A 72089-nucleotide genomic window follows, 5' to 3' on the forward strand; every position below is an offset into this window, starting at 1 on the left:
ATATATATATATATATATATATATATATTTTAATTTAATTCAGATTTACAGATTTAAAAAATATATATATTTTTCTTTATTTCAAAGTTTAAAAATGATTTTAAATTGTATTTTGTTTTCATATATTTTAGATGCACACCTATTCAGGTGTAGCTCGCTCTTATCATACATTTGTTTTCGTGCTGTAAACATACTAAACACATACCTAATGAATACTCTTGGATTTTTGCGTGTTGGTGTGTCGCTGTGTTCATTTATTTTTTTAATTCGCCAATTTTTACCATTTTAAAGAAAAATTTTCCTCCAAAGCATAAATGTTGATTTTTAACCAGCTTTGTACTGTTACAATAATGGTAATAAACGTACTTTAAATGTTTATTACCAAATGTGCCAAAGTACTCTTTCTCTGATATCCGTTTATTTGTCAACAAAAGTTCACCGCAGCAAAACTGCATTATATGTGTTGAAGATTTGTAAAAAAAAAAAAAAAAAACAAGAAAAAACAGCCTTTTATTTTTCACTGATACACAGCTGGGTTTTGAAGATTATGCTTTTTCCATGATAAAAGTAGTGCAATAGAAGCACAAAGAACAGCGTACTTGCAGTAACTTCTCAGAGACCATAAGAATGTGTGTGTTAGATCAGTGTGTTGATTAATTGAATTGAGGTAATGCAGTGTGATGATGTCGATATAGCTTGGGACATTTTTAAGAACAATTTCTTGAAAGTCTTGAACAAAGTTGTGCCTTACAAGGAGATAAGAATTAAACAAAAAACAGAACCTTGGATGACAGATAGTATTTTGAAAGATATTAAGGAACGCAATGATAGTTTAAAAGCATTTAGAAGGAATGGAAATAAGGATGACTATGAACACTTTAAACATAAAAGAAATGAGACAAGATGTAAGATTAAAGAAGCTAATTTTTTTTTATGAGAATAATGTACGAGAATGTGTTGGTTCAAACCTACCTCTGTCTGAAGAAGAACATCAAACACAAACTTCATTCAGTTCATAAATCCATTCTTACTCTAGATAGCAGCACTAAAATGATCTGTTCTCAAACTGAACATTATACACAAACAGGTTTTCCATCCTATTGTCATTCATGTTCTTCCTTTCACCAAAAAAGTAGTCTGTTCACTTAAAACAAACTGGTTCAACCGGTTTATATTTTTACCTGTAAGTGATGATTGGTCATGCGTAAGTTTTATTCATTTCTGAATAAGTCCCAATCTAATCTAGTTACAAACACAAAGGCATGTTTACAGTAATGTTAACACTTTACCTATTTCAAGATGACAACAGCATAAATTATCTAGGTTACCGTTTACAGAAAATGTCACAAACTCTGCAGTAAAGTGAATGAATGACAGGTGAGAATGAAATCATAAGCTGTTATTAACGTTCCTCATAAATTATGTTTTTTTCCTCTAAGTTTGAGTACAAATCTGTTCATCATCAAATTTATATTTTTCAAATTATTTTCACAAGTTGCTAAATAAATGAATGTATGACTTCACACAATTGTGATGCTGATTTGATACAATATTTTAATAAACTAAAAGTTACTACTGATTAACTTACATTTTAGACACAATACAGTGTTTACTATTTTTTTATCCGTCAATGCTGTTATTTCCTAGCCTGGGGCCCGTTCTTCGTACATCGCTTATTACATCCGAGATCAAATTACACATCCAAGATGATATCATCGTGCTAATCATGATCCGGCTAATTGGGTTCTTCGAACACACCTGTTGTGTATGATTAGTATCGCTGGATCGAGTTATCTGAGATAATTGCGCGTTCATGTGTTGGCGTAAAAGGGGATATGTATCGATACTCGAAAGCATGATCAGCAGTGCAGCGATTGGCTGGTGGCAAGACGGCAATGCAATGACGTCATATAATTTAAAACGACACCTGACGAAAAACTTGACAAATTTCTGGATTTTTATAAGGAAACAGACAAGCAAACAAAACTACATAAATGTTATAATAGATACATGAAACAGATAATAGATACTTGTTTTTACTTGTTTTTATTGTATTATTTTTTTTCGATTTAGATTCGCAATTTATAATAGTTGTGCAGACTTTACATTTGTATTTCAATGTAGAAATTATCTATTAATTTCATTTTATATTTGGACAGATTTGTTACGTGACAGCATTAATGAAAGTCTCTTAAGGGTCAATATCATGTTATCTGCATCTCCTGCGCTCCATCAAGCCACTCTTATAATAGCAGTCATCATTCAAAATAATTGCACGACTCTATTATCTGTATAGCATGTGTGTAAGACTCTAATACAATTATGAAGTAATCATTTTATGACAAATAAATAGTTCAGTGAGTAAAACTGGCTGTCTATAGTAGGCTGTTATGGACTATACAGCATTTTTATATTATTTTTAAATAATTTTTTAATGATAATATTTTTTATTATTGTCCCTGGATCAGTACGATACCCTTGTAATAAAGTAGCAGTGGTAGCAGACATATTTTGAGTATCAGTTCTGGTTGAAAAGAAGCGATCTAATCCTGTTTACATGAAATAAGCCTGCTCTCTAGCAGGTTTAAGCTAACGGACCTGTTGCTATGACAGCAGCTCCGGGATGAGCTTCGAAGAACCAAACGATCCAAGATCACGCCAAATCGTCAATAATCAAATCCAGCTAAGAACGGGCCCTTGGGTGACAGCCCGAACCCCGCTCACAACATTTTTTGGACGGGAAGTTCGGTCTGGACTCGATCCATTGAGGTGTAATTATGCTCGGCTCCCAGAAGGCCGAGCCAATCAAATTGCCAGGGCGGGCTTTAATCGATGATGGACAGGCTGTCTGCGGTTACGTAACCACCCACGTCATCAAAGAGCACTTGAGCGCTCTTTCGTCGTCTTTCCATTTTTTTTAAGTTAGTCAAGTCGCGTTGCAACCGTGTGATAAAGTTGAGACAGGGCCTACAAATGCGATAATATTTATTTTCATTATTGTTGGACCTGAAGTGGGACAACCACATTGACTCCATTGTTAAAAAGGCCCAGCAAAGGTTGTATTTCCTTCACCAACTGAGGAAGTTTAACTTGCCACAGAAGCTGCTGAAACAGTTTACTCAGCCGTCATTGAGTCTGTCCTCTGTACTTCAATAACTGTCTGGTTTGGTTCAGCAACAAAATCAGACATCAGAAGACTACAGAGAACTGTTCGGACTGCTGAAAGGATTATTGGTGCTCCCCTGCCCACCCTTCAAGAACTGTATACATCCAGAGTGAGGAAAAGGGCTCAGAAAATCACTCTGGATCCCTCACATCCAAGTCACCCCATCTTTGAACTTTTGCCATCTGGCCGGCGCCTCAGAGCCGCAAACACCAGAACAGCAAGGCACAAGAACAGTTTCTTCCCCCAGGCAATCTACCTCATGAACAGTTAAATGTTCCCTACTTATGCTTATAAACTTGCAATATCCTTATATTTATTTGTTAACCCTCCATCCTAGAACATTCCGTCATCTCACTCAATCCTATTCCATTATCATTTATAGCACAATTGTTTATACATTTATTTATTTGCCAATTTGTAAATCTCTTTCTTTTTCTTTTCTTTTTGTCTGTGTGTTGCTGTCTCTGTGTACTGGAAGCTTATGTCACTAAAACAAATTACTTGTATGCGTAAGCATACTTGGCAATAAAGCTCTTTCTGATTCTGATTCTGATCCTGATCTAATCCTAGACAGAGATCTTGTTCGTATATACATGCACATTTTGTGTTTCTCTCAAAAATGTTATTCATGCTTGTAAGTACTCCGCGAATTCTTAAATTCCTTTTACAACAGCGCCAAAGATCGTTTACACTCATCACTTTCCTACTTCTTCCAGTTCCAGCGTGCGTCTGGCAGTTGAACTCTGTTGACAACTATGCGTCGCTCAACATACGTCACTTACTGCGTTGCTCTGATTGGTTGTAGGTCTATCCAATTGAGTGCAGAGTTTTTTTTTTTTACTGGTTCGGTTAAGACACGCCCCATAATTCAAGTTCAATGGAGCAGTATCAGACTCACATTCTGCCTAGAATATGAGGTTCTAAGAATATTCTGGCTAGTTATTTCCACATGAAGCCAAAACATTTGCACATTTCTGAGAAACATGCTGTGAATGAATCAACATGGCTGAACAAATCGTTGAATCAGTTTTTAGGATTCAAATACTCACTCATCATGCAGTAACTATGTATAATGCAGTAAAATTGTGAGAATATACCAGACTAGTGTCTGTTTATTGCACCAGCACTGGAGGTTGCTGGTGCAGGTGGATGCTTATGACTCTTGTCTCCGTGCTCTCCCAAGGGTAGGCCAACCTGGTAATCTGTATCCCTGTGCATTCATCTCGAGAAAATTAACAGCACCAGAAAGAAACTATGATGTCGGAAATAAAGAAATGGAAGCTTTAGCCTAAGTTCTGCCAGGAAGACTCAATCACTTCGTCATTAATTACCTTCATCATTATCCAATCACGTCTTTATACTCCTGTATAAAAGATCGTACTTACACATGTTTGAGTTCGCAGATGCCAACGCGACAACAACCTCCACCCTCCCCACCACCACCAGGATGGTCCTGTCCTTACCTTCCAGGGGGGTCTGCTGCGCCCCTGCCTTCGTCTTCAGGCAGGAAATGCAGATTCGCTACCCTCGGATTACGAACCATGGACGGGGCCTTCCGCCAAAGAAATTTATAATTGTGCTCGCTGAGCTGTCAATAAATGTATGCTTCGTACATTCCTCTATCTCCCGAGTCTTTCTGGTAGAACTCCTGTCCATGAAAGCAGCCATCGAACAATGGAGACACTGGCTCGAGGGAGCAGTTTATCTTTTCCAGGGGATCACTGATCACAAGAATCTGGAATACAGTAGGTGGCCAGCCAAAATGTAGTTTTTGCTGCCGCGAGTGCTACCGCCACCGTGTCTGCAAAGTGCATGTGCAGTGTTTGACCGCTGATTGGCACTTTAACCACAAGTTATCAAACAAGCGCATCAAGCACACCCAGATAAGTTACATTTGACTTTTGCAGTCTGTCACGGTTCATGAATTCTCTCTCTCTCGTCTATCGTGTTGTTATGTGTGTGTCTATGGGCGTGGTCACTGATCAGCGATGATCAGCAGCACCAGCTGGTTTCATTTGTTTGTGGCCTATTTAAGTGCAGTAACTGGTGTTTCATGTTGTCAGATCATTGTTCTCCCTGGTGTGCTCCCGTACCTGTTTCCTGTGTCCTAGTTCCTGCCTGAGTCTTCCTGTTGTCGTCGTCGTCTTGGATCTTCACGCTTCTCTGGATTATTTACTTCACCTTCACGAGGATTGCACATTCACCAGGTTTCGAGGGATCATCACCGAAGCAGCACCATCATCGTTGCCCACCGAGGTCCCTGTGTCACCGTGCCATCTGCCTTGTGTCCGCCCCGGTGTTGCCCTGTATATTCTGTGACTTCCTGACTTTTTTAGCTTTGTTAATAAACACGCCTTGCGATTACATCCAGTCTCTGTGTTACGTAACAGAACGATCTGACCACCATTATGGATGTAGCAGGCGCTTCTACTTGGAATGAGTTTGCAGCCCGAAGTATCGCGAGGATGGACACTCAGGAGGAGAACATGTCTGTCACAGGGAGGGCGGTCCAAGCGCTGGTGACGCAGGTGTCCGAGCTCACCCAGCAGATCCAACAGCTACGAGTCTCCACTGCGCCACCCACACCCCTGAGTCCACCCTCCCCTCCAGAGCCGCAGCCGCGGCGAGAACCGAGACTACCTACACCAGAGGGTTATGCAGGTGAACCAGAATTTTGTAGAACATTTCTTACTCGATGTTCGATGCACTTTGCCCTACAGCCGCAGACATTCAACCAAGAGCGATTCAAGGTGGCGTTCGTACTAACGCTATTGTCCGGGAGGGCGGCTCTCTGGGGAACGGCGGTGTGGGAGAACCAAGACCCATGCTGCGCCTCGTTCCAGGCACTCTCCGAGGAGATGAGGAAGGTCTTTGATCGGGTGGCAGCGGGCAGGGAGGCGGCCAGACTACTCGCCGATCTCCGCCAAGGTCATGGTTCGGTGTCGGAATATTCCATCCAGTTCCGCACCCTGGCTGCAGAGTGCCGATGGAACGAGGAGGCGCAGTGGGACAGATTCCTGCATGGGTTGGCTGACCGTATCCAGAGAGAGATATCCATGATGGATCTTCCCACTACTCTCGATGGACTTATCGAATTAGCACTTCGAGTGGATGCTCGCCTTAGCAAAATGGGCCGTTTCCAACAAGACCCTCCAGTTCGCGGCATGGAGGCCAGACGTCCTGAAGTCCTGGATACGGTCAGTTCCTCTCATGACCCAGAGCCCATGCAGGTGGGGAGAGCTCGGCTTTCCCGGGAATGAGGCTACTATCGGGTGGAATCTCCACCGGGAAGACCTCATCCTCACCATCATCAGCTACTCTCCTTCCGGTAAGACTAAGGTGGGCAACCAACACTCATGACACCCGGGCTTTACTGGATTCAGGGGCGGAAGGTAATTTTATTGATGTTGAACTGGCTCACCACCTACACGTTCCTATCACCCCCTTCACACATCAGATTTCTGTAAGTGCTCTCAATGGACAACAACTTCCTAACATTACTCATACCACTGAACCCATCACCCTCATCACATCTGGTAACCACACTGAGACTATAACATTCCTCCTCATGCATTCACCCCTGGCACCCAATGTTCTAGGACATCCTTGGTTCACACGTCATAATCCCAGAATTGATTGGGGGCACAGTTCCATTTCCATGTGGAGTAACGATTGTTATAAGTCTTGTCTAGTGTCTGCGTGTTCGTCTGTACCTGTGTCTGTGTTCCAGGAGGAGATGGTGAATTTGTCTAACGTGCCTAGGGAGTACCAGGACCTGAGAGAAGTGTTCAGTAAGTCTCGTGCTGCTTCTCTTCCTCCTCATCGTCCCTATGACTGTGCCATAGATTTAGTTCCAGGTGAGTCTCCGCCTAAAGGCAAGTTATATTCACTTTCTGTTCCAGAGAGGGAGGCTATGGAGAAATATATTTCTGATTCTCTAGCATCCAAATTCATTAGACCTTCCTCATCTCCAGCGGGGGCGGGGTTCTTTTTTGTGGGGAAGAAGGATGGGTCTCTTCGACCGTGCATTGATTATCGAGGGTTGAACAACATCACGGTAAAGAATACTTACCCGTTACCGTTGATGTCTTCAGCTTTCGAACGTTTGCAGGGAGCATCCGTCTTTAAAAAATTTGATTTACGTAACGCGTATCATTTGGTTCGCATAAGGAAGGGAGATGAATGGAAGACCGCATTTAATACCCCAAGAGGGCAATTTGAATACTTGGTTATGCCCTTCGGGCTTTCCAACTCGCCCGCGGTCTTCCAAGCACTCGTCAATGACGTGCTGAGAGATATGGTTGATCAATTCATATATGTTTACCTCGATGACATATTGATCTTTTCCTCTTCTCTCCAGGAACATGTTCAGCATGTCAGACGAGTGCTTCAGAGGTTGCTAGAGAATGGGCTTTTTGTCAAGGCGGAGAAATGCATTTTTCATGCACAGTCTGTCCCCTTTTTGGGGTACATCGTCTCGTCTGAGGGAGTGCGTATGGATCCTGACAAGGTTAAGGCTGTGATAGATTGGCCAAGTCCAGATTCCCGTAAGGCCCTACAGAGGCTTCTGGGATTCGCCAATTTTTATCGACGTTTTATTCGTAACTTCAGCCAACTAGTCGCTCCTCTGACCGCCTTGACCTCCCCCAGAACGACGTTCAGGTGGTCTGATACAGCAGAGGCTGTATTTGCCAAACTTAAGAGTCGCTTCGTTTCGGCTCCCATCCTCGTTGCCCCTGATCCATCATGTCAGTTCGTGGTGGAGGTCGATACGTCAGAGGTGGGGGTAGGAGCAGTTCTTTCCCAACGTTCTTCCACAGATGATAAGATTCACCCTTGCGTGTTCTTTTCTCATCGTTTGTCTCCTGCCGAACGCAATTATGACATTGGTAACAGAGAGTTGCTGGCAGTCAAGTTAGCACTGGAGGAATGGGGGCACTGGCTAGAAGGGTCAGGTGTACCTTTTATTGTTTGGACCGATCATAAGAACCTAGAATATATTAGAACTGTTAAAAGACTCAACTCTATGCAGGCTCGGTGGGCACTTTTTTTCGGCCGTTTTGACTTTTCTCTTTCGTACCACCCGGGTTCCAAAAACATCAAACCCGAATCTTTATCTCGCATTTTTGACCAGTCCGAAAGCCCGTCCACTCCCGAGTGTATTTTACCCGAGACATTAGTGGTCTCCACTCTCAGATGGGAGGTCAAATCGAAGGTCGTGAAGGCCTTAGAAGGGGTAACGCCTCCGCCCGATTGCCCACCGAACCGGTTAATTGTGCCTGAGGAGTATCGGTCATTCAAGTCATTCAGTGGGGTCATTGCTCCAGTATAGCCTGTCATCCAGGAGTTAATCGTACCAATTATTTGGTTAGGCAATGATTCTGGTGGCCGTTAATGGCTCGTGATATCCGTAGTTTTGTTTTGGCTTGCTCTGTTTGTGCCACTGGTAAGACGTCCAACCGACCTCCTGATGGGTTACTTCAACCGCTGTCAGTCCCTTCGAGACCCTGGTCCCACATCGCTCTAGATTTTGTTACCGCCCTCCCACCCTCCCAGGGCAAGACTGTCGTTTTGACGGTCGTGGACCGGTTCTCGAAGGCGGCTCATTTTATCGCCTTGCCCAAATTACCGTCAGCCAAGGAGACAGCGGTTACTGTCATAGATCACGTCTTTCGTTTACATGGCCTCCCGATGGACGTGGTCTCCGACAGGGGTCCCCAATTTGTGTCCAAATTTTGGCAAGAGTTTTGCAGATTATTAGGGGCGACAGTTAGTCTCAGTTAGTCAATCAGAGAGAGCCAACCAAGATCTGTAGAGAGTATTGCGATGTTTGGTTTCCAAGAATCCTTCCTCTTAGAGTCAACAACTCTCTATGGTGGAGTACGCACACAACTCGTTACCAGTGTCAGCTACGGGCCTTACTCCGTTTGAGTGTAGTTTAGGTTACCAGCCACCAGTTTTTCCCAGTACAGAATCCGAAGTCGCGGTCCCCTCCGCTCACGCCTTCGTCCAGAGGTGTCGCCACACTTGGACTAGAGCCCGTGAGACTCTTCTCCAAGTGGGGGCACGCGCCAAGGCCAACGCCAATCGCCACCGGCCAAGCCTCCCGTATAAGTCGTTGGTCAAAAAGTGTGGCTTTCTACCAAGAACATTCCTCTCCGTTCCGTCTCTAATAAGCTTGCTCCCAAATTTATTGGCCCGTTTCCTGTCACCAAGATCATTAGTCCGGTGGCAGTCCGCCTCAAACTTCCTCCCACGTACAGGAGAATTCACCCCGCCTTCCATGTCTCTAAAATCAAGCCCGTGTTTTTGGGCACCTATTAATCCGCCTGTCCCGGTTCCTCCCCCGCCGCGTCTCGTAGATGGGGAACCCACTTATTTGGTTAACCGTATTCTGGACTAGAGAAGGAGGGGACGCGGATTTCAGTACCTGGTGGACTGGGAAGGTTACGGGCCGGAGGAGAGAAGTTGGGTTCCTGCTAGAGACATTCTGGATCACTCTCTGATCGATGATTACAATCGTCAGGTAAGACCGTCAGGGAACGCCATGAGGCGTTCGTAGGGGAGGGGGTACTGTCAAGGTTCATGAATTCTCTCTCTCTCTCGTCTATCGTGTTGTTATGTGTGTGTCTATGGGCGTGGTCACTGATCAGCGATGATCAGCAGCGCCAGCTGGTTTCATTTGTTTGTGGCCTATTTAAGTGCAGTAACTGGTGTTTCATGTTGTCAGATCGTTGTTCTCCCTGGTATGCTCCTGTACCTGTTTCCTGTGTCCTAGTTCCTGCCTGAGTCTTCCTGTTGTCGTCTTCGTCTTGGATCTTCACGCTTCTCTGGATTATTTACTTCACCTTCACGAGGATTGCACACTCACCGGGATTCGAGGGATCATCACCGAAGCAGCACCATCATCGTTGCCCACCGAGGTCCCTGTGTCACCGTGCCATCTGCCTTGTGTCCGCCCCGGTGTTGCCCTGTATATTCTGTGACTTCCTGACTTTTTGAGCTTTGTTAATAAACACGCGTTGCGATTACATCCTGTCTCTGTGTTAAGTAACAAACTGACCCAGCTTCAGCATCTGCGGTTTGATTTTACAAAATCAGTTTGAGGTGAATACAACTTATTGATCATGAACCCAACATTTAGCAAGGCAGGAAAACATTCAGTCTGCCTGAAGGAAGATATATTTCATTGTAAGTTCAGTCAGGACCACTTGAGTCAAAAATACCATAGACAAATCTTTAGTCAATATTTTGTATAGCTTTTATTTGCATGATTGTTAAAGTTACATTGGCAGTAAGGTTCTGTTCTAAATTACCCATACTTTTCATGAGCTCCATGAAAGCTAGTCAGGTAACAGCGGCAGCTTCTGGGGACAATCTCCCATTTAAAACTGGGAGAGCAGCAAATAAAATTCCCCCATTGAGAACAGAGCATGCATCAATGAAAACAGTATGACATTGATTAAGTTAAACAAAGTTAAGGAGGCGATCGGGGAGGAGGTGGGTTGCAAGCAATGCAGTGGAAGCAGCCAAGCAGCAGACTGCAAATGCACCTAAATAGGGCGCCCTGTTTGAAAGGACCAATTGAGTGCTTTAGCGATCAGATCAGCTGTTAGATCTGGGTATCAGCTGACAGCAGAGCTTGACTACATGGCCTGCCTGAACTGACGCTGAAATGCTATATTTCAGTCAGGACCACTTGAGTCAAAAATACCATATACAATTCTTTAGTCAAAATTTTTTATAGCTTTTATTTGCATGATTGTTAAAGTTACATTGGCGGTATGGCTCTGTTCTAATTTACCCATACTTTTCATGAGCTCCATGAAAGCTAGTCAGGTAACAGCAGCAGCTTCTGGGGACAATCTCCCATTTAAAACTGGGAGAGCAGCAAATAAAATTCCCCCCAAACAGACCATACCAGGCTAAATCGAAGAGCCAGCAGAGGATCAAAATTAGCGTTTTAAAGAAGCCAATTTTATTTAGTAAAGATAAAGCCAATAGATTAATGTGAAGCAAGCAGATGAAGGAAGCTGAGCTAACAAGCTGTAATTAAATAAGCCCATTAGTTAGTGAAGCAATATTTATTTCACTATAGATCATAAGCATCACTCATAGCTTTTTGAGCATCAAGGATGGCTCGAGTATCTGGCCGGAGGTACCGTTCATAAGCTGCCGAAGACCATCTTCCCATAGCTTTAAGGGTAGAAACAGGAGTAGAAGAAGCTACAGTTGTAGCAGCCCCTATGCGCAGTGAATGAGCCGAATAATATTCGGGGGGGAGCCCGCAGTATTGACAAAGCAAGCGGAGACGGGATGCAAACCAGGCTCTGGACATAGGATTTCCCTCCTCCGTTATAAATAATGGGTCCTCCAGACGAGCTTGTGGACGGCTCCTCAGATAAGCCAACATAGACGACAGAGGACAAAAAGCAGAGTTAGATTCAGAAATGTACACAACAGAACCTTCCCTGTTCCTGTCAGTTTTTGAGTGCTTTAGCAATATGGTGAAGTGGTGAGAAAAAATTTAAACGTCTGATACTGTGAGGTCATGTGACGGATTAAAGGAATTTGTGCGTGTTGAAAACTCGCTATCTCTAAGAAAGCCATAGAAAGCCATAAGCAAAACAGATTCTAACATTAAATCAGAATAAGTCCCAAAGCATCCCCCTCTCAGACGTGATATTAACTTTTTCAGAAGCGGAAGTGTGAGAGGGAGATGTTGATCATTGCCTTTAGGTTTCTCTTTCTTAAGTCCATTGAGCAGGAGACGAATTGATGGATTTTCGAGCAAGCTGAGAGTCGATGGATCCAGGCAGTGCAGGTGGAATTGGATGCCGGCGATCATACTTTTGATGGACGAAGGCTGCATTTTTCGGGACTCAAAACAGTGGACTATAAATGCACTAACACATGATACATTGACAGGCAATACATTTACAGAGAAAGTGGTACAGAAAGAACTAAAATGAGACCAAGCAGTGTCATACATTTTTAATGTTGAAATTGCTAGACCACTGCGCATGTACTTGGCTGCTGACTGTAGATAAGATTGAAAGGTCAGGTCTAATCTATTACGGTTTGGCTGAAAGGAGGGCAGACCAAGCTGGCTGACACTGAACCTGGACACAGGAGGTGGAATTTCTGAAATTCAAATCGAGAAAGAGTCAGCAATTTGATTATTTAAGCCTGGAATGTGAGCAGCTCTAAAAATGAAGTTATCCATGACAGATAACCAAGTAAGGCGCCTGACGAATCGGTTAATAAACGGAACTGATGAGCGACCTTTGTTAATAACATTAACTGTTGCCTCGTTGTCACAGAAAAACAAAATTTGTTTTCTAGACCATTGTTTGCTCCACAGAATACCAGCTATCACTATGGGATATAATGCCAACAGAGCGGTGGACATGTTATTATCAGGCACAGATAGCAACTCATTTGGCCATTTACTAGCAAACCACTGACCATTAACCCCCCCCCCCCCAAAACCGACAGAAGGCGCAGTGTCTGTATACAAATTAAGGGCTGCAGAAGACTCCATATCATCATAGTGAAAAAAGGAAATGCCATTCCAATTTTCAAGGAGCAAAGGCCAGAACTTGAGATCTGATCTGCAGCCTGGATCGAAGGTAACTATGTCCTTAAGATCTTTAACTGATTTGGAAAGATTGAGGAGTCTAGCAATAAAAGACCTGCCTTGGGGAATTATACGCATCGCGAAATTAAGATGGCCTAGTAGAGAGAGCAAATCTCGTTTTGAGCTTGCATTAGATTGGAATCTAAGGTAATGCCTAAAAACTTGATAACTTTAAGAGGACCTAAAGTTTTTTCCTCAAAAAGGGGAACACCTAAACCAGCGAAAGTGTGTTTTAAAACCGAGATGCATCTTTCTGGATTTGCATTTTTATAATCCACTAGCAGAAAATCGTCTAAAAGATGAAGCACGTATGGTAATTTGTAGTTATTAAGGAGAATCCAACATAGCGCCTCTGATAGTGTATCAAATATTTTTGAAAGTGAGTCTGACTGAAAAGTATAATTTTTCCCTCCATTTGATGCCAAATAAATGCCACTGTGATGGATGTAAAGGCATAACTTTAAAGGCGTCTGAAATATCTGCCTTTGCAAGCCATGCACCCCTACCTGCAATTTTTATGAACTTAATTGCATCGTCAATAGTTGCGTAAAACAGAGAAAACGAAGCTAGTGGAATAAGACTGTTGATACTTTGAGCGGCGTCATTATGAGGGGCAGACAAGTCAAAAATTAAGCGTTTCTTCCCTGAATATTTCCGAGTAGCAATCCCTATAGGGTTAATACGAAAAATTGAGAAGGGAGATTTATCAAAAAGCCCAATCAGGAATCCTTTCTTAACTTCCTTTTCCAACAATGTATCGACAATTTCAGGTTCTTTAACAGCAGAAAGCAAATTATTACAAGAAAAAGAAAAATTAGGCAACCATATCAGTCCTGCAAAAAAACCTTGAATAAGTCCAGTTATTAAATAATTGACGAAGCAGCGGTTAGGATGATTTCTTAATGCCTGTCCCAGTTTTGGAACATTGACTGGGGTTGATGGCTTTATTTCTTTTTCTCCTTTTTCATAAAGCGAGTTCCACAGTAACCCACAGTAACTGGCCGTCCCCACAGCATGAACATATTTACAATTATAGAATTTGCAAACATTTTCATTAAAATTATAGCACAACGGAGTAGCAAACGGTGTTACCTTAGAGTCAACAGTTTGCAAGCCAGACTTTGAGGGTTGAGGAGACAAAAATTTTGGGCATAGATTGAGAGTGTGAGAATGAGAGCCACAGATCGAGCAGGAGAGAGCTTGATGACCAGTGAAATGTCTGCTTATGAGGGTCAAGTCGACAACTGACCAGTCCAATCTCTGATTGAAACGTTGAATAAACATAGCAGCTTTTGCAGAGAATGACTTATGATATTCATAAAAGAGAGTTCCTCCATAAGTCAAAGCCAAGTCAGAAATGATTGCTAAATAGGTGTCCAGCTCGGCTCTACGAGACCGAAAGATTTCGCATATAACGTCTCTGAAAACACCAAATGCCACGTTAAACTCAGCTAGTGTTAACATTTTAGAAAGCCAGGCATCGCTGTCTTTAAGCATAACAGATACATCGCCGCAGTCAACAACACGTTTCTCACTCATTTCGGAGCACAGCAATATTTTCACAAGATTAACATCATTACCTGCAACGATTTGGCTTCTCAACTGATGAGAAATCGCAGCAGCCAGCGGAAAGAATGGAGAGCCTGTAGACACTGGAACTGCACTTCCCATCGTTCTTCGGGGTATAGTCCCGGAATTGATGACGTCATCGTCCTGCACCATGGACAGCCTCGCCGACGCCGTAGCCGATGAGGAGTTCTCAGAAGACGGGTGAGAGGAGAGAGGATTTGCAGAGGATTTTAATGTTGAACCGGACTCCAAAGCCTGAATTCTGGAGTTCATGTCGGAGAGCGAACACTAAATGCTGGACAATGCGGACAATACTGGGTCGTTGCTTTGAACTGAAGAAGAGTTGACTGCTCGGTTTGTGACCGCTGAACCACCTGCCCGCTTGGGTGCAACATCAGTCGGAATGGAAGCTGGGTCAATATTCTTTCTCTTCTGCGCCTGTTTCCTGCCGGAGAAAGGAGGAGGAGGAGGAAAATCTGCTGCTGGAACGTAAACTTTTTCACAAAGCAAAGCAAACAGTTCTTTATGCGTAGCTCCGGTCGGTGCCGGGATATCGTGTCTATACAAGGTTTCCAGTAACTTCGGCAGTGGCCAGTCAATGATGCTGAAAGGACTATATGATTTACTCGCCAGACGTGAGCTCGACGGATAGAAGCGTTGCTTTCGTCTTGAATGACTTCTTCTGCTTGACTTATTTGTTGCTGGGATTCTTCAATGGATTCAATTTGCCATTGGTCTTCATCATTTGCGCCGGTGGTAGACATGGTCAGCAGTTGGGTGAGTACAGCAAAAAATAAGAGTAATCTCATTGTTTGCAAACAAAAGCTGCGCTTTGCAAGCAATGCAGTGGAAGCAGCCAAGCAGCAGACTGCAAATGCACTTAAATAGGGCGCCCTGTTTGAACGGACCAATTGAGTGCTTTAGCGATCAGATCAGCTGTTAGATCTGGGTATCAGCTGACAGCAGAGCTTGACTACGTGGCCTGCCTGAACTGACGCTGAAACGCTATATTTAATGCTGTTAAATAGAGAGACAAAAACTAATGTAGGCTATTCTTAAACTTGGACCTCATTATATTGAAGTTCAAATCCAAAAACCAGAAGCAACCTGTTCTCTCTAAGTGGTCTTTAATTTAAAAGTATGCATTTAATTTATTCACAGGCAATATGGTAGAAATAATATTCTAGTTCAAAACTATAAGTGCGATTATTTAAAAAAAAAACTAGATGACTAACGTTTCATAGACCTTCAGTTATTATGCTTTAAAATCCCATGCCATTTGTAATTTAACAGTATCTTCACCTACATTACTACCACAATTCTATAATTTAGCATAATTTTTTTTTATTATTATTTATTTTTTTAGAATAAATGTAGCCTACATAATTGGGTGAAGCAAAAAAAATATGATAACTTTTTAACTGTAGGCAGATATAGGCCTATATAGTATGGTTCATTACAAGTACTTTGATCGTCCCTTTATTCTGTACCTTATTGTTTTTTAAGAATAAACACTTATTTTCTACCAGAATAAACAGTATAAATAAATAATAAAAGAAAGGATCTCAATTAGTCCTTATTTTCCATTTCTGAAGTTAGTTGGCAACTCTAATGATGATGTAACTATATTTTGACTCCTTTTGGCACCTTCCTCAAAAAAACAAAAAAAACAACAACAACAACAACAACAACAAAAAACCTTGTTGGAGATATGTGAGTGAATAATAGATTAAAAAAATAAAAAAAGTGTGTGCTTGGTTTCCGAAATGGAAAAAAAATACAAGCTCCTAAAAAATGACATGAAGAAAAAGTCATGATAACAAATTATTAATTCATAGAAATAATTTAAGCTATTAAAACCTTTTTTATACTAGATTAAACTTGAATTTCAATACTATTAAACTGACTTTAAAATATCAAGGAGTTTATAAGATGAAACGGTAAAATGTCAGAGTGCATGTTAAATAGCCTTAATGAACTTGTATCTTGTATAGTAACTGAAGACCTTGATTGCATGTTAGCATACAAATAACAATATATTTCAATTTTTTAAATGAACAATTCCTGTATAAAATGTGACAGCAAACCTTTATATCAAACATTTTGAAATCATCAACAGCTGTGCAGTGCAGGAGGCAGGTTCTGCGCCAGAGCGCACAAAGAGATTGTGCTGCACAAAGTCATTTTCAGATGCAATGAAAAAAAGGGATTGCTGTTTTGTCATCGCTATTTAAAAAATTAACGCAGTGGGGTAACATTAGCTTATGTTTATTGATCCCAAAAAAAAAAAAAAAAAGTTGACACATGATTGGATTGACTGGACTAGGAAATAATAATCAAGTCAATTTAAATTTGTTGCCTGGACTTATTCCACTATAATGGGAATTTGTTTCAACAAGAAATATGTTGTCAAGATAACAAAAAATTTAGGCAGTGGGGTAACAAAGTATTTTTAGTTGACTCAACAAATCATTTTTTACAGTGTAGCAAAGAAAGAAAGAAAGAAAACTTTAATTTTTCACATCACTTAATTTTTTATGAAACAGTACAATTACTAGATTTGTAAATGTTTATAATAAATATGACAAATTAAGTAAAAGTATAAATTAAGTATATATTAATACAAATTAAGAATTAAGTTAATATTATATATTGTTTGATAAAACAATGAAAGAAAAAAAAATGTAATAGAAAACAGACTTGTAAATCACAATAATAATGATTGTTGATTAATTGTATAGTTTATGATTTTCTATTAATTTGCTTTTTAGTATTAGGAAGCAACAGGGTAAAATACATAATTCAAGGTTAAAATAACAGCCCATAATAATGTTGAGCTCTTCAAAGACTAAATCTGACATGAGTTTGATCCATATTATCTACTTTTTTTAACAATCAGTTTGACTGTGTTTGTGAGACAGAGAGAAAGAGTGATCCGGAAGAGACTTCATCTGTGCACAAGGAGTGTAAGATGAACACCAAAGCCTTTAACATTTGTAATCAAGTGTGTTAAGAAGATGAGCTTTGACCAAGTGGTGGCTAAGAACTGTTTCCTGTGAGCGAGAAACTAAATCTTCCTCTAGGTGGTGCTCAGAGACTCAGAAAGACAAAACTCCTGTTGAGCCGCATTCAAATGTCTTTACCAAAACACAACAGGAGCCTGTGGTGTGTCTCATTTAGACTTAAGTTAACATGTGTGTTTTTAAATTAAAAGAGAGAAATTGTTTGTGTGAGTTACAGATAGAGATAGTATGAATGTATGATACTGTATGTATTAGTTGTTTTACACAGGAAGACGTTTAATCTCACACAGAGACACTGAGGTATTAATATTATAAAAACCAAACCCAGCATAGAGGGGTTCAGTGAATGTGGTGTTGAATGTGTGTAAGTGAGTGAGTGTGTGTGTGTCAGAGACGCTGTAGAAGGACAGAGTGCCAGCCGCCCAGTCTAGATACACTCCTACTCTTTTTAAATGACATGAGGGGACAGATATGACTGTGGTCTTATTATTGTGTTTGACAGAGAAACCGTTATTAAAACAGTTCAGACTCCAGGAACTTTTATTGCATCCAAACAAACAGTCATCACTTTCTCCTTTCCTTCTGATTCCTTTGTATGCCACTGATATATCAGCTCCCCACATTCCGCTCCATTCAGCCTCCCAGTAACAGCGTCCAGTCAGACTCTCTCTACACAGAACCTGACACCATTCATCAAACCTCTCTGAATGATCAGGATACGGTTGCTTCTGTGACACATGTGTCACCTTTCTGTTCCTCTTGGTCAGAGTGAGATGAGTGTTTGCTGTGTTTGGATTCAGTGTGAGATGACATGCATCTGAACACAAGAAGAGAAATTGTAAAATTTATAACACAATAAAAATAATTATTCTATAACAGTTTATATGTAGGTTTCTGTTTGACCTCCAAACTACACAGCAATATCCCCAGTGTTAATTTAACACTCTTGAGTGTGGACTCATATAAACACTAAAGCAGTGTTAAAAGTAACACTGAAGCAGAGTTGAAGTTAATGAGATAATTAAGAAGTTAATTGAGTTATGATTGACCATTATTGAAGACACCTGATGTAAACAAGCAGAATCACCAAACGAGAAAATCACAATTTGTGTATCACCATTATAGTGTTCAATGTTTGCTTTAGTTGGGATCTTGACCCTTCAGTTATTATATTTAGATTTTATGTGACTGTGGTGACTGAATTATATCATACAGACAGACCACAGCAAAGGCAATCATGTGTGCCATTGATTGTGATTTGAGCTATTTGTTATAGAGTGACCTGAATGCCTGAGTTTAAGTTTCTTTACTGCATACATAAATTAAGTGAAAAAGAAAAGTAAGCAACCCAACATTTATGACATAGTATGACATGTTTTTAATAGTTAGTTCTACGTAAAAAAAAGTAATCTTTTGCTTGGACACACAGACATCAGGAATCAGCGTGAGCATCACAACAACGGTGACCATCAAAAAAGCATGTTGTAGCCAATAAAAACTCATCCATGGCTCCCATCATGCATTGCGGCATGAATAAATTATGAGCTGAACTGTCTTTTTAACTTTTTATTCTAACTTTATTTTATTTTTGCTGTTTTTATGTTAATTTTTTGTATCTAGTTTTGTGATGTTCAGAGGTCTGTTTATCTGAATATGTTGTTTGTCACCGTTGTTGAGATTCATACGTTGATTATTGTTATCTGTGTGTGCCTAAAATTAGAATTCTTTAATAAAAAAAAAAAATCAGAATCACTTGCAAGAGATGCCTACAAAATGTATAGAAAATACAGATTTTTTCATTGTGGAATCAAAGCTGTGACAATCAATAATGGAAGTTTTACTTTGAGAAAAGACTGTAAAGGAGTTGAGTGATTCATGTCAAACAACGATTACATTAAAACATAATCATCAACACGCGATGATTTTTGCTCTTGGTTTGACAAACAAACTTTAAAAGTAAAAAGTTACAAGCCAAGATCCCAGCTAAAGCAAACACTGAACACTATAATGGTGATACACAAATTGTGATTTTTCTCATTTGTGATTCTGCTTGTTAACATCAGGTGTCTTCAATAATGCTTAATCATAACTCAATTAACTACTTAATTATCTCATTAACTTCAACTCTGCTTCAGTGTTACTTTTAACACTGCTTCAGTGTTTATATGAGTCCACACTCAGAGTGTTAAATTAACACTGGGGAGTGTTAAATTAACACTGGGGATTTTGCTGTGTATTGGCACTATTCAAAGAAATGAAATGATGGTTTCTTTGTGTGTGTGTGTGTGACCTACATTTCTGTGGTCCTGCTGTAATCCTGATCTCCCCTCCATGTTCCACACTAAAAAAAAAAAATGTCACACTCATTTTACACAATAATTGTTGCAGAATGAAGAATGAAGTGCACTAGCACTACATTCTGTACTACAGTATATATTCAACACAAAAATATATAATATTCTTTATGATGTGTTATGTGTTATGAGATAATTTTATGGTACTAATTAATATTTATGCAAATAATTAGGGAAAAAATATTAGTTTTCAATTACTGCAGTATTTCAGATTAAAACAGAGACTAGGCCTTTCAGATAATTTTTTTTTTAATGCAGATTAGCGCCACCTGGTGAGAGCAAGGGAAAAAAAACTAAGTAGCAAAATTGAGGACACACCTATCAGAATCTCAGTTATATAAAAATGACCTCAGGTGATAATTTTCTTTGGAAAATGGACCCTAATGGTGTAAGAGCAGAAAGAGGCGAGAGACACAGAGGAAAGGGAAGAGAAAGGGTCCAAAGAACATTTGGTCCTGACGAAATACGGGCAACACAAGTTGACCATGTGGGAAATTGCCCAAGGAATTCAACTAAACGTGAGTGGATTCCTTAAACTCATAACTGTCAAATTGATTTGTTGCTCAGTATTACTAGTTCTTATATGTAGTCTACTGTATTTTTGCAGTACTGAGAGGCGACTGCCTGAGGAAGGCAGATAACGTCTTGTGACAGAGAACCAAGAAACTGCAGTTGTAAATATGGTCATTGCTAATAAAAACATTTTGAACAATTACAGTTTCATTTTTTTATTAGCTAGTAAACTAGTAAAACTACACATTTTGAACAGTTATAGTTTTAAGCAGCATATTAGTAGTTTATTAGTATGCTACACTGTCTGTAAAAAAATAGTCTACTTTATGAAATTATTTTCCATATTGATTTTTCATAGGTTTCCTTTTATACATTTTAAATTACACATTGTATTTTGTGATTTTGGGTTACAGGGTCACATGGATAACAAATAAAGTCCTGGGCAATTACTACATTTTCCATTTTTCTAAATCACTGATCACCAATTACAGGTACAAGCTACTAACAAGGTGTATCATAATAAGTGTGTTCGACTTGAAGCAGCACTGTGCAGACCAATCAGTGTTTGACATCCAAGCAGAGCGAAAGCAATTCGAAATCATGCATATCCGTCTGCAATCTAGCTCTCACTGTACTTTGATGATGTCATATACTGATCGGTCTGTGCAGCGCCACTTTAAGTAGAACACACCTAATTACTATTGACAATTGCAAATAGCAGTTGACTTAATTCATGCTATGTGTGTACTGATAGGCATCTTTGGTTTTCTTTTTTTTCTGATTTAGATGGAAAATGTGTCTTTTTATTGATTGAGTCACTTATCAAATGTTGCTCAAATTTGCCAAATAAAAGTTAAAAAAGAGCTAAATTTGTTGCTAGGTGTTTTTGAAAAAAAAAAAAATTGCTAAGGTAATCTGTAAAGTTGCTAAATCTACCAACAAAATTTCTAAGTTGGCAACACTGCTCTCTTGCTCTCTCCTCCTCCCTACAATTAAGTAACTTGTGCATTGTTTTACTTTTACATATTTACTTTTTTTTGACATATCCGACCTAACTACAACATTTCCAGTGATGTCTTTGATGTCTGTGAGAAAGGCATATTCACATGCTTTGCTTATCAGTTCATGCACATCAGCTTTACAGGCGTTACAGTTTTTCTGAATAGCTAAAGCACTGAACCCCAATCTCTGAACCAAGTTCTCACTAGCTTAAACCAATTTGTTTAATAAAACACTCTTTCTGGTAAACCTTAGGCTCTATTTAATAAGTCTCATTCATTCCTTATTGCAAAACTCTAAACACATTCTCATTCACTTAAAACACTTATCAAACTTTGATACATTTGTGCAGCAAAATGCTAAACAAAAGCAGCAAAAGTTAAACAAAACTAATGCACAGTTGGCATCATTTACACACAGCGATTCAACATTGTTCACACTTGTTTCTAATGATGTGATCAAACCAACTGTACAAAATATGAGCCAGTTTAGAGTGCACAAGTGGCATAGGTGACTATATGATGATGCAAACAAAAGATGGAAACAATCTAAGAAGGAGAGGAATAAGAGTACATGCAGGAAGGGAGAAAGAGGATGAGGAGAGAAAGAGTAAGGTATAGAGAGTATTATCAAGGATCGTTTTTTTTCTCTCTTTGTCTAGCAAAAAATAACAAATAAATAACTTGTGATGTGGACAAAGTTCTTGGGCTGGACTCAAGCACAGAGTAAATATGCATATGAGACATAACTTTTTTTTTGTAATGTTCTGGATGCAGTGTTATCCATTTTTCTCTGTAGTGTCTAATGAATGCTCTGTAGTGTTTATTCTATTTTTCTTTTGTTTTGAATGTGTGAAATGAGAGCACCATTTGATTTTGAGTACAGGTGAAATGGTTTTGCAGTGATTGTTAGATTTTGATGTAAAAAGTCTTGTGAAAGGTTTCTTGAATTTAGTTTGAGTATTTGGATTTGTGTTTAAGGTTTTGAGAAAATTTGTGATGGTTTCAAGTAATGTGTTTTAACAATTCAGAAAAAAAACATAATACATAATGTTTAACATTATATTCATTGCAAACATATACATTGTAGACTTCCTTAATCTCTAGACCTTCTGCTGTCTGTTGTTCTGTTTTCAGTGTTTCTTTGTCTGAATATGGCACTTATCACATGCTGTGTGGTATCAGCATTTGGTATCAGGCCATTTTAAGGAGTATGGGTACAGGGGCTCAGTGCATCCCTAGTATATTCTCTAAGATTTATTTTAAATATTTTTAATGTTCTTTAATGTTATCCATAATTTTTAAATATCGGTTCAGGCACGCTTAGGCACCAGTACTGTTTTAAAAGTATTGAAATGGCACAGGTCGAGAAAAAAAAAAAAAAAAAAAAAAAAAAACGATACCAAACCCTAGTTCATTCTCAGCACATCTAGAGACTGACTGTTCCCCAAACTAGAAAATACAAAAAACGTCCAAACCAATTTAAACATAACAATTTAATAGAGGTTCAACAAATAAAAGACAGATGGAATACTAATAAACAAATGATAAAGCTTGGTTTATTGAATATCAGGTCCTTTTCTACAAAAGCTCTTTTTGTAAATAATATGATAACTGATCATAATCTAGATGTGCTCTGTTTGAGAGAAACCTGGCTAAAACCTGATGATAACATTATTTTAAATGAGTCTACCCCCCAAGATAACTGTTATAAACATGAGCCACGTCCAAAAGGCAAAGGGGGATGTGTTGCTTCAATTTATAACAATGTTTTCAGGATTTCTCAGAGGGCAGGCTTCAAGTATAACTCGTTTGAAGTAATGGTGCTTCATATAACATTATTCAGAGAAACAAATGTTAATGATAAATCCCCTATGAAATTTGTACGGGCTACTGTATACAGGCCATCAGAGCACCATACAGACTTTTTTAACCCTCTGGAGTTGTTCCCGCATATACGCGTTATGAGGCATTTTCTCCTGATAACCTCGAAAAGAACTTAAATTACTATTTCAGTTTTGATCGTCCAGCAATACAAGAGCAATTCATCAATTAAATCTGTAAAGGGTTTACTTTTATTTGTATACACACATAATAACAACAAAACGTTTTTTGTGCATTTATAAAATAAACAAACAAGGTGCACTGTTTGCAGCCTTGGTCTGCAGTGATCTTCATTTAGAAAGGCGTCAATAAAATGAACTGTAACTCAGTGAATACTCAACAGAGAGACATGAGAGCGATATCTATAGAAAGCCTGACATGTCTACTTTTTTGTGCTAGTGCTACCAAAAACAAATATTCTGTGATAAAGTAATCCATATGAAAACAACGGGATGTCCATTTTTCACGTCTTCCTTCATTATCTCTAATGCGACCACACCTATGCGCTGAACGCGCTATTGAGATTATAATGTTTCACATGAAGCTTGCGGCTTCTAAACACCCATACAGAAAACAAAGCTGCGAGACTGTTCTTCCAGTTTTTTTTTTCCTTAATTTTACTGTTTGCTTTGTGCTGAGGAGGAATAAGACACAATTCACCCCAAGAAGATGTGCTGAGGATTACCTCAGGAAATGAGTTTCGGATTTTCTCAGAAAAGAATGAAGAGCTTTATTCATCAGAGATCATAAACATGAATAAGTATCTTTTATTTATTTATATACTTGTACTATGTTTTAGTACAAGAATATAAGAGAAGAAACAGTCGAGCAACATAGAAGGACAGCAGCTTGTGAGTGTTTTGTCTTGTATTCTCATCAGACTAGTGTGTGATCATCATTGCTAGGAAAGTTTTTGGATTTAAATTGTGTGTGTCTTACCCTGGTTAATACGTGCTGAAAGTGGTGCTTGGTTTTACGTTTGCCTATCGCGGGACTGCCTGGTTTCGATCTGCTAAATAGCGAGGCGTGGCCAAAGCCAGTGAAAGTACTTAATTAGCTGTTTGGAAAGCACTTGTCAGAAGAAACAGTCGAGCAACATAGAAGGACAGCAGCTTGTGAGTGTTTTGTCTTGTTTTCTCATCAGACTAGTGTTTGATCATCATTGCTAGGAAAATTTTTGGGTTTAAATTGTGTGTGTCTTACTCTGGTTAATACGTGCTGAAAGTGGCGATTGGTTTTGAGTTTGCCTATCGCGGGACTGCCTGGTTTCGATCTGCTAAATAGCGAGGCGTGTCCAGCTGACTTCAATCACAGGTAATCAGGCTAATACAAAGCACTAGGTTTCACCGCGGCAGCGGTCGCGACAACCCTCGTGTGAACCCTCCTCGTGTAAAGACCGACGAGTGTAAAGACAATCGACTCTACCTGCGCAACTCCACCGAGCAAGGACACCGACAGGGCACTTGAGTATTGCTTTTCTCTTTCTTTACTTTTTGTATAGCCTCTCAAATATATCTTACACTTGTAGTCACTATGTGCTTTCAGATCTCTACTATCACTACTAATACTCGGAGAGCACGCTATGTATGTCGCAGGAAGGCCTGTCTGACAAACCTATGCCATGTCCCTCTGGACACGAACAGTGCTAAGGACACTCTTTGCTCCACTTTAACATCTTGCTTGGACAACTTTTGCCCACTGTTGTCTAGACCAGCACGCACTGCCCCATCTGCCCCCTGGCTGTCTGAGGTTCTCCGTGAACATCGCTCTACACTCAGGGCTGCAGAGAGGAAATGGATGAAATCAAAAAACTCTACGGACCTCAGTGTGTATCAATCTCTCCTCTCTTCCTTCTCTGCAAATGTCTTCACAGCTAAAACATCCTACTACCACAACAAAATTAACAGCTGCTGTGACGCTCAGACACTCTTCAAGACTTTCTCTTCTCTTCTTAATCCGCCGCCTCCACCTCCTCCATCAACTCTTACAGTGGAATACTTTTCAGCTTTCTTCACAAATAAGACAAGATCCATCAGTGACCAATTCTCCACACCACAGACTGAGGACAACTCTCTTCACTCTGGAACATTTCTCTTAGCATTCAAGCAGGCTCGGGTAAGCCCAATGCTCAAGAAACCATCTCTAAATCCAGCGCTTCTTGAAAACTACAGACCGGTATCCCTTCTTCCATTCATTGCAAAGACACTTGAGCGAGCTGTGTTCAACCAGCTTTCTATGTTCCTTGGACAGAACAACCTCCTGGAAAGCAACCAATCTGGCTTCAAAAGTGGCCACTCAACTGAGACTGCTCTGCTCTTGGTTACTGAAGCCCTGCGACTAGCAAAAGCAGCTTCAAAATCCTCGGTACTCATCTTACTGGACCGGTCTGCTGATTTTGACACTGTTAATCACCAGATTCTCCTGTCCACCCTCAGAACGATGGGCATCTCCGGAACTGCTCTCCTGTGGGTAAAGTCCTACCTCTCTGACAGATCCTTCAGTGTGTCTTGGAGGGGTGATGTTTCAAAGTCACACCACCTTGCTACTGGGGTTCCTCAAGGCTCAGTACTTGGACCACTTCTCTTCTCCATCTACATGACATCTTTAGGATCTGTCATTCAGAAGCATGGCTTTTCTTATCACTGCTATGCTGATGACACCCAACTCTACTTCTCATTCCAGCCAGATGACCCGACGGTAGCTGCTCGCATTTCAGCCTGTCTGAGTGACATTTCTAGCTGGATGAATGACCATCACCTTCAGCTTAACCTTACAAAGACTGAACTCCTGGTGATTCCAGCTAACCCATTGATTCATCACAACTTCTCTATACAGCTGTGCTCGTCAACCATAACTCCTTCGAGGACAGCCAGAAACCTAGGAGTTGTGATGGATCATCAATTAAGCTTCATTGACCACATTGCTACAACGACCTGGTCCTGCAGGTTTGCCTTATACAACATTAGGAAGATTAGACCCTTCCTGTCAGAGCGAGCAACCCAACTTCTTGTCCAAGCTCTTGTTCTCTCCAGACTGGACTATTGTAATGCTCTCCTGGCGGGCCTTCCTGCATGTACTGTCAAACCTCTGCAAATGATCCAGAATGCAGCAGCGAGGGTTGTCTTTAATGAGCCAAAAAAAGCTCATGATACTCCTCTCCTCATCAGGTTACACTGGCTACCAGTAGCTGCTCGCATCAAATTCAAGGTACTGATGCTTGCCTACAAGATGACCACTGGCACGGCACCAACTTACCTAAACTCACTGGTTAAATCCTATGTGCTCTCCAGAAGTTTGCGCTCTGCAAGTGAACAACGCCTTGTGGTGCCATCCCAAAGAAATTCAAAATCACTCTCACGGACCTTTTCCTGGACTGTGCCCAGCTGATGGAATGACCTCCCAATCTCAATTCGTACAGCTGAGTCTTTACTCATTTTCAAGAAACATCTAAAGACTCATCTTTTTCGCCTGCACTTAACCTACTAACACCAGTACTTTTCCTTTTCTTGTCTTTTTCATTTAATAAAAAAAAAAAAACATACCTGGCTATGCGTTTTATACTAGACTAACTGAGACTTGTCATGGCACTTGTGTACTGTTGTTGTTCTCTTGTTGACCTGACTGCTTCTATTGTTCTCATTTGTAAGTCGCTTTGGATAAAAGCGTCTGCTAAATGATTAAATGTAAATGTTTTACATAACGTGCACACATTTTACTAGACTTAGACTTTTAGACTTATTAGACTTTTTCCAAACTATAATTCCTGACTAAATGCATAATCAAGTAATAAAGTTTCATTCACATAATCTAAATGTTCTACTGTACTACTAGCATCAGTGACCATCACAATAATAATGTAGTTTCAATACCAGTTTGCTAAAGCAGTAACTTATTTTGAATTTTAAGAAATAAAGAATTTTTACTATTTAAAATAACTGCTTTCTATTTGAATATATTTTACAATTTAATTTAAACCTGTGATCAAATCAAAATTTTCAGCATCATTACTCCAGTTTTACTCCAAGTGTAACAACATACACTATACCATTGAAAAGCTCGGAGTCAGTATATATAGAAATTAAAACTTTTATTTATCACACACAGTAAATAAAAATGATGAATACGATAAATGTTACAATGCTGTTCTTTCAATTTATAAAAAAAAAACTCTGAAAAAAATATTCTCAGCTCTTTTCAGCATTAATGAATGCATTGTTTCCTGTTCGTCTCATGTTATGTCATGTTGATTGTTTCATGTGGGTGTTACCGCTGCACCCAATTCTAACTGCCTATTTAATGCCCTGTCTTTCATCTTTTTTTGTCAGATCATTGTTTGAGGTCGTCCGTGCTTCATGTCTGTTTAGCTACTGCTCAGCAATTCTTCTTGTGTGTTTGTTCCTGTTCAATGGAGTATGTCGTCATCATCACCGGGTCCTTTCATCATCCCTCACCAATGCCCTCTACTCACCAACTCACCGACCTGTGCTGCCATTGTAGTCCCTGCACCACCCACCATCAATCCAGCCTTACTCTATGGAAGCATATGGGTAGCGATATTCAATTTGGAATGTAATATGTAAAATGACAATGCAATATGTAAAATGGCAATGCATTTCTGTATTTATATTTACATTTTCCAATACATTTGTGCAATGTATGGTGCAAAATGAAAATGAAAATTTAATTACATAATTTTCATTTGCCATTTCACACACTAGTTTTAATATGTAAAATGAATACTTATTTTAACGCCTTACAATCTTAACGCATTACAGAAATGATTAGATATGTATAACATGTTCAAGCAAAAATTGTGGCAAAATTATCATTCAAATGCTATTTTTCTTAATTGCATTAACACTCACAGTCAAGACACTTTGCACGATTGCATTTTCATTCAAAGTCCCGCAATGAACGTAGCAAAATTCAATGTTTACATTGAAAATGCATTCCGAGCAGATCACGTCTCCACCCCCTCGCGCCACGTCAATCACTGCCTGAACAAGGTGGAAGCCCCACAAAGCGTGGCTTGCAGAAGGTTAAGAGACTCAATATTCAAGAAGAGGATTCAAGTGAGAGAACATGGACAAGACAGTTGTTCAGTGTACTTTTTGATCCTTTCTGTTCATGGCATCAATATTTCATTTGCACTTGTGGGCGGAGCTGAAACGCTGCTTTCATCTGATTGGTCGAATTGCTCTGCCTTCAGCTCGGTCTTTTTATTCTTTAAGGCAGAATAAGAGTCAGTGCGAGTGAAGCACTGTAATGTATGAATACCACTCACTGTTAATTAGTATAATATTTGAATCAGATGTAGCTGGGCACATAATTTGTGCTGCTGCTTGCAAAGAGACCGCATTAAATTATTTGGAAAGAGAAGTTTGGAAAATACGGTAAATATATGTTGTCTTTCTCAAGCCTGAAAAAGAAGACCACAAAGAGAAACATCATTCAATTTAGTATGTAATAAAACGAATATTACTAATTTATTTAAGAAATGTAACTATATTAATTTTCACAATTATTTATTAATGTCACACTCACATACCTAGTGCCTTATGACTTAAAATATCTATTATTGATTTTTATTTCCACTTCACTTTTAACCAAAGAGACAGAACTATTTGCACTTTGCACTTATTTGTCTTTATCAGTGGGACAATATTCACACAATACTACAACCTAGAAATAATTTGCAGGTCTCTGCAGCACAAATTATGTGCCCAGCTACATCTGATTCAAATATTATGCTAATTAACAGTGAGCAGTGGTGTCAGACATTACAGTGCTTCACTTGCACTGACTCTTATTCTGTCTGAAAAAAATGAAAAGACCGAGCTGTAGGCGGAGCGATTCGACCAATCAGATGAAAGCAGCATTTCAGCCCCGCCCACAAGTGCGAATGAAATATTGAAGCCATAAACCGAAATGATCAAAAAGTACACTGAACAACGGTCTTGTCCATGTTATCTCACTTGAATCCTCTTCTTGAGTATTGAGTCTCTTGACCTTCTGCAAGCCATGCTTTGTTCACGCAGTGATTGACGTGGCGCGAGGGGGTGGAGACGTGATCTTCTCGGAATGCATTTTCAATGTGCACATTGCTTGAACATGTTATACATATCTAATCATTTCTGTAATAAATTTTCGTTTTAATTTTGCAACTTATAAAGCGTCAAAATTAGTATTCATTTTACTTATTAAAACTAGTGTGTGAAATGGCAAACGAAAATTATGTAATTTAATTTTCATTTTCATTTTGCACCAAACGTTGCACAAATGTATTGGAAAATCTAAATGTAAATACAGAAATGCATTGCCATTTTACATATTGCATTGTCATTTTGCATATTACATTCCAAATGGAATATCGCTACCCATATGCTTCCATATTACTCATCGTTATATTAATAAATCTTGTTACTTGCAATTTGCTTCCTGTCGTTTATCCCCTGACACCTTCTCAGTCACACACCTGACTGAATGGCTCATTATGCAGCTCATTACACAGGCCATCAACTAATTATGGTTGTATCTCTCTATTAGTGCTATTGGATCTTAGTGCTGTATTCGACACTATTGACCACAACATTCTTTTGCATAGACTAGAAAACTTTGTTGGCATTAATGGAAGTGCATTAGCATGGTTTAAATCGTATTTACATGACCGCCATCAATTCGTAGCAGTGAATGAAGAGGTATCATATCGATCACAAGTGCAGTATGTAGTACCTCAAAGCACAGTACTAGGACCGTTACTCTTAACGCTTTACATGTTACCCATATGAGATAGCTTTCACTGTTATGCTAATGATACTCAGCTCTATATTTCTTCGCAGCCCAGCGAAACATACAAATGTGCAAAACAAACAGAATTCATAGTCGATATAAAAAACTGAATGACAAGTAATTTCTTCCTGCTAAATTCAGAAAAAAAAAAACAGGTGTTAATTATAGAACCTAAAAACTCCGCATGTAATAACCTAGAATGCTGTCTAAGACTTCATGGCTGCTCTGTCAATTCTTTGTCATCAGTTAGGAACCTAGGTGTGCTATTTGATAGCAATTTTTCCTTAGAAAGCTATGTTTCTAGCATTCGTAAAACTGCATTTTTCCATCTCAAAAATATATCTAAATTACAGACGATGCTCTCAATGTCAAATGCAGGAATGTTAATCCATGCATTTATGACCTCAAGGTTAGATCATCGTAATGCTTTATTGGGTGGTTGTTCTGCATGCTTAGTAAACAAACTACAGCTAGTCCAAAATGCAGCAACTAGAGTTCTTGCTAGAACCAAGATGTATGACCATATTAGCCTGGTCCTGTCAACACTGCACTGGCTCCCTATCAAACATTGTATAGACTTGTATAGATTGTATAGATTGTATAGACTGAAATCTTGCTTATTACTTATAAAGCCCTGAATGGCTTAGCACCTCAGTATATGAATGAGCTCTTGTTACATTATAATCCTCCTCTTTTACATTATAATCTCTTTTACCTGGCTTACACATAACACACTAATAGGCTTCTAATATCCAAATCTGTTAAAGGATTAATATTCTGCATTAATTAGGTAAACTGGAACCGGGAGCACTTCTCATAACACCTGATGTACATGCTACATCATTAGAAGAATGGCATCTACGCTCATAGTTTAGACAAGTCAAGTCTGCTTTATTGTCAATTTTTCCACATGTACAGTACATGCATACAGAGAATCGAAATTGCTTTACTCTCAGACCCCCCGGTGCACAGAGATAACATTAACATTAAAGCCTAAAAATCTAGATCAAACATACAACTATACAATAAGGGAATGTAAAAAAGACATATAATAAAATAAAAAAGACTTGATGTGGTGCATGACTAGCCGTTCAAAGCACTTCATGAGGATGGGAGTAAGTGCAACAGGACGGTATTCATTGAAGCAGGATCGAGATGGCTTCTTCGGAACTAGAATGATGGTGGTAGTTTTGAAGCATGTGGGAACAACAGCCTGACTCAGTGAGATGTTGAAAATGTCTGTGAAGACATCAGTGAGTTCTGCTGCACAGTCTCTCAGTACGCGCTCAGAGATGTTGTCAGGACCCAGAGCTTTGCGTGCATTGATCTTGCTGAAGGATCTCCTCACACTGTCTGGGGTCAGCGTCATCACCTGGTTGCCGGTAGGAGGTGGAGTCTTCTGTGCAGTGGTCCTGTTTTGTTGCTCAAAGCGAGCGAAGAAGTTGTTCAGCTCATTCAGCAGAGAGATGTTGTTGTCACAGGTCCGTGGTGGGGGCTTGTAGTCCGTAATGGTCTGTATCCCCTGCCACAGGTTCCTAGTGTCTCTGCTGACACTGAATTGATGAGCTATCCTCCTGGAGCGCTGTCTCTTAGCCTGTCTAATGCTGGGGGACAGGTTGGCCCTGGCTGTTCTCAGACCCACCTCATCTCCAGCTTTGAAGGTAGTATTCCATGTCTTCGGGAGTCTGTAGACCTCCCCTGTCATCCACAGCTTCTGACTGGCCCGGACAGTGATGGTTTTTGTGACTGTTACATCATCAATACACTTTTTTATGTAGGCAGTGACAGTCTCCGAGTACTCCTGGAGGTCAGTGGTCTTATTGCATGTGGCAGCCTGCTTAAACATGTCCCAGTCAGTTGTGTTGAAGCAGTCTTGAAGAACTTCTGATGATCCTTCTGGCCACACTTGAATCTGTTTTTGAACTGATTTGGCGACTTTAATGAGCGGTCTGTATGCAGGCATTAGCATGACAGTGATGTGATCGGAGGCTCCAAGGGGGGGGGGGGGGGGGTGGAGGTTGGTGATGGGGTTTGTAAGCTACTCTCTGTGTGGTGTAAACAAAGTCCAAGATGTTATTACCTCAGTTTGGAAAGTTAATGTGGTGGTGTATTTTTGGCAACACACTCTTTAGGTCAGCATGGTTGAAATCCCCAGCTATGATGAGAAAAGCATCGGGGTGTGCTGTCTGCTGCTCACTGATGTCCTGGTACAGTTCATTTAGTGCTTCGTTCATGTTGCTGATAATGTTGAACGGGGGAATGTACACCGAAATGAGCAGTATAGCAGTATATTCCCTCCGCAGATAGAACGGCCAGCACTTAATAATCATAAACTCCACCAGGAATGATCAGTGTTTGCAGATCACAACAGCATTGTGGCACCACGCGTAATTGATGTGATCACAAAGCCCGCCGCCGCTGGTTTTTCCTCCCGTGATGAGAGCTCTGTCCGCTCGATAGCATGTTAGCTGGTCGAGCTGAATAGCGCAGTCTGGAAAGCTTTTGCTGAGCCATGTTTCCTTGAAAAAAAAGCACAACAGTCTCTTACAGTCCTCTGAGTTGAACGTAGTAATCGAATGTAGTCCAGTTTATTGTCCAACGAGCGTACGTTGGCCAGTACGATGGTGGGGATAGATGGCTTGTGTGGGTTAGCCATTATACCTCCGCGCTTACCCCTCTTCTGCTTCCTCTCACACCGCTTGTGGCACCTCCGCTGTGGGCGAGATACAGTATTGGGGGTCCGTGATGGTGAAGGCCTCCGTAGCAGACAGAGATCCCGCAGCTGTTCCGCTTGCGCAGAGTTTAACTGTAAAAATGCGGTTCTGCTGACATCAAGCAGAAACTTGCGACTGTATGTGCTTACAGACAGGTAGGTGCGATGACGACGTACAAAAACACTGTGACTCACAAGACAAAAAACACAAAAACACCGTTCTGTCGGGACAGAGAGAAGCTGCTGCGTGTGGACGCGTCACCATCTTTAAAGGTCCCCTTCTTAGTGATTCCTTGTTTTAAACTTTAGTTAGTGTGTAATGTTGTTGTTAGAGTATATATAATATCTGTAAAATTCTAAAGCTCAAAGTTCAATGCCAAGCGAGATATTTTATTTAACAGAATTCGCCTACAAAAAATGACCGGTTTGGACTACAGCCCTCTAGTTCCTGCAGTAATGATGTCACTAAAACAGTTTTTTGACTAACCTCCGTCCCCATGAATTCACAAAAAGGGGGGCGTGGCCTTGTTGCGCTCTGACGGAGATTTGTGTTTGTCGCCATGTCGTTGAAATGCTGTTATTTTAATCTCTGAGTCCAATAATCTTTGTTTGGGCTTCCCAGGGACGCTGTACTTGGAGATTAATGGTTACAATTTATGTTTAACTCGGAAAATTATAATCCACATGTAAAACTATGTGCAGCAACTTTTGCTGAGGACAACTTTCTCAATTTAAATCAGTTTAATGCCGGATTCGCACAAAGATTATTCTTGAAAGATGGACCAGTTCCCTCTTTGTCTGGAGAAGGTGTTGTTCCTCTACAGCCCTGAAAGACAACGGAGACCAGGAAAACTAGAGCCCCAGATACAGATCCCCTGTAAAGACTTTGTCTCCGATGAGCAAGGACAACACCACAGGAAATAGATGATTCTTATGCACAATCTGACTTTGTTGCAGCCTGGAATTGAATTTCTGGTTTCACCTGGTCAGAGGAGAACTGCCTCTGTGACTGAGCCTGGTTTCTCCCAAGGTTTTTTCTCCATTCTGTCACTGATAGAGTTTTGCTGTCGCCTCTGGCTTTCTTAGTTGGGGACACTTCATCTACAGCGATATCGTTGACTTGATTGCAAATGATTGCACAGATACTATTTAAACTGAACTGAGTTGATGACATCACTGAATTCAATGATGAACTGCCTTTAACTGTAATTTTGCTTTATTGACACACTGTTTTCCTAATTAATGTTGTCCAATTGCTTTGATGCAATCTTTTTTGTTTAAAGTGCTATATAAATAAAGGTGACTTGACTTGACTTGACGAATGGGTAAACATTTAGCAAGCAATAGAAGAGGCCTGCGATAACTCTGCTGTAGAGTCAATCCAAGGCTGGATATACAAAACAGAGCATATTTTCTCCGCTGCCTTGCAAAAGAAAACATTTTCTGTGATGTGGATGAAGGTACAGGTATGTGGCCGGATCCTGCCCAGAGACGTGATGCAGAGGTTTTTTATTTTATTTTATTATTTTTTTTATTGTATTGTAACTGAGAGTAAGCTATATTTTGCAGTATACTAAGGTCATACACAGTTCTTTACCCCTTTTTTGGAAAGTTTGGAATGTTCCATTTATTCCTGATAACGAATAAGAGATTTTAGCAACAGTGTTTTGAATTAATCTTACTGGTGTTTTCTAGGCAGTGGGGTAGTCTGTGTATTTGTTAGGTTTATTCATTATCTGAGGTCAAAGTTTGATTCTGACTGAAGAGAATATGTTTTTGAAAAGAATATGTGGTTTTAACCTAGAAGTTTGTGCAAGCTGGTGTATAGTTTTTAGATTTTGAGATTGTGTTTATAGTTGTGAGAAGAGGGTAAATTGTTTCATGAATTGTTTAAGCAATCAAGAAAATCTGTGAGTTGTTGACTTGAATGTATGTCAAGACATTCTCAAAAGCCCTATTCGGACGGGACTAGTCTTACACGGGGTCGTTAAAGAAATCTGCGTTTCTCAGACGTACTTGGTGATTTTTATGCCGTCCGAATCTGCCACGTCTGTGTTTTTCTCACACAACCTCTGTGATAATTCCAGAGCAAATTACCTACTGTGTTTCAGCAAACTCAGTGATCCTCTGAGAAAACTAATCCCTTTCGAATGCGAATGTCTGTGATTGCCGGTGATATTTTATTTCACAACGCGTCTCCTTGTGTATTTTGGCCAATGTGAATTACCGTAGATGCTCTTACCACGCGCATGTTTGATATATTTGCTTATCGGCAAATAAATAATAATAAAAAATAATACAAATAATAAAACCAAGAGCAAGATCACGTAAAATGTAAATACCGGCTATTGTAGTATCAGCATCTGGTAAAGTTACTCACGTTCATTTATGCACTCAGTTACATAATGTTTGAATTACATATGTACCTTTATGAAAATTAAACATACGGAAGGTTTAGCCTACTACACACACAAAAAAAGGAAAACAAGTTAAACTAAAGGAACCACACATTAACATGGTTTTGCTATAACTACTAGCCATTTAGTATTTATTGTGAAATACTAATGGCAATCATTCTGAATGAATGCAATGCACGCATACAGAGTGCGTGATCTCTGTGACGCCCAGATGCACAAATCAGACCCTCCCACCTCTGTAATAAACACGGAGATGTTAGTCCCGTCTGAATTGGTACATGAAAATCTCAAACGTCAGATGGTAAGAATCGAAACTCAAACGTAGTTTAGAAAACTAGTCTTGTCCGAATAGGGCTTTTTGTATATATACAGGTGCATCTCAATAAATGAGAATGTCATGGAAAAGTTCATTTCAGTAATTCAACTCGAATTGAGAAATTTGTGTATTACATAAATTCAATGCATACAGACTGAAATAGTTTAATTCTTTCGTTATTTTAATTGTGATTATTTTGTCATTTAACAAAAACCCACCAATTCACTCAACAAATGAGAATATGGTAATATGCCAATAAGCTTATCAATTCAAAAAACCTGCAAAGGTTTCCGGGGACTTCAAAATGGTGTCCCATTTTGGTTCTCTAGGATATACAATCATGGGGAAGACTGCTGATCTGACAGTTGTCCTGAAGACAATCATGGACACCCTTATAAGGAGGGTAAGCCGCAAACATGAATTGCCAAAGAAGCTGGTGGTCTCATAACAGAAAGTTGAGTGGAAGGAAAAAGTGTGGAAGAAAAAGATGCACAACCAACAGAGAGAACCGCAGCCTTATGAAAATTGTCAAGCAAAATCGATTCAAGATTTTGAGTGAACTTCACAAGGAATGGACTGAGGCTGGGGTCAAGGCATCAAGAGCCTCCACACACAGACGTGTCAAGGAATTTGCTGAACCACAGACAATGTCAGAGTCATCTTACCTGGGCTTAGGAGAAGAAGAATTGGAATTTTGCCCTGTGGTCCAAAGGCCTTTTTTTTCCGATGATAGCACGTTTTGTATTTCATTTGAAAACCAAGGTCCAAGAGTCTGGAGGAAGGGTGGAAAAGCTCATAGCACAAGTTGCTTGAAGTCCAGTGTTAAGTTTACACAGTCTGTGATGTTTTGGGGTGCAATGTCATGTGTTTCATTGTGTTTTTTGAAAACCAAAGTCACTACACCTGTTTACCAAGACATTTTGGAGCACTTCATGCTTCCTTCTACTGACCAGCTTTTTGAAGATGCTGATTTCTACCCACACTGCCAAAAGCACCAAAAGTTGGTCAAATGACCATGGTGTTGGTGTGCTCGACTTGCCAGCAAACTCACCAGACCTGAACCCCATAGAGAATCTATGGGGTATTGTCAATAGGAAAATTTAAAAACAAGAGACCAAAAAATTCAGATGAGCTGAAGGCCAGTCAAAGAAACCTGGGCTTCCAGACCACCTTGGCAGTGCCACATACTGAATACCTCCATGCCACGCCGAAATTGAGGCAGTAATTAAAGCAGAAGGAGCCAATACCGAGCATTGAGTACATGTACAGTAAATGAACATTTTTTTTTTTTTTATTGGTCTTATAAAGTATTCTAATTTGTTGAGCTAGTGAATTGGTAGGCTTTTGTTAAATGTGAGCCAAAACCATCACAATTAAAAGAACCAAAGACTTAAACCACTTAAAGCTGCAGTAGGTAACTTTTGTAAATATATATTTTTTACATATTTGTTAAACCTGTCATTATGTCCTGACAGTAGAATATGAGACAAACAATCTGTGTAAAAATCAAGCTCCTCTGGCTCCTCCCAGTGGTCCTATTGCCATTTGCAGTTACAGACCGCTCCCGGTAAGAAATCAACCAATCAGAGCTGCGGTCCGTAACTTTGTTTGTGTTCAAAATGTAGAAAAATTTATATAATAAGCGAGTACACCATGAATCCATTTTCCAAACCATGTTTTTAGCTTGTCCTGAATCACTAGGGGTGCACCTATAATAAGTGTTTATATTCGAACTATTTTAGATTGCTTCGGGGGTACCGCGGCGGAGTAACCCAGTACCTTTGTGATTCTTCATAGACATAAACAGAGAGAAGTAGTTCCGGCTACGATGTTCTTCCGCAAGATGCAAGCAGTTCTGTTTATTAACCGCTAGAGCGTCAAAAGTTCCCTACCGCAGCTTTAAGTCTGTGTTCATTTAATTTATTTAATACACAATTTCACAATTTAAGTTGAATTACTAAAATAAATGAAATTTTCCATGACATTCAAATGAATAGAAATGCACCTATATACACATACATATTAATGTTGATATGAGATGTCAGTTTTTGAATTATTATTACCTCAGTCAAACCTAAACACAGTGAAAGCAGTTTGTTACACAAAGCATTAATATTATTTTAAAAATGTAACAAAAATGAGCAGGAATTCTTTAAGAGAGTTTAATCCTTCTGGGTCTGATCTGATTTCAACCTCTTATTTCAGACTTCTGACTCATTTTCACTATACGGTTATAACCATACCAATTCATTTGAGTTTGTGTAATTATGTATGTGTGTTTGTGTGTGTGTCTGTGAGTGTGTGTCAGCCAGTGTGTGTGAGTGGTTGAGTTAGAGTGCTTGCCATCCACTTTTTTTACTACATTGTGGTTGAATTATTGATTTTACTTGACATTTGCTGTGTTACAATCACACCAGTTTATAGGTGTTTGTGTGTAAAAGTTTGTGTGTGTGTGGCACCACATGGATTTAGTTAATTTTCTTTTTCTCCCCTCATGTGTTCCTTGACCTAGTTTTCCCTCATATCTAATTATGTCATTATATTCAGGTGTGTCTTAATTATCTTCATTTGGACTGTGTTTAAGTTACTCTGTTTCTCTTTTAGTTTGTCCAATATTGATGTTGTTGTGAGCTTGTTACCCTTCTTCTGGGATTTCTTTAAATGCATTATCACTGAATCTTCATCTTTATCGTGTGCTCCTTCTTAACTACCCAGAAACAAGTGTTATAGATTACCGAAACACAAAAATAAGAAGTTAAGTGGCATTTGTATTCCTGTTTATATTCCATTTTTGTAAGTGTTTCTTTTGGTTTTCATATGGATCGTCCTGAGTATCTCCTTCTCCTGTTGGATAGAGCTGAAACGATTAGTTGATATTGTCGACAACTTTGACAATCAGGGGTGAGAAGGCTGCAGTTTAAAACGCATCTGATTAAAAAGATGTGGATTTTTGCATGAGCTCTGTAGTTCAGTACTTCAGTAGAGTCCAGTCACTTCACGTTTTTTCACAGTACTAGTGATGCGGGGTCGTCTCATAACCCGCGTTGGGTTGGGGCGGGTTAAGAAATTGGCACTTTATTGCTGGACAGGTTGGGGCGGGTCACTAAAAACTAAAATTAAAAAAATCCATTTATGTTGCATGGAATTTAGTGGTGGAAATTTTGATTCTTTCTAGTGATTTGTTAATTTTCAGTTTGTCCATTTCTTCATATTACACAAATACACCAGCAGTTGGCGAAAAAGAGTGTCTTATGTGTTATGACAAACGTATTTACTTGTGACAAAAACTAATTTGGCTTTATTTAAGTGTGTGCATGATTGCGTTAAATAAATAGTATAAATAAATTGTTCAGATTAACAAAGCACAAGGTTTTAGCGGGATTAAACATGGAGTTATGTTCTGTGTTCCAAATATGAAAACAAGTGTATGTGCACCAATAACTGCACTTTGTATCTGCTGATTGCTGTTTGAGACTTATATGCTTGGCCGACTGACCCCGTATATACTCTCATTCATTTCATTCATGAACAAGATGTATCAGTTCATTCAACTCTTTCACCTACGAGAAGATCATATTCATTCACTATATTCAACAAGTCACATGCTCCGTCACATCTTGAGTAACTCATTTTGACAGGATGAAACAGTTCACAGAGCTGTTCACGAGCTGCGCATGTGCTGCTAATAGTACTGCGCTCGCACGCTGCTGTGGGAGGAACTTCACTGAATGAGAAATGAGTCTTTTACTGTCTATGGTCAGTGGATTACGTAAACGAGAACGATTCATTCACCTAAAAGATTTGTTCACGAACGAACCATCATAGTGCAATTAGCTATAGCCTATATTGATAAGGTTACGATACGAAGGTCTAAGTAGCAATGTTAACTTCCGTGATGTCCCTGATGCATGGGGCGGGTCGGGCAGGACAAAAATTTTTACTTTATTTGCGGGGCGCGGGCTGGGGCTTGCCAAATAATTTCATAAAAGCGGGACCCGCAGGTTGGAAAAAACTAGTGGTGGGCGATACTGCAAAATTTGGTATCGATCCAATATATTATATAATATATGTATCATTAATATATTATTAAATGTATTCAAATATATAATATATTAGAAAATAAAAAGGGAAAATAATATATTACAATATATCACAATATATTTTCCTTTCATAAGGGTTGGTGCTGGTGAGCAATGTCTCGCCATTCACCATTGGTTTTGCCAGCCCCACTCCGATCCCAGAGCCCAACCCCCTGCATTGCAGAATGTTTGGTAATGCTCTACGGTGAAGAAAAGCTTTTCTCCTGGCTTCTCTCCTGAGATCACAAGAGGGTGCATCGAGCAAAATAATACTAATGCAAGTTTATACAAAGCATTTGAATACATGACTGTGAAGTGAATAATATTTAAAGTAATGTTTATAAACCAATTATAATTAAGTTGCTTAAACATCTATAAACAAAACAGCATCATGTATGCATGCATAGTTTAATACAAAGGGCAGAAATCCAATCACACAGAATAAAATTTTCATTTAAAAACATGGCTTTCTAAACATGGGGCTCTCTTGTGCAAGACGTGAGTGCAAGGATGACATTTGAATGTGGATTTTTTTTTTGTGCCAGCCCTAGTATGTATGTGTATATACAGTATGTGGTGTATGCAGGGGTCTATGTACATATTTTTTCATTCACATTATAACGCACACATGTACAAACACATGACTGATTGTTAGTGTTGAACATACTTGAGTTTGTCCAGTTTGTAGTTTGGATCAGAGAGCAGCTTGACTAATGATTTTCCTGGATGATTGTAGCTCAGATCCAGCTCTCTCAGGTGTGAGGGGTTTGAACTCAGAGCTGAAGCCAAAAAATTACAGCCTTCCTCTGTCACCATACAGCCAGATAATCTACAAACACACAAAAACACTTATTTTATATCATGTGGAACATCATAATGTCAACATTTTTCATATGTCTGTTAGACATGCATGAAAGTGATAGTCTTGACATGTTGTAAAGTATGGTAACCCATACTCAGAATTTGTGCTCTGCATTTAACCCATTTAAGTGCACACACACACAGCAGTGAGTAGTGAACATAGTCCTGGAGTAGTGGGCAACCATTTTCTCTAGTGCCTGGGGAGCTACTGAGGGTTCAGTGCCTGGCCGAACTGGGGATTCAGTGCCTTGCTCAAGGGCACCTCAGCCATAGAATTGAAGGAGAAAGAGAGCACTGTACATTCAACCTCCCCACCTGCAACTCCTGCCAGTACTGGGATTCGAACTTGCAACCTTCATGTTACAAGGCAGACTCTCTAAACATTTAGCCACAACTTGCTCATAAATGCATGAATCTTCTATAAATATTTGACATGAAATTATTGTTTTGTATGCCAAGTTGGCAAATGGCTTGCCTTTATGGTTGCAAAGGAAGAAGCAGGAAATTTCTGGTACATTTTCAAAAACTATTTACCTACCCTTTGCAACCTTACTTACCATTGTAATGAAATAGGAATCTTTATCTTGCCAATCAACCAAGGTTCAAAGCATATATGGAGTTTTTCCAGCACAATCACTATAATTTCTGAACACAGAGGAAATCTAAACAGCAGGAGCTATAGTACTAAACTGTATGAACACTTTTTTATATTCGTACAGTACATTTATGAAATGTGTTACAAGTAAACTGAAAATGTAGTTTCTTGTTGTGGAAGATCGATAGGAAGAAATGTAAGAATGTGTGGTGGTGTTAGAGGAAGAAAATAAAGCATGTAAACATGAATTAGCAATAGTGAATTTTCGGTTCACCTGTACACATTTCCACAAAAATTAATGCAGTGTATAAATTCAAATGTTAATTTTCTTTTTGTGTAATACAGTATTGACTTTTACCAATACATTTTTTACCTACTCTTGAAATCTGATTCTAAAATGCTCAATGTGATATACAAACATTCTGACAGTCTTATATAGTAAAGAAAGCAGTCAACAAAAAAGCCGGGGTGGCATAGGGTAATGGGCAAATGCCACCCTAAAAGAAAGCCTTGCCAACCCTGCTGCCATCTTAGTTGGCAGCAACGAATTAAAAGTTATGGCCAATTTGAAAATTTACGAGCATGAATCTCCAATACAGTCAGCAGATAGGTCTCACGCTGTGTGGTCTCTGTTTCCCTGAGTCTCCACTAGTGGTCTTACTTCCCCATAGCCACCTCACCGTAGGCACTACAATTCCCACCAAGCCTTGTCCCTTCATCACAGTAATGTGCTCTCCTGTTAATTGCACTCAGGTGTCTGCACTTTATAGTCATTTCCCTGCCTAAATTAACCGGTCTTTTTCTGTTTGTTTTCATGGAGTCCTTTCATGGAGTCACCCAGTTTCCTCGCCTTTTGAGTTTCCTCGTCTTCCGAGTTTCCTGTTCCAGTTCCTATTCCTGTTCCAGTTCCTATCCCTATTGTTTGTTGGATTGATTTCTGGTTTTGACCCCTGCTTGTTGGATTCTGATTTGGATTACCCAATAAATACCACACTGCATTTGGATCTCTCGTTTCCTGTGTTTCCCTGGGTTCCGATCGTAACAGAAGGACTCCATCCATGTCGAGATCCAGCGGTGTGGGACTTCATTTCTGTTCCCCAGCCAGTATGGTGGAGCAGAGGGCAAAATATATAAAATTAACCACCCTCCGCCAAGAGGGCAATGAGGTGGGTGCTATGGCACATGTGTTTTGGACCCTGGCAGATGGTATGGGATATAATGATGCGGCCCTTAAAGACATTTTCAACACCGGTCTGGATGACCCGATACCTCGTATAGAAATGGATCAGTTGGACGCGTTTGGTTTCCGGGAATTCGTGTTCTACTTGCAGCATCAGTTTCCGTTGGATGCCCCAGCCACTCCTGTCTCTCCCAGTGGGATGACCGATTCTGTAAACAGGAGGACCGCCAGCCCAGCACCACTGCACAGTATGGTCGCCAGCCCAGCGCCACAGCACAAGGTGGTCACCAGCCCAGCGTCACAGCACAAGGTGGTCAGCAGCCCAACGTCACGGTGGAAGATGGCCGCCAGCAAAGTGCCACTGCACAAGATGACTGCCAGCCCAGCGCCACAGCACAAGGTGGTCAACAGCCCAGCGCCAAGGTGCAACATGGCCGCTAGCCCAGCGCCACAGCACAAGGTGGTCGCCAGTCCAGCGTCATGGCGCAAGATGGCCGCCAGACCAGCGCCACTGTCCAGGATGGCCGCAGGCCCAGCACCACTGCCCAAGATGGCCGCCGGCCCAGCGCCACTGCCAATGATGGCCGCTGGTCCAGCGTCACTGCCCAAAATGACAGCCACAGTTGACCCTCCAGAGTCGGGTCAGGTTTCCGTTAACCCTCCAGAGTCGAGTCAGGTTCCTGTTGGCCCTCCAGAGTCGAGTCAGGTTCCCGTTCAGCCTCCAGAGTCGAGTCAGGTTCCCGTTGACCCTCCAGAGTCGAGTCAGGTTCCCGTTGACCCCCCAGAGTCAGGTCAAGTCACTGTTGACACTCCAGAGTCAGGTCAAATCACCGTTGACACTCCAGAGTCAAGTCGTCACCGGTGAGCTTCATGGGCAAAGTCAAGTCACTGGTGTTCTTCATGGGCAAAGGCAAGTCACCAATGATCTTCATGGGCAAGGGCAAGTCACCAATGATCTTCATGGGAAAGGGCAAGTCACCAGTTTCCTTCATGGGCAAAGTAAAGTCACCAACTATCTTTATGGGCAAAGGCAAGTCACCAATGATCTTCATGAGCAGAGTCATGTCACAAATGATCTTCATGAGCAGAGTCATGTCACCAATGATCTTCATGAGCAGAGTCAAGTCAACAATGATCTTCATGAGCAGAGTCAAGTCAGCATTGATCTTCCTGAATCCAGTCTAAACACCACGGAATTACCAGAGTCTCTCCACGTCTCTGTGGAACTAACAGAGCCTCCCCACGTCTCTGCTGAACTACCAGAGCCTCTCCACACCTCTGATGTACTACCAGAGCCTCTCCACGTCTCTGCTGAACTACTAGAGCCTCTTCACGTCTTGGCTGAACTACCAGAGCCTCTCCTCATCTCGGCTGAACTACCAGAGCCTCTCCTCATCTCTGTGGAACTTCCAGAGCCTCGTTACATCTCAGCCGAACTCTCTGAACGCTCGACTGTTCCTGCCGTGGCCACGGAGGCCACCCTTAACTTGTTCATGTTCTCCGTTTCAGACTTGCCTAACCAGACTTGCTCTCCTGTGTCATTGATCCCACTGCGGTGGTCTTCTGCGCTGCCCTGGTGGGCTTCTGTCTCGACCGCATGGACAGGGTGGTCTTCTGTCTCGACCGCACGGATGGGGTGGTCTTCTGCGCCACCCAGGTGGGCTTCTGTCTCGACCGCACGGATGTGGTGGTCTTCTGTGCCACTCTGGTGTCATGCCTTGGTGGGCTTTTGTGGCGCCCTGGTGGACTTCTGTCTCGACCGCACGGATGCGGTGGTCTTCTGTGCCACCCTGGTGTCATGCCTTGGTGGGCTTCTGTGGCGCCCTGGTGGACTTCTTTCTCGACCGCACGGATGCGGTGGTCTTCTGTGCTGCCTTGGTGGGCTTCTGTCTCGACCGCACGGATGCGGTGGTCTTCTGTGCTGCCCTGGTGGGCTTCTGTTTCAACCGCATGGCTCCAATTCCGCCTTGCTCCTCTCTGGATTCCTGCCCTGTCGGTTCGGCCCTGGGCCACTGAACATTATGTTCCTTCATGGACTTGTGTTTTGTGCGCAACTGCCCAAGATGGCCGCCGGCCCAGCACCACTGCCCAAGATGGCCGCCGGCCCAGCACCACTGCCCAAGATGGCCGCCGGCCCAGTGCCACTGCCAATGATGGCCGCTGGTCCATCGTCACTGCCCAAAATGACAGCCACAGTTGACCCTCCAGAGTCGAGTCAGGTTCCCGTTAACCCTCCAGAGTTTGGTAACACAAACTTTCATTTTGGATGCAATTAATAAATTTTAAAGTGTTACATAGCAGCAGATAAAGTTTTAATAGTTGGTGATTTTAATATCCATGTTGATAATGAAAAAGATGCATTGGGATCAGCATTTATAGACATTCTAATCTCTATCGGAGTTAGAGAACACCTCTCAGGACCTACTCATTGTCGAAATCATACTCTAGATTTAATACTGTCACAATGAATTGATGTAGATGGTGTTAAAATTATGTAGCCAATAGATGAATTTCAGATCACTATTTAGTTTTGTGCAAACTTCATATAGCTAAACCTGTAAATTCTACTTCTTTTTACAAGTATGGTAGACCCATCACTTCCACCACAAAAGACTTTATAAGTAATCTTCCTGATATATCCGAATACCTTACCATATCCAAAACCACACAACAACTTGATGTAATAGAATTCATGGACTCTCTCTTTTCTATCATTTTAAATACAGTTGAAGGTAAGGAAAACAGTCTGACACCATGATATAATGAGCACACTCACACCCTAAAGAGAGCAGTCCGGAAAATGGACTGCAGCTGGAGTAAAACAAAAGTAGAGATATTTTGTATTGCTTGGAGGGAAAAGTTACCTATCCTATAGAATAACATAAAAAATTGTTAGATCTGATTACTTTTCTTCTCTTTTAGAACAAAACAAATATAACCCCAGGTATTTATTCAATACAGTGGCTAAATTAATGTAAAAATAAAGCATCAACAAGTGTTGATATTTCCCAACATCACAGCAGTAAGGACTTATGAGCTACTTTACTTCTAAAATCGATACTATTAGAGATAAAATTTTAACCATTCAGCCGTCAGCTACGTCAGAGCCATGGGCACAGGAGTCCCTCTATGCACCATTCCTGGACACCAGCGTGTATTCATGGGGGAAAGAGACAGATCTTTCGAGGAGAGGCATGCTCGGCATTTAAACAGCGGCGGTAATGGGGCTCCATTTATGTCAGGTGTGCCCCATCACACGCCGCCAACCCTGCCTCTTACAGCGCCCCTCCTCTTTCACACACCCACCTATATATATATTTCTATATAAATAAAGTTGACTTGACATGGAAGTGCTTAGATTCCTGTGACTCTTGTCTAAATAAAATTGTTAGTGTGTTCACTTGAGCAGAGGGCATCTTTTCATAATCAAGTTAATTTTTATCTTTTTTTCTTACCTCAGTATGTTGAGTTGACTGTGTGAACTCTTTAGTCCATCATAGAGAAGCTTCACTCCTGAATCCTGTAGGTCATTGTTACTCAGGTCCAGCTCTCTCAGTGAGTTTGATGATTGTAGACATAAAGACAAACTTTCACAGCACTGATCAGTGAGATTACAGTTATCAAGTCTATAACACAGGATGAAATATGGTTCAATTAAGAGATAAGCAACAGTAATTTACATCAGCATTGTTCAGAAACATGGAGCGCACATCACTGTGAAGAAAGAAGGACACGCACAATTTATGAAAAAGCAACATATGCATTAATATTTATAAATGCCTACTCTCCCTGTAAAAAAAGAAAGTAAAAATCTAAACTGAGGAAGAAAGAAAGTAATTTTGGGGTAAATTAAATGATCAACAATTCAACTATACTAAATATCTGCACATGAGCATTCTATTGAGTCTGACAGGTTACACATGCTGTTTGGAGTCAGTAGTGATAAACTAAACACTTCTGTCATTAAAACAGTTCCCTATCGAGCATCTCTCCCATTGCATTTCCATTGGGCTCCATTGATATCAAGCCTGCACAGGCCCTGTGTGCTTCATTCTCCTCTCATTGCCTCGAATCACCAGTGTGCTATTCAAGTGATGATCTTTGCCTCTTGTCTGCTGTTAGCAGCCTGATATCCTTTGCCGCTTCTGAGATTGAGTGTGCAGTGAACTGCCTTTCGTAAAACTTGAACCGCTTGCCATCAGGATACTGGCTTGGAAAGCTGTCCCAGATGTGTCAAGCTGGATTCTAGACACCATAAAATAAGGATACTCGCTTCAGTTTTATTGCAGGCCATCTTGCTTTTACAGCTGCCACCTAGGGCGCCTTGGGTTGAAAATCAATTTTCTTGGTTGAATAGTTGGTTGAAGATCAGAAGTAATCCTTCTGGGGACAATTATCGATGCTGGAATGCTCCTTGGCTATTCAGCGGCTAGTGGCATCATTCAAACTAGGGACTTGACATCTACTCTGGGCCTTCTCAACATGCAGCCCCTCCAGTATTGGCTCAAAGCCCTTATCCAATCCCATGCTTGGCACCTGGGCCAGTTTTATATCAGAGTAACCCACAGCTGTATCAAAGCTGTGGACCCTTGGAAAACTTCTCGCCTATTTCAGTCAAGCGTACAATGGGACTGACATCCAGAAGGAAAGTAGTCATGACAGATGACTCCAACTTGGGTTAGGGAGCTCTTCACGAGGGCAGACTGGTGTTCAGTTCCTGGTTAAACCTGGAGCAGTGCTTTCACATCAACTGCCTCGAAATGATGCTCATTTTCTGGCCCTAAAAACCTTCCTGCTAGCCTTAAAGGGACACCACATTGGCCCACCTCAATTACCAAGGCGGTCTCAGGTCATGCTCCCTTTACAGGTTGCTCAAACTGAGATTTGTCTATGTTATGAAAGTGTTTTCCATTCTGTTCAGTGCTCGCTCTTCTAGCACCCCCCCCCCCCCCATCTCAGATGGTGAGCCATGTCCCAAACTAATCTGCTAATTTTGGGCTGTTAAGAGTTTAAGTTATGATAATCAGAGCAACTCTTAGTTTCCTTCGGAGGCTGTTCTAAAGGTCTTGCTGGATAGTGGATGCCATAGCCTTGGCTTATGCCTCAGCTGGCTTGCAGTGCCCTATGGAAGTGAGGACCCTTTCCATCAAAGAATGGTCTCCTCCTTAGCTTGGTCCAGTGGGATTTATTTTTTTTGAAATGTGTGAGGCTGCTGGCTGGTTGTTGCCGTCTACCTTTGCCAGATTCAATAACTTTGACGTCCCAGCCTGGAAGGCATGGATCTTGTCTGCCTAATCCCCATTGCAAGTGGAAAAGGTCATGTTATGTAGCCCTCAGCCTAATGGCTCAGGTTTCATTATGTGCTCATGCTCATAGTAGTCCTAAGTAAAAGTGCTCGGGGGCTGAGCTTGCAAAGCAGCAGCATTCCTGCACTTGCTTATAGCATGGTGCCAATGGCATTGCCCATAGTGTGTTAATGCAACAGGAGAGACTATTTGATAGGGAACACTCTGGTTACTTGCAAAACCTTAGTTCCTTGAGATAAGGGAGTATGCATTGCATATGTTGCCAATCAATAAGGCTGCACATGTATCGATGGCTGTTGCAAAAGTTTAAAATTCTGATGAGAAGCGCTCTGTGCCAACTTATATAATGAGCTGCTACTCCCCTTTTGGCGGTCTAGAGCACCATTGTTTTGTACAGAAAAACATGAACAAATCAGCCATTAGTAACATATTTGACAGGAGTTTCCCCATAACATGTTAATGCAATGCTTGTTCCCTTATCTCAGGGAACCGAGGTTACGAAAGTAACCTCAGTGTTTTGCCTTTTTCAAACAGCTTCTGGTTGCCCTTTGTTATTGTCATGTCAAAGAAAAGTATGTCATGATCTGATGAAGAAATTACACTTTATGTTATGTTTTCAATCACATAATTAATACTCACAGAGCTTTTCTGCAGTTCACCACAGCTGGTATCAGTCTCCTTCTCCCTTCATTTGATGTGTTGTATTTCTTCAGATCAAACTCATCCAGTACCTCCTCTGATATCTGAAGCATGTAGGCAATTGTTGAGCAGTGAGATGGAGAGAGTCGTTGCACTGAGTGATTCTGTGATTTCACAAACTCCTGAATCTCTCTGTACAGAGTCTGATCCTTCAGTTCCAGCAGACAGAGGAACATACTGATGCATCTGTCAGCTGAGTGATTTTCATAACCATTGATTTTGTCTTTGATGTACTGTGTGATTCTCATGATGGTCTCTGAGCTTTTCACTCTCTGTGTCAGTAGATCTTGTAAGAGACTCTGATTGGACTCCAGTGAGACACCCAACAGGAACCGCAGGAAAAGGTCCAGGTGTCCATTTTCAGTCCATAAGGATTTTTTAAATGCTGCTTTCAGTAGTTCATACATAGGGTTTTTTCTAATGTAACGCTGATATCAATAATTTAGAAATAACTTCAGTGATTTTTTATTCTTGGTTACATGGCAGTAAAACACAAAGAAAGCAGCTAGAAATTCCTGAAAGCTCAGATGGATGAAACAGTAGAGTTTCCTCTGATGAATCACAGATTCCGCTTTAAAGATCTCAGTGAAAATTCCAGAATACACTGAGGCTTCATTGATATCTATGCTGCTCTCAATCAGGTCCTTCTCAAAGAAAATCACATTGTCCTTCATCAGCTGTTTAAAAGCCAGTTCTGAAATTTTCACAATCAAATCTTTGTTGATCTTAAGTGTCTTCTCTGGATCTCTCTCATCATACTTCTGATTCCTCATGTTGATCTGAGTCAGCAGGAAGTGGATGTACATTTCAGTCAGAGTTTGAGGGATTTCTGCATTTTCACCTTGTTTCATGAGGTTCTGAAGCACAGTGGCTGAGATCCAGCAGAAGACAGGGATGTGACACATGATGTGGAGGCTTCTTGATCGTCTAATGTGTGAGATGATTTTGCTGGCTTGATGCTCATCATTGATTCTCTTCCTGAAATATTCCTCCTTCTGAGGCTCATCAAATCCCTGAATTTCTGTTACACGGTTGATGTATTTTGCAGGGATCTGACCAGCTGCTGCTGGTCTGGAGGTGATCCAGATGAGAGCAGAGGGAAGCAGCTCTCCCCTGATGAGCTTTGACACCAACACACTCACTGATGAAGACTCATTAAAATCACAAACTTTCTGTCTGTCTGTAGACACCAGTGTAAGTCTTCCTTCATCCAGACCATCAAAGATGAACACAACTTTACACTTCTCATAAATCTTTGTGTCCAGATCTTGAAGTTCAGGATGAAAGTCCAGCAGAAGCCTGTGAAGACTGTACTGGTGATCTTTAATCAAGTTCAGCTCTCGAAATGGAAGCACAAACATGAAATCTACATCCTGATTAGCTTTTCCCTCAGTCCAGTCCAGAATGAACTTCTGCACAGAGACGGTTTTTCCAATTCCAGCGATGCCTTTAGTAAGAACAGTCTTGATTTTGTTTTTCTCTTCATGTTGTGATTGATGTAAGGGTTTAAATAAGTCATTGCAGTAGATTGGAGTGTCGTGTGTTCTAGCTGTTTTCTCCATCTGTAAAACCTCATGTTCTTTATTCACTCCTTCACTCTCTCCCTCTATGATGTAGAGCTGTGTATAGACCCTGTTAAGGAGAGTTTGATTATCGACTTGTTTGTTTCCCTCCAATAAGCTCTCATGCTTTTTCTTCATGTTAGTTTTGTGCTGGTCTTTGACTCTCTCTATGATGAGGGTTTGACTGTTGGAGTCAGTGCAGGTCAGATGGGGTGTCTCTGATCTGATCATATCATCACTCTTAACTCTGTGGAATAAGCAAGATGAACAGTTAAAGAAAAACATAAACAAATGTTGCAGCACTGGGCTCCCCCACTAGTGTTCTAGTAACAACTCTTGATTTATTAATGCTGGCAGTGAAACACTGATGTCCTCACAACACAAATGTTACTCAAAGTTTGGTTTCATGACTGTTGCAGACTGCAGTTATACAGCTATACATATGCTGTAGTTAAACGATGCACTGCAGATGCACGAGGCACTAATAATATAAATAATGGACATATAATGCAGATTATTGTTTAACCAAGGAGAATGTTTACCCACCCATGGTCAGAGGTCTTAGCATCACTGAGGTCAGGTCTTTTCCCTATGGATTGATCACTCTTCACAGACACACAGCTGGATGCTGGAGATGCTGCTGTATGTATGTGACCATCCTTCTCCTCTCTGTTCTCATAGAGACTCATTTTACAGGCAGTGCTGCAGAAAAGCGACAAAAAAATAGAGGAGGAAAAATAAAAAATAAAAATGAATGCTATTGCTATTGCTATTGTTAAAACAATTTCAAAATCCACAAAGTGATTTTTCAATTTGGCTCCTAAACTTGACTGTGAGTTAGAAATCTGTCACTGTGTTAGAAAACTGTCATGTTACCGGAAGAGAGATGAGGCAAGGACTCAAATGCAGAAGAAGGACTGGTAATTTTTTATAATAATAATAAAACGAAACAAAATGGAGAAGGACCTGTTTTGAAAAACAGGCAGGCAGGCAGTACAGGAACAAGGCACAGCAATGCAGAGCAGTATGTGCATACCACACATACAACAAGTACTTCTGACATATAACAACAGATCAGCAGAGGACAGCAGACACCTGGAGAATAAATAGAGAAATAAACGAGGAGGGTAACGAGGTTGACACTGGTGGAGAAACTGAAACAATAATGAGGGGACAGACAATGAGACTGCAGAGAGCACATGACACCAAACACAACACAACACAAGCCATGTGTTCACAAAAAAACACATAAGTGCCCCTAGTGGCCGTCTTGGGCACTCCAGCTGCAGACTGTGACATAACCCCCCTTGCACTTGCGATTTCAAGTTCTCCTTTCTCTTTGGAGTGTTACAAGCTCTTGGTGCATAAAGAATATCTGTAAAGTTGCAAAGCCTAAAGTCTCAAAAGTTTCATTGTGAAAGCAAAAATACTTGGTTTAGCCTTCTAAAAGAGGACACAACTAGAAATAAGTGGTAAATTGTATTTACAGCACTGTTCCATAACTGTTCAACCCAAATATTTAGTGTGCAGCACATTTTATGGAGGACTGTTTCCTGATCCTGGGAGGGAAAACTACAATGCCGGCTGTTCCAAGTAGGTATGGCTGCAGCCCGGAGACCTCCAAGTGGGAGGAGCTTTTGCCGCAAGTGGGCTGGACTTCACAGAGAGCTCCAAGTGGGAGGAACTTTTGCCGCTAGTGGGCGGGACTTTACAAATGGGCGGGGTTTAAACGGAAATTTCACATTGCTTCATTGCAGGGGTGCACGCGAATGAGGATGGCGTAAAGTAGCGATACTAATAAAAAACTGATTTATTGTTTTTCATTGTAGTTTAATTTTTATTAACAAGAGGTTATATAATTTTGTGTCAACTGCAAACATTCAAGTATATTAAATTATATTAATTTTATAATTATATCAGTATTAAGAAAATGAATGAGTAATTTAGAGCAATAAAATGTTTACTGTATGTGAATGTTTTTCTTTAATGCAAGTTTGAAATCTGAGGGAGAATTATATTGTTTAGATTGTTACAATCTATGGCATATAGATTGTTGGCTCTAGGTGAAACAACATTACAAAAGGCCACACATGGAAGTAAATTTGACAAATAAACATTTAATTAAAAAAAAGAAAAAAAATCTAAATAGTAATAATAATAATAATAATAATAAAAAAAAAAAACATTCCAAGACTTAAGAGGAAAATAATATTGGTACCAAAGTCCAATTTAAGACCCTCATTTCCCCATCTCCTTTTTATCACCAACTCAATCACAGGTAACGCTCCAAACCATTCAAAATTCAAGTTTTATTTGTTATATGACATGCAAAAAGCAGTGAAATGTAGGTCTGGCATACTCTTTTTAGACTGTGCAAAAAAAAAAAAAAAAAAAAAAAAGAGAAAATTAAATACAAATAATGAAACAACAGGAAAAAAATACAAAGTTTTTTTTTTTTTTTTTGGAGATAATTAAATACAAATAATGAAATATACACAATATACTGTATTAAACTTTGTAGAGATGCTACACAGAAACTGCTACACAGATGATGTGCAGAGATGTAAACAATGTGCAGTGAGGATGAAATGCCTAGTTAGGTTGTCAAAAAAGCGCAGTGTTCGGAGAGTTATTGGGTAGCCCTAAACAACCAGTCTATAAAGTGCAGTGTGTTTAATGTCCATGTTTAGTAGTCTGATAACATGAGGGAAGAAACTCCTCCTGAGCCTCTCCGTCTTTGCCATCAGACTGCAGAAGTGTCTGCCTGACTGTAGCAGATGGGTTGGTGGGGTCTTTAAAGATCTTAACAGCCCTAGATTTACATCTCCTGGTATGGATGTCTTGCAGAGAGGGGAGAGATGTTCTGGGCATGTGCTCAGCTACTCTTTGCAGGACATTTGAAGGTATTTGAAGATGCTCACTCTCTCCAATGTGGTCCCATTAATGATGATTGGGGTAGATCCGCTGCTGCCTCAAATAGAAAAGAGTTATTGTAAAATATTATTACAATTTACAATATGAATGTTTCTACTGCATTTCTGAACAAATAAATGAAGGGCTGGTGAGCATCAGACTTCAAAACCATAACAAAATCTGTCCAACCCCAAACAGTCCTCTAGAACAGATATTTAAGGAATCTGAGGTTTTAACCTGCTTGATTTTTATCAGCATTGGAACACTTTGCTTCGCAGCATCCATTAACCCCATGACATTAAATAAACCAATTAAAAGGCTCTGGAGGTTTGTACAGCCCACTTGGAGCTGAAGTCCCACCCATTTGGAGCTGACCCGCCCATTTGGAGCTGGCTCCGACCTCCGTTTATACCTATCTCGGCTGTTCTGACTCACTGTCTGTAAGTACGTTTACATATGTAAAGGATTTGCCACTGATGATTCAAAGGTGAGCTTTGAGCAGTGTAGATTAGCTTTTCTCAATTCCAGTCCTCACACCCCCTGATCTGCACATTTTGTATGTTTCTCTTATTGCTTCAATAGTTATATTCGAATGTAAGTCGCCTGCAAAGTGGACATCACAGGATATTCTGCCATGATTCCAGATCGAAACAAACATATGTTCCATTCAAAGTGCATTGAAGTGTGCGGGACTTGAATTTAGATTGTATTTATTTACAGAGGTATATTATACCACACTTGTCCAAGACCAATGTCCAATGTCCAAGTCCAATGGCAAATCCCAGACCAGGTAAAATCCTCACTGATGTTAACGCAGGGGAACTTGAAGCTGCTTACCCGCTCCACAGGTGTCTTGTCGATGGTGATGGGTGTGTGTTCTCTGCTCTGTCCTGAATTCCACCACCAGCTCCTTGGTCTTGTTGATGTTGAGTGAAAGGTGGTTCTCTTGACACTATTTAGTCAAGGTGCTCAGCTCCTCTCTGTAGGCTGTCTCATCGTTGTCAGTGATCAAGCCTATCACCGTTGGTCGTCAGCGAATTTGATGATGAAGTTGAAGCTGTGTGTGGATGTACAGTCGTAGCCTCATTAAAATAGTAACCTGTGAATGTTCAACTGCATGAATTAACAAGACTAAATCTACAACAACTGATGCATGGCAATGTTTTTCTTCCAGCATTTTGGACTATATAATGGAATGACCTGTTTCCGGTGCATGTTGGACTCCGGCAGGGCTGCCCTTTGTCACCGGTTCTGTTCATAACTTTTATGGACAAAATTTCTAGGCGCAGCCAAGGGCCGGAGAGTGTCCGGTTTGGGGACCATACGATTACGTCTCTGCTTTTTGTGGATGATGTTGTTGTGTTGGCCTCCTCAGACCAGGACCTTCAGCGTGCACTGGGTCGGTTTGCAGCCGAGTGTGAATCGGCTAGGATGAGAATCAGCACCTCCAAGTTTGAGGCCATGGTTCTCAGTCGGAAAAGGGTGGATTGCCCACTTCAGGTTGGTGGAGAGTTCCTGCCTCAAGTGGAGGAGTTCAGGTATTTTGGGGTCTTGTTCACGAGTGAGGGAAGGATGGAACGTGAGATTGACAGACGGATCGGTGCAGCTTCTGCAGTAATGCGGTCGCTGTACCAGTCTGTCGTGGTGAAGAAGGAGCTGAGCTGTAAGGCAAAGCTCTCGATTTACCGGGCAATCTACATTCCTACTCTCACCTATGGTCATGAGCTGTGGGTCATGACCGAAAGGACAAGATCCCGGAAACAGGCGGCCGAAATGAGCTTTCTCCGTCGGGTGGCTGGGCGTTCCCTTAGAGATAGGGTGAGAAGCTTGGTCACTCGGGAGGAGCTCAGAGTAGAGCCGTTGCTTCTCCACATCGAGAGGAGCCAGCTGAGGTGGCTCGGGCGTCTATTTCGGATAACTCCTGGACTCCTTCCCAGGGAGGTGTTCCAGGCACGTCTCACCGGGAGGAGGCCCCGGGGAAGACCTAGGACACGCTGGAGGGACTATATCTCCCGGCTGGCCTGGGAACGCCTCGGGGTCTCCCCGGAAGAGCTGGAAGAAGTGGCTAGGGAGAGGGAAGTCTGGCCGTCTCTGCTTAGACTGTTGCCCCCGCGAACCGGCCCCGGATAATCGAGAGATGATGGATTGATGGATGGATAATGGAATGACCATATATATTTTTTTCTTCTTTCAGATTTTAAATTATTGATAAAATGTATGTTGCTCCCCCTTCGAGTTTTTTTTTTTTTTGGATGGATGGATGGATGTTATTTTGTTAATCTAAAGACAATAAAGAGTTAATCACAAAAAAAAAAAAATCTAGAAGGGAGGCGGAATAGAGGTGGACTGGTACGTAACCCTTGCTTTAACTGCTTATGGGTGTTATGTTGCTGGTGGTTATATGTCTACTAACAAACTATGTGAGTTTCCTTTACAGTGCTCTGGACCCGCGCGTGGAAAGCAAGCGCTCTGCGGTTGTCCATCCCACACCCCCTCCTGAGGAGCCTGGCTGATCGTCAGAATTGGCACAGCACTGCAGGGAATTTCATGGATGTCCGGCCAGGTCACCCTGAGGGGCCGCCTGGTAAGTTTTAGTCATCTGATTTGTTTTAATTTTAGTCTTATTTTAGATGACTAAAATTAGACTAAAATCAATAACAGATTTATGAGACAATTTTTTTTACGCTGGTAGAGTAAACAAACTTAACCAAAATATATAAAACACAAATTCAACTTTATTTCAACACAACTGTGTCTTTATTTCAATTCAAAAGCTTTTATGCAGCAACAAACACTGCCATGGTTATGTAAACAATAACTAGCTGCCAATTCACCTTCAATAAAAGAAAAATAGAGTTAGGTCCAGGACCTTAAAGCATTTTTAATTTAAAGTAAATATTTAATAAGCTGGCAGCTAGGTGGATAAAAAAGTAACACGATTTTATAAGGTATTCATTTGTTTAGTAATATTGTATGTTTTAAATACCACAATATTGCTAGATTAGTATGTATAATGATGTGATCAGTCACGTTTCATATGACTAATCTAGAAATATTTGTGATATTGTCAACAAGTAGAACATTATAAAATATACTAAACATTAGTATTAATCAAACGTGTGTAGCATAATATTACGTATTAGTATGGTGCTCTCATCTAACTTGAAGAAGGGGTTATTTTACAGTACTTTGCAGTTCGTAATATTTAATGTTACAACATCTACGCACTGCAGTCTTCAAATTTTGCTTAGCTCAATAAACAAAAGAACATCGTTGTGAATTTACCTTTGAGAAAATGTCCGGGTGACTCGTCTGTAAATGTCTTTTCAAATTGGTTGTGTTATTGCCACGAATGATCGCTCCGCATGCTTTACATTTTGTTTTGTTTTGTTCGTCGTCAAACGTGAAGTGAGCCCACAAGTCTTTCCTTCTTTTTCTCCCAGCTGTGGACATTTTGTCGCTCTTTTAGACATCGCCTCTCCGAATACCGTCTTCCCGGGAGCTCAGTCAAAAACTGAAACTTTGCTTCATGTCTCAATAAGTCAGGCTCTGATTAGTTCTCTTCTCTCATGCAGTCTCACCTGTTCCGTTTTGCCAGTTCTTTTGTTCATTCCTCGCATCTCTCCCGTCTGCTGATTGGATTTTCGTCACAGTCTATTTTAGTCTCGTCCTTTATTCGTTGACGATAATGTCAATCAATTTAGTCATAGTTTTAGTCTCCATCAGTGACTTCTTTTTTAGTTTTCGTTTCGTTTTTGTCCGCAAAAATATATTCGTGACGAAAATAATGATGAAAATATTTAGTCAACCAAATTAACACTGGTGTGTATTTGTTATACACCTCAAGCATCGCTTCCCTCAACATATTGTGGTTATCAGGTAGTAGGCTTCACCAGGCCTCTCTGATGGTGAGCTCCCACATACTGTGGTTGTCAGGTAGTAGGCCTCACCAGGCATCCCTGGAGGTTTAGCTCCCACATACTGTGCGTTTGCACCAAATAGCATATTGTGGTTTTCAGATAGTAGGCTTCACCAGGTCTCTCTGAAGGCGAGCTCCCACAGACGGTGGTTGTCAGGTCCTCACCAGGCCTCCCTGGAGATTTAGCTCCCACATACTGTACGTTTCCACTAAAAAGCGAGCTCCCACGGTTTGTGGTTGTCAGGTAGTAGCCCTCACCAGGCCTCCCTGGAGTTGAGTTCCATATTACTTTCAGTTTCCACTTGAGGTGGTTATCTGGTAACAGGTAGTAGGCCTCTCTAGGCCTCTCTGTAGGTGAACTCCCACATATTGTGGTTATCAGGTAGTAGACTTCACAGGTCTCTCTGAAGGTGAGCTCCCACATACTGTGGTTGTCAGGTAACCTTTCAGTACACATGCTAAGCCTGTGTACTTTCTCAAAACCACATGGTCAGTGGTCAGTGTGCACGTTAACACTTTGCACACTGTCTGAAATCCACGTAAGTGGTAAGAGTGCACACAAGACTCTGCACACTTTCTGACATCCACGTAAAGTGATAACTGTGCACGCAAGATTCTGCGCACTTTCTGAAATCCTCTACGGTAAGGGTTACGTTCTCCGCTTCATTCCCTTTCTTAAGATTATTAGCCCCGGGGTTCCTTGGGCTTCATTCAACCAGTGTGTATTTGTTATACATCTCAAGCACCGCCCCTCAACATGGGGGTCTGTGTGAGCAATTCTCGTGGTAGTTTAGCAGCGCTCCCCTTTTCTAAAAGGGTCTCCTATGAGCATGCTGCTCGGAGCTCGGAGTCCTCCTCTCGTGGGACACTGAATTCTCATTTTTTTTCATCAGAGCATTCCAGTACTACATACTGTTTTGAGACACACTGTGAGAGCAGACATCCTGCTGAGGCAGGGGCTGAGGCTCGGGGAATGGCGCCTTTGCACCAAGGTGTTGAAGCAGAGTTGGAGAGGTTGGCCAGACTTGGGTGGATCGGTTTTGCGGCTCGAGAGAGCATCACACTATCCCCTCTGTCTTCCTCTGACTCATCCAGCTCCATTGGGGCTGGACGCCATGGTACAGGTGTGGCCGAGGCTTCATCTGTACACTCCGTCCTCCAATTGCTCTGCTCCTGGGCCATTCCATCTATGAGCTGCTCTATCAGAGTGCCACGAGAGCCCCTCCTTAGAACAGTATTTGTAAATCCATGCTATGGTAAGTGTGCAAGTGAAGTCTTTGCACACTTTCTGAAATCCACACTGTGGTAAGTTCGCACGCTTGTACTCTGCGTTCTTCTTAAAATCAATCATGGTCAGGACTTGCGGCTGCTTCATGCCCTTTCTTGAGTCGGTTAAAGCCCCATTCATCCTGGGACCACTCCACCCAGGTATCCTCCGATACCTATCTAGAACAGGGAGCATTACTGCTAGAGTACTGTTGCCTTTCGGCAAGTTTTTTGCGAAAGCTAGCGGTAGCCCCTGTGTGACAGGCAAGACTTGGTAATAGACAGTGCTAGGTTCTTAGCCGTATCCCTTTAAAGGAATCTTTCGTGATTCTAAGCCTTCAGCTCTACCCCGGGCCAAGGCCCTACAAGTAAGTTGCGTATGTAGCTTAAGCCTTTATCCATAAGGGATAATGTCATGGACACGTCGAACCGTCCCAGGGGCGACTCCCGGTGAAATGGTAGAGTTGGTACTTAGTGTTTTCTATGATTCTTGCCTGCACTCCCCTCAGCATGGCGGCGTGGCTATACTGTTCCCCATAGTGTCCCCTCAGAGGACGTAGTTCGAAGTTCCCTTGACAGGGAACGTCTCAGGTTACGAATGTAACCATGGTTCCCTGAGACGGAACGAGACACTGCGTCCTCTAGCTCCCTGCCATGCTTCGGACACAAGCTTCATGAAGAAGATAAGTGACGGATCCTACGGGCGCGTATTTATAGTCATGCTGGTAGTGCTGTCAGAGGCTGTCGCCGGCCAACACGTTGGCATTTTTCAAAGTATGCTTCAGACACGGGTCACGACGAGGTGTTTCCCATAGTGTCCCCTCAGAGGACGCAGTGTCTCTTTCCCTCTCAGGGAACCATGGTTACATTCGTAACCTGAGACGATTTTCATCATGTTGCATTCTTTAATAATTGCTCTGTCCATGAAGTGGAACTGACTCACATTTCACTGTTGGTTATATAGGGGGCTGGGGCCTACAGGTTGAAAAGCACTGCTCTAGATAATTATATATGAATATGATTATGTTAATACAGTTGTGTGATTGATTTTATGGTCTCAAGCATTCAGAAATCCCACAAAATAAAATTAAGCAGTTTTACTAAGATAAAAGTTTACTAAGATTACTAAGTTAATTTTGGTAAGGGTTGTGATGTGCACATGTATTTGTGTAAGAAATTAAAGAGGCTGTAGCATTTCTAGCACAAAAAGGGGGTCAAAAACAACTAGTTGATAATTGCAATATGAATAATGGATAACAGTTTAAATGTTTATTACCAACAAGCAAATTGCACAAATTTGTTGAAAAATTAACCCTGCAACACGGCCTTTAAAATGCCTCTCGGGCATCCGAGTTCAACTTAAGGCTCCTCCTGAACCTGCATTGTGAACTTCATATATTAAATTTCTCTTTCTTTTTTTTTTCACCTTTATTTAACCAGGAAAGTACTCGTTGAGATTAAAAATCTCTTTTTCAAGAGTGTCCTTGCCAAGATAGGCAGCAGTACAACCATACATACAACACAGAATACACAATAACATAAGACAACTAAAATAGCAGATACAACAACCACAAATCCTTAGCATATCATGCAGAACAACTACAGCCAGATGTGGCTGTTTCCAAGTCAGTTAATATCCTCTTAAAAGTAACCAATGAGACAAGCTTATTAAGTTTCAAATTTTTCTGTAACTTGTTCCATGCGGGAGCACCAAAGTTAAACGCCTTTTCCCCCAGCTCAGTTCTAACACTTGGTACAGACAAAAGAACAAGATCCTGGGACCAGTGTTGAAGTCTCCGTGTTGACAGAGAAGACCATCCAACACGTTCATACAGTTCACAGTGGTGAGTGAGGACTTTAAGACCAGTGATGAACCTCAAAGCTCCATGGTATATAGTATCCAGTGCATGTAAACTTTGAGACGAAGCATGCATATATAAAACATCACCATAGTCAATAATAGACATAAAAATACCAGCAACTAACCTCTTTTTGGATTTGAATGAGAGACAGGATTTGATTCTAAACTAAAACCCTAGTTTAAGTTTTAATCTTTTTGCCAGCTGCTGAATATGAGAAGTAAAAGAAAGAGATTCATCTATTAAAATACCGAGATATCTGTATTTAGAAACACATTCAATGTTCTTCCCTGAGAAGTAATGATAGAAGGCAGATTTAATTTAGATTTTGAATTTGAAAAAAGCATTACTTTCGTTTTTTCAGCATTTAAAATAAGTTTCAGATCATAAATGTTTTTTTGAAGCATATTAAAATCAAATTGTAATTGGGAGAGGGCCTGGACTGCTGTAGGTGCTGAGCAATACAGTACAGTGTCATCTGCATAAAAATGAAAATTTCCTTTCAATTATGTTATGATTCATGTCATTTATATATAGAATGAAAAGCAGTGGACCCAGCACTGATCCCTGTGGCACACCTTTTGTTATTTTGAGATAGCTAGAGGTATTTTCCTCTGCCTGCACACACTGAGTTCTGTCTGTAAGGTAATTACCAAACCAACTTACAGTTTGTTCAGAAAGTCCTGCCCTCCACAGTCTGTGCTTAAGCACTGTGTGGTCCACTGTATCAAAAGCCTTAGAAAGGTCAATAAAAAAGGCTGCACAATGCTGTTTTTTATCTATGGATTCAATGAAGTCATTTAAAACCTTAAGAGCTGCAGATGTTGTACTATGCCTTTTTCTAAAACCGGATTGAAAGTCAGATAGAACATTTTTACTGTCTAAAAAATTATTTAATTGATCACTGACAAGAGACTCTAAAACCTTGGCCAGGACAGACAATTTAGAAATCGGTCTATAGTTATTTAATATAGCAGGGTCACCACCTTTTAACACGGGAACCACAAAAGCTGTTTTCCAGATGGACGGAATGACATTTGTGTTCAAGCACCAATTAAAAATATTAGTTAAAGGCACTGAAATAAAATTAGCTGCTAACTTCAAAAAGTAAGGATCCAATTTGTCAGGGCCTGCAGATTTTGTTGTGTCCAAGTGTTTGAGGGCTTTATCTACGTCTGAAACTGCAATAGGACTAAAACTAAAACACTGAGTAGAAGGTTCGGAACCAACAGTCTCCACTATAGGGGAACACTTATGTTGGGTATTTAGTGACTCAAATAAAAATCCGGAGGCTATAAAATGTTCATTGAAACAATCAAGAATTTTGGTTTTGTCAGTAATTGTTTTAGAGTCTATCACAAGGCTTGAAGGAAGCTCCTGACCTTTACTGTTTTCTGATTTGATAGTTTTCCAAAATTTTGATGGGTTATTCAGGTTATGAGTAGTTTGAGAAAGAAAATAATAGGCTTTGGCTTTTCTATTTTTGAGAGTACATGCATTGCACAGCTGCCTAAAAAACAGCCTTTAAAGAAAAACATTTCTTTAAAGGAGCGTACTTATTAATTATATTTACAAAGCCTTCATGAAAGAGATGCCAGGCACTATCAACATCTGCACTGTTATACATTTTTCCCCAGTCAAAATTAGATAAATCATGAAGAAAGTCTTGTTCTGAGAAGTGCTTCATATTACGCTTGACTATAATACATGGTTTGGTTTTTGATATTTTAGTATTTCTAACTGTAGCTATGACACAGTGGTCACTGATGTCGTTTGCAAATATGGAAGCAGTTGAATACTTATGAGGAACATTAGTTAAAATTACATCTAATAGAGATGATTTTTCCGGGTTTTTAAAATTTGGCCGTGTGGGACTCTCAACAATCTGGAAGAGATTTAGTGAATCACAATTAGCTCTAAAGTCATCAGACATTGGTTGTAACCAATTCCAATTTAGGTCTCCCAAGGCTACTAATTCTTTAGAGTTAAAATCCGAAAGGAGTTGCATTAAGGAGGGCAGAGCACCGTTAACAGCTGAAGGAGTCCTGTAACAACCAATGACCGTTATACAAAGTGATTTAGAGATTTCAAGCTCCAATGCTAAAAATTCAAACTGTTTAACTAATGATATTGACCGCAATACATTAACATGATACTGATTTTTTATATAGATTGCTACACCCCCACCTCTATTGGGGCGGTCAGTCCTAAAAACATTATAACCGCTTATATCGATTACTTTATCTGAAACCGATTAAAAAAAAAACTGAAACCAGGTTTCAGACAAGACAATTACATCGGAATCTGTAGAGTGAGCCCAGATACGCAACATGTCCATTTAAGGAACAAGACTGCGTACATTCAAGTGAAAGAAACCAAGACCTGATCTTTCTTTAAAATCTGCCTGGGTGTTAAAGCATATAGGGGTGTCTGGTCCTGGGTTTGGCTGCACATTTCCTGACATCAACAGTAATAAAGCAATTAGACATTTTATCTTAATTGATTTCTTGTACGATTCATTGCTTCTACTTTTAAAATGGGAGTCATCATGGAGCACACAAGAGACAGTGGTAGAATTGTCATATAACGTCATGAGACTAGACAAACAAACCAAGTCAACGGTGTCAGAAGGGAAGAATAGGCAACATGTGACATTTAGTGAACAGTCAAATGCACACGTTCCCTTTTGTGATTTACATGACATTGGGAACGCTGGACTGGAATATCCATTCCAGTAATAGGTATCCCCAGAGATAAATAAGGACAATGAAAAAATAACAGAGAGAGGCAAGGAGCAACCACTTCTTTCTCTCCATATCCGTAGCACCACTCAGACATGTTAAAGACAAAATATTGATTAAGAAACAGAACAAAAATAAAAAAAACAGTTCAGGTCAGCAATGAAGAAGTCCAATATGGGTTATCTGTTTTCTCTGCAGCGACCAATGATGTTACATGTTTTCACTTGTAAACAGGAAGCCCAGTGAATGAAGCAATGCTGCGGGTAAAAGAGTTTAATCAAAACCAGACGTCTCTATAACATCAAGCTATATCTTAAAACCCAGCAGTAAGAACAAAGAAGCACTTTTCTTCATTGTAGGGAGATCAAGCCCATCAAGCCCATCAAACTCAGTGACACGTCTGCACTCGAGCTCCAGTAGATAAGTAGGCTCCCGGCACCGACCAGTCAGCATGAAACAGATCCTCCAAAAGCAGTGCAGTTCTAGGTAGATTTCCGTGCCAGCTTGGTGGTTCAGACTGGGATTTTATGGATACCGTGTGTTTGCAGACAGCACTGCTAGGGTTAGCACAATGCCAGTACACTGAGGATATCAGACCTGATCGAAACTATACGGATTTGTGTCATCAAACAACCGTCGAGTATGACCAATACAGACTCTACATTATAGTTATATTGTAAAAAAGCTCATAAAATTATCAATTTGCTATTTTCCCATAAACAAACAAATATCAATCACAGACAGAGAGACATGCTGCCATCTTGGAAGTAGGAGGAGCCACTGATTCTAGTTTTATGGTCCAAGAAGGAATTAACACAATTCACTCACACTTTTTATGTTATAATGTAGTATGCATTACAACAACACCAGGTTGAGTAAATGATGACTTTATTTTCATTTTAGTGTAAAGTATCTCTTTAACACTCTGATAAAGCACTTTCTGATTCTGATTCTGATAACCAAAAAGGTTTTTATTTATTTATTTATTTACATTTGAACGTATAGAAATTACTTAATGGGAACATTAGTGAAACATTCATAGAGCATATTTTGTGCTAGCTGGGTTAAGGTTTATGCTCATACAGTATATTACAGTAGAACAGAAACATACTTAAGTATTTACACAAGCAGATTTATATTACATAACCAATGCATTGTAATAAATCCAGAAATGTTTAAAACCTACCTCTGTTTCAGCAATGAAGAACATCAAACACAAACTTCATACAGTTTATAAATCCATTCAGCATTAAACTGATTCACCATATTCACAAAGTAACTTTTCTCTCCTGATGTTGTTCATGTCCTTTGTCTCATAAAATAAGGAAGTGAACTGTTGAAACAGTTTCACTATTAACAAAAACCGGTTCAACCAGTTTGTTTTGTAAGAGAGGAAAACATTTAAAGTGATATGACATTCAGCCAAGTATGGTGACCCATACTCAGAATTTGTGCTCTGCATTTAACCCATCCGAAGTGCACACACACAGAGCAGTGAACACACACACACACACACACACACACACACACACTCACTGTGAACACACACCCAGAGCAGTGGGCAGCCATTTATGCTGCGGCGCACGGGGAGCAGTTGGGGGTTCGATGCCTTGCTCAAGAGAACCTAAGTTCTGGTTATTGAGGGTGGAGAGAGCACTGTACATGCACTACCCCCACCCACAATTCCTGCCGATCCGACCCTTCAATTGTGAGTCTGACTCTCTAACCTTTAGGCCACAACTTCCCAATAAAAATCAGAACCTCCTGATTTGTGTGTACTGGTGTGTACTGGTGTAACCAGTTTTCTTCATTTTTGAATATGTCCTCATCTAATTCATACAAAAAACACAAACATTATTATGTAGAGAAAAATACAGAAATTATAATTCAGCATCATACTCACATTATGGCACCCTGGAGAAAACACAAAGGATTAATATGGGATGATTTAGAGTTCACTTTTGCCAGTTAAAGAGTTTCAGCACTGGACAGGTGAGCAGAATCTCTGTGGTGTGTATGCGTTTGAGCAGTGTTACCTGAGCCAAATAAAATTCAGTGGAAAAGTTGCAATAGTGGAAGTTTTGATGATAATATGAGTCTTACACTTTGAGCCATTTTGAATCAGTAGTTCTGAGTTTGGCTGTTTGAGAAGAGCATCTGCGAGCAAGGGGCTACTGGACTGGAGGAGAGAGGACAGATATAATCAAGGGAGGCTGTTCACGTGGAGCATAGAGTGTCAGAAGCTTCACTGACATCAAGAGAAGAGAGGTGGTTAATGGGAGGGAGGAAAGTGACACAGGAGACGAGAAGCATGTAGAGGAGAAAGAGCAAAGATTACAGAAAAATGAGAGCAGCGGAGTCATTAGTAAGCATGAAAGAGAAAAAAAGAGACAGAGAACTGGCGAAATTTACATTTAGAAGATAAACATTCAAGAAGTGCAGTTTGTCACTTCTGCCAAAACGGCTCAATTATTTTTTTTGATGTCACATCATACTTCATCTTCTCATCAAATCTTCTGACCAATCAAATGCTCTCTAGAATCTGAAGAGCCTGCCCCCTGCACTATACCTAGATGCTGAAGCGCTGGCTGAGATTGGTAACTTGTTCACAATCAGGAAGATTACAAAAAAAAAAAAAAAAAAAATAAAAAAAAAAAAAAAAAAATATATATATATATATATATATATATATATATTAGTGCTGTCAATCGATTAAAAAAAATTAACTAATTAATCGCACAATTTTTTAAAATTAATCGTGATTAATCGCGATTAATCGCAATTAAAAGACTGAAACTTTTTGGATATGTAAATGTAAAATGTAAATAATTAATGTAAACTCAAGACAAAGAAACTATTTAAATTCAAAATATGATTGTTTATTGGAATTTTTGTTTAACTTGTAACACAGATTTTCTCATGTAAACAACATACCTGCAATAAACCATCAATATCCTCCAAATTAACTGTTGGCTTGAAAGTCATATTTATTACAGAAATAAAAACACAGGCATGTAAGTACCATTTGAATTTCAAAACAATCAATGCCAATAAAAAACAAAAATGATTTCCATGTTGAATTCTAAGTGGACTGCAAAAAAAATCCAAAGTATAGTCATTGCCAGTGCTTTAAGTGGGCCAGTACGCACAGGTACTCAGTACCGCCACTTCCAAATATAGCTCTTGAGCTTACCGCCACCTCTCCGTGCGCCCAGAACGTGCTTTTAGCGTACCGGTACGCTCATTTGGACATCTGTTTTAATAGAGGTTCTAATCTTTTACCTGCACTACCGATTTTCAGAGCGCCCTTCACAATGCAAACTTCCTAATTCATCCCACCCAGAGCAGAAACTTCATTACCCATTCGCCATTAAGTTATACAAGTGTATAGTGCATGTGTCGCTTTTCCCACTGTTAAGTGTCAACAACTCAACGTGACCGGAGAAGGTGTGTGAAACTCGTTGTGAGTTATACTAAAGCAAAATCTTGAGTATTTATTGTCTGATAAACATTAAAAACTGTCTGCGGAGGTTGATTCGTCCTGCAGCCCCCCCTGGCTGTTCATTGGCTGCAGCATCTTTTTTCTAAGTTCTAAAAAAATACCGTAGACGGCAAGGCACAAATTTAGATATTCATTTATCTAATTAATCTATAGCCTATGCACAAAGACAATATGATCTTTTTGTCCCCTTTTGTTTTAAAGCTTGATGAAGAGAGAGAGCGCAAGTTTCTGCAGCTGAGGAGGACGATGCGCGCGTACAGGAGTGATTGACAGTTCGCGGCACTGTGTACAAAAAATACTCCGCTACACAATTATTTCGTTATTTTCGTTTAAGCTTATTAACGTTAGCGTTACAGAAAGGTCTAATTTACGCACTGTTACAGTCATTGTTTTTTTTTTTTTTTTTTAAACAATGACATTTGAGTTCATGATTTTAATGTTGCTGTTTCTTGTGGCAGACTAAATGAAGAGTAATGTTTCTTGTGGCAGACTGAAGAGTAATCCGGCAGAGTTTTATACCGAAACTTTCCGTCTAAAAGTCCTTCCTTGGTCTTATCCAGATTTCTTTGCACGTTGAACACACATAGGCCACAACTGGAAATAAAAAGAAACTGCAACCGCGTTAATTGTGTTATTTTTTTGGAAATTCTATATTTCCAAAAAAATTATTTTTTTGGAGTTTTCTATAAAATAAAACTTAATGAAGTCGTCAAAATCATGTTTTACCAAAAACAGCGCCGTTAGGAGGGCGCCAGCGCCTCTGCCTCACAAGTGGATGATAGCCCTGAAGATGCCTAGCAATGATATACCTTTAGTGGTAGTATACCTTTAGTAAAGTTATACCTTAAGAGTCTTCGTAGCACGCTAAGAGACAATGTTATTGGGAAACGCAGTCATGGTATGCGTTTCATAAAGCTCTCTTCTTTGGTCAGAACCATGGAGAGCGATCGCTGATAGGTCTGTCCTATGCACCGAAACTTTTAACAATGCAACAAAATATTTAAAATCTATATTATGTATATGCAAAGATAATATAACAGCTATATTAGTAAAGATTTTTTATTAGGTTAAGCAGTGATTGGATAACGTTCCTATATATATATATATATTTTTTTTTTATTATTTAACATTTGTATTTAAGGCCCATCCACAATTGGTCTGGCCCATCCAAAACTGGAATCCTGGCACCGTGCCTGGGCCACACTGAGCTGTGTGTAATGCCCACAGACGTGAAGTGAATGAGACAGAGGCTGTCCTGTACTATCTGAAATGGTTAACTCTGTGGCGATGCATGTGAAAAACAGATTTAACTAATCATAAAGTAAATCGGGATACATAACACAGCCTACTATAGGCCTACACTAACACCCCCAATCCCGCCCCCCTCTCACAATATAGTTCCCAAGTCCCTGGATGCATTCCAGTTCACGTGCAGTGAGACCGCGGGTGCCTCCATGTCTGTTATATTTGCTTCTTATTCATTAAATCCAGGCAATTGGTTGATGAAAAATGTATTAAAATTAAGATACAATTTATACAAAACGAAACTCACTTTAAAGAAAGGCTTTCTACAAAACAAAACTTAATGAAGTGCTGTTCACATTCTTACTCCTGCTGTTCACTTTTCATAAATCAAGATAAATGAAAAAATTATAATAATAACAACATTATAATATTTTAACAAATATTAAACTAAATGGCTAAGGCTATTTAATGACTACAACAGTATAGTAGGCCTATTTGTACAAATTGCTGCACATTCATTCTGAATTTTAAATTAAATTAAATGTATGCATTTAGCAGACAATTTTATCCAAAGCGACTTACATTGCATTCAGGCTATCAATTTTTACATATCATGTGTTCCCGGGGGAATCGAACCCCCAACATTGTGCTTGCTTGCTTGCTAGCGCAGTGCTCTACCATTTGAGCTACAGGAACACTTTTTTGCACACACAAGTTGAAAGGCATTTGTTCAAATCAAGTTCACGGATAATTGTGCGTGCATTTATTAATCATTATGATACTAAAATCATAACGAAGTAGGCTAAAAGGCTGCACCCTTATTTATATTTATATTTATTTATTTAGTATTTTATCCAAAGCGACTTACAGATGAAGACAGTGGAAGCAATCAAAAACAACAACAAAAAAGCAATGATATATAAGTGCTATAACAAGTCTCAGATAGGTTAACACAGTACACGTAGCATGGGATTTTAAATAATATAATAAATAAAAAGAAAACAGATAGAAAAAAAAAAAGAATAGAGCAAGCTAGTTAGGGGTCTTTGCACATACACACACACACATACATATACAATCGCATATTAAATGAAAAGAAAATAGAATACAAAAAGATTAGAAAGGTAGTTATATTTTTTAAAGAATAGAATTAGAATAGTGAGTGTTAAAGTTAGATGGTCAAATAAAGATGGAAGAGATGTGTTTTAAGCCGATTCTTGAAGATGGCTAAGGACTCAGCTGCTCGGATTGAGTTGGGAAGTTCATTCCACCAGGAGGAACATTTAATTTAAAAGTCCGTAAAAGTGACTTTGTGCTTCTTTGGGATGGCACAATCAAGCGACGTTCACTTGCAGAATGCAAGCTTCTAGAGGCACATAAGTCTGAAGTAACAAATTTAGGTAAATGGGTGCAGAGCCAGTGGTAGTTTTGTAGGCAAACATCAATGCCTTGAATTTTATGCGAGCAGCTATTGGAAGCCAGTGCAAATTGATAAACAGAGGTATGACGTGTATTCTTTTTGGCTCATTAAAAATTAATCTTGCTGCCACGTTCTGAATTAATTGTAAAGGTTTGATAGAATTTGCTGGAAGACCTGCCAAGAGGGCATTGCAATAGTCCAGCCTGGACAGAACAAGAGCTTGAACAAGGAGTTGTGCAACATGATCCGAAAGAAAGGGTTTGATCTTCTTGATGTTGAATAAAGGAAATCTGCAAGATCGGACAGTTTTAGCAATGTGGTCTGAGAAAGTCAGCTGATCATCAATCATAACTCCTAGGCTTCTAGCTGTTTTTGAAGGAGTTAGGGTTGATGTGTCTAACTTGATGGTGAAATTGTGATGGAACGATGGGTTTGCTGGAATCACAAGCAGTTCTGTCTTGCCAAGGTTGAGTTGAAGGTGATGGTCCATCATCCAAGAAGAAATGTCTGTTAGACAAGCTGAGATGCGAATAGCTACCGTCGGATCAACAGGATGGAATGAGAGGTAGAGTTGAGTGTCATCAGCATAGCAGTGGTATGAAAAGCCATGTTTCTGAATGACACAACCTAATGATGCCATGTAGACAGAGAAGAGAAGTGGTCCAAGAACTGAGCCCTGAGGCACCCCAGTAGTTAGATGTTGAGACTTGTTTAAATTTCATCTTTCATTCCGAAATAGAATAGGCCTAATGAATGAACGAAAAAGTACACAATATGAAACTAAATAGTTTTTAATGACTAGGCTACAACACAAAGGCCTATTAGCTACAGAAAAATGGTTAATTCAAGAGTATCAAATGGCTGATATCCTATATTTTTACAATAAAACTTACGACTAACATGTCTTCTAATATCCTCAGTTGTTGCGTATACCGAGCTGCAACGAACACATTTGTACATTATTTTCCTTGAAGCCATTGTGCGAGTTCAATTTAATACCGCGTGCTTTATATACATGTTGCTGCTGATTGGACTGCAGTTCTGACACACCCACCAAAGACGAGAAAACGCATCTCAAACCCTGTTGCACATAGGTGCACGCCCTTTCCAGGAAACATGACGTTCAACACGGAAACCGTAGCAAAACGTTGCGCACCGTTTTGAACTTGAAAATGCCCCTGGTTCACACCGGACGCTGAAGCGGCGCGGAAGCGGCGCGGAACAGAGGCCACTTCATTTCGGCGCCCATGTTAACCTATGCTGTCGTTCACACCAGACGCGGAGCGACGCGGCGTGCCGCGGCCGGCCCGCAAAGTGAAGCGCCAGTTTCGGCGTCTGGTCTATTTTTTGCGCAAGCCGTGAGCTATTTTCGTCAATTCCGACAGGAAGTCACACCAAGAAACACGAGACAATTTGTCAAAATATTATCAATTTTCAAATTAAAATACCGCGAGTGACAAATGCGATCATATCTGTGTATCTAAACAGACTAGAAAAATGAAAAAAAAAAAATAACACAACACACACACGCACGCACATGCATACACAGAGCAACGGGAGTGGGCGGACTACAGAGGGGGTGGGGGCGATGGGTGTCTAAACACACAAACAAAAAGGGAAACTGAGCAGAAGCACTTGTCGACCGCTGCGGAGAATACGCGTCTGGTGTGAACAGGCAGGCACCGGACCGCGCATGATTTTACATTCCGCGACGCTTCCGCGACGCTTCGGCGTCCGGTGTGAACCAGGCCTAACTAACTCGACAAACTCACCGTTTCTTTGCACAAACGAAACAATGGCTGCGTTCTAATCAGCAAAATTAATGCTTTCAGAGGGCACTTCTAAGGGAGAATAATCGCGAGGGCCACGCATGCTATATAGTTTCAAACTGAATTTGTAATAATAATAAAAAGGCGAATTATGTAATAAACTTAAACCACAACTTTAAGTCTTTTAAATCACTCAAAGTGGATGGTGAAATCTTCTAAAGGAATAGGGCATAGGGTCGATAACTCTGAATAGAACACAGCCCCGGTGCAGCGTAATCAATGACGTCGACACAGCAAACTAACGACGAACTATGCCTCTAACCTCAGGTGGAGAGCTGTCACTCCAACGTCACAAGTTTGCGATGCAGTTTGCGAATGTTCGTTTGAACTATGGTTTCGGGAAACACCGAATCGTTGAACTACGTTGGTAACGACGGAACTTGCGACCATAGTTGGCTAACGATGCTTTTGGGAAACGCACCCCAGATCGGCTGATGCAACTTTCTAGAGCCCCTTTCACACTGCACGTTGGACCCGCAATATTTCCGGAACATTGCCGGGTCGCCTTCTGTGTGAAAGCAACCACGTCCTGGAATTGATTACCGAATTGAACCCGGGTCGGGGACCTAATAACATTGCGGGGTTCGACCCGGAATGAGCGCTGTGTGAACAAAAGCCAGATCCAATTCCGTGTCGAAGTGATGACGCACGTTATCGCGCGACTCTTTTACCGGCTGTTTTGAAGGAAGATCAACATTCGCGACGAAAACATATGTGCAAACTGTAATGAAGCAGAGATCAGTTAGTTCCTCACTTACCGCGCTGACGCTGAAAGTATAATGTGCCTAGCGTTGTCGACTCGTACATTACACGTCACGCGCTGATGTCACGTGTCGTTACGGGATCTTCAAGGGTTGTGTGTGAAAGCACGTACATATACCGGGTCATCACTGGCAGTGTGAAAGTGCCAAATCTAGCGACCAGGGAACAATTGCAGGAACAATTTACCCCTGTATTTGCCGGAATGGCAGTGTGAAAGGGGCTTAGCATTACGCTTATTCTCAGTCTATGAATAAGCCTAGGCTCCGCAACTGTGCGGGTTGTGCAGTTTACCATTACGGGCAGCGCCAATTCTGTATGCATCTTTGTCACTATGCAAAACATGGAGAATTCGGAACAATGAGCTTATGGTTCATCTGACAGACCTCAATCCTTTAGACCTTTAGAATAGACTATTGCCTGTTGGTGTCGCTGTTGGACAGTGTTTTCTCTACTTCCTGTTGGCCTTCTGTAGCTAATCATAGCTCCATGTAGCTGTTTTTATTTTATATTTTTTCTCTATAATCTTTCTTACTATCACTGTCTGTTTGTTTGTTTTTTTAATTGTAAAATATAACTTAATTCACACCATATTTCTGATATTACCGATCAATCTTATCAGATTAACTTTGATCGTTCACTCTTCCGTGACTGCAGCACACCTGCAAAGCGTTAGCACTCGTTAGCTTGTCATTAGCGTTTTCTTTTCTCCTCTCCTCTCCTCTCTCACGCTGCAGTTTTCCACAAGTTCATCAAACAACCGCAGTAAGAATATTTCATCAAGCACGGTGAGTAATGGCTTCTCCTACAATTGTTATTTGCACCTCTTGCCACATGTACAGTTTATCTATCTCTGTCGCTGATGAGGGATTCACATGTGATAAATGCAGGGAAACAGTTAGGCTGACAGAGAAGATTTCAGAATTAGAGACACGCATCCAAACTTTAATTGAGGACAGTAAGAATGTTAGG

General features: G+C 40.5%; 1 long non-coding RNA gene and 1 pseudogene across 1 annotated transcript in view; both read right to left on the reverse strand.

The window, feature by feature from the left end:
* LOC113096479 (uncharacterized) overlaps positions 1 to 1079 on the reverse strand; it is a 6385-nt gene extending 5306 nt beyond the window's left edge. Inside the window, exon 1 of the long non-coding RNA XR_003288517.1 lies at positions 973 to 1079. This is a non-coding gene — a long non-coding RNA (uncharacterized LOC113096479). The remainder of the gene's footprint in view (positions 1 to 972) is intronic.
* A 15968-nt stretch (positions 1080 to 17047) lies between these two features.
* On the reverse strand, positions 17048 to 54055 carry LOC113096474 (NACHT, LRR and PYD domains-containing protein 3-like; annotated as a pseudogene).
* Positions 54056 to 72089: the final 18034 nt, after the last annotated feature.

The sequence above is a fragment of the Carassius auratus genome, unplaced genomic scaffold, assembly GCF_003368295.1.
Source record: "Carassius auratus strain Wakin unplaced genomic scaffold, ASM336829v1 scaf_tig00215941, whole genome shotgun sequence".
In the NCBI taxonomy this organism is placed as follows: domain Eukaryota; kingdom Metazoa; phylum Chordata; class Actinopteri; order Cypriniformes; family Cyprinidae; genus Carassius; species Carassius auratus.